Source organism: Drosophila elegans, unplaced genomic scaffold (genome assembly GCF_018152505.1).
Source record: "Drosophila elegans isolate 14027-0461.03 unplaced genomic scaffold, ASM1815250v1 contig_409, whole genome shotgun sequence".
Taxonomy (NCBI): domain Eukaryota; kingdom Metazoa; phylum Arthropoda; class Insecta; order Diptera; family Drosophilidae; genus Drosophila; species Drosophila elegans.
The window spans coordinates 813,040-873,987 of NW_024545796.1; the positions used below are offsets into that span (position 1 = coordinate 813,040).

A 60,948-nucleotide genomic window follows, 5' to 3' on the forward strand; every position below is an offset into this window, starting at 1 on the left:
AGTCCCCATTTTCGAAGTTCAGAATTTTGTTGTTGTGCTGAACTGGGTAGACTGTAATTTTTCTACATACTAACTTAGAGTTAGGAAATTTAATAAGGAAATGGATTATTTCAGAATTTTGAAAAACGCTTATGCTAGATACTTCTAAAATTTCTACTAAACTGATGTTAGTGGGCTGTTTGTTCTTGAATTCGCTAATGTCGCTGTTATCTAGGATGGCTGGGCTTACAATGTTAAGCTTTGCTAGGGTTAGGCCCATCAAAACATTTTCTAGGTCTGTGATAACTATTCTGTTTTTTGCCAAGATGATTTCTAAAAGATGTACTTCTTCGTCTCTGTCTACGTTTTGAATTTGATTCATGGATTTTATGAGTGCATTTAATCTTTCTTGAAATTTAATATTTAATTCAGTTTGCCCTTCCTCGGCGTTAAATAATTGCTCCTGATTGAATTTCACTTTTTCCCAGTCATCAAAGTCGGAGGTTCCCGCAATAACCTTAAGTGCTGTTCCGACAAGGTTAATGCTTCTATACTAGAAGCCCTGTGATGGATTTTCAGGGTAGCGACCAGTTTGCGAAATGAGAATTTTGAACTGTCAAATTATTAATTAATCAGTAATCACCTGAAATATTTAATCATTACTAAATGTCGAAGAACTAAAAAAAATTTAAAAACAGCAGAGTTATAATTTTTGCATTTATTTTTACGATTGTTCTTATGGGAGCTATATGCTATAGTCGTCCGATCCGACTCGATTGTTACGGATCTGTTTTTTTGATGGGGCAAGGCCGGCTAGCCAGTCCGTCTCATGGTGGGGTTCTTCCCAGCCCTCAGTCTGCACAATAGCCCAGCTGATCGGCCATCTCAGTCCGACGACATCATAGCAAGATCAAATGTAAACAAAAATAAAATGCAAACAAAAATATAATAAATAATGATACACATTGGACGTTACTGGAGACTTTACTTGCGCTGGACAAATTGGAGTTTAGGTGATGTACTCCGACACCCCCACCCTATCTGAGATCCGGCATGCATTCTTCGCCAAATCTCCCTTCCGCCGGCTACCGTCAGCTTACTCCAGGGTCAGTCTCATTTCCCCCTCCCCATAGACGAACACTTAGCACATTATCCTCACGTTACAATTTTATTATTACTTATAAACATTCATCTTCATTTCTTGCATTACATATCTTCAGTTAATTTATTTGCATTTGTTTGCTTCCCCTAGCTTTCAACAGCGAACAGCCTGTATGAAAAAGTGTTTTTTCGTCATCGCCAATTTTAATCTTTTGCAGACAAAGTTGTTTGTTCAAGCAGACGAAGCCAGTCGCACATGTTCAGTTAAGTACTGTGGCCCTTTTTTAGTCAGGAGTTTTTGCAGAAATAAGAGGGTTCTTTACTTAATCCATGACTCAAAGCTAAGTTCAAAAATCTTATTTGAGTAGCATATTATGTGCTCCCTGCGGTTTACATTAAAAACATATCGCGCAATTGATTTGAAGGCTTATTTAAATCTTCGCATGCTTATAGCGTTGCAGGCTTCAAATACTTCAATACCGTAAAACAAAGTTGGAATTATGCAGGTTTTCGCTACAAGCATCCTGATATTCTGTGGAATAAGGTTTCTGGATAAGGATAGCTGTCTGAGCATGCCATATGCTTTTCCTGTGGCTTTGTTAACAGGGTCATCCCACGTTAAGGTTGAATTAAATTCTATTCCCAGATTTGTGGCTCGTTTAACAAACTCTATTACAATATTTTTTACCTCAATCTTTGGAAAACAGCTAAAGTCAATTGATTTTTTATGAATTAGTATGCATTTTGACTTGGATGGATTGAGCCTTAACCCGATCGCATCAACCGAATCATTTATTTGTTTAATTTCATTGTTGCTAATTCTAATACACTCACTAATTTGACTTAGGGGACGGCTAATATATAAATTAATGAATTGTGTTCTTTATATTTTTATATTTCCTTTATTTCCATACACCCGTTAGGGCATAGGTTAATTATTCGGATTTATAACGAAGCTTAAGCCCCGGAGTACAATTTTAGACTGACTTATAAATTACCGCGGCTGCACACCAGGCCTCCCTTGGGCGACAGCGCAGTCGCGTTAGTGCAGGGTCAGCACTTTGTGTCTGCCCAGCAACGATCACTCGTCGCAGGCGTGCTGGAGTTGGGCAGGCAGCGTTAGCCCCGGAATGCGCTGTCAGCTAATTTGGCCTTGCGCGTGTGGGCTATTGTATCCAGTGCGCAATTCGGTAGATTTTCTGCATTTCGGTTGCGCGTTTTAGCTCCTCCCGCCTTTAAGTGGTCGCCGTCCCGGAGACCTGTCGCCTCCACGTCGCAGTTGTTTCTAGTTTTGAGGCTGTGCTTGGCTGTCCGATGATGATGGATGAGCCAGAAAATTACGGCATTGGTGGTAAACGATCCGGTGGTCATCCTTTCTCTCAGAGCGCCAATGTGGTGGAGATTTGTTAAGCTCAGCTCATGGAGTAACGGAAGACTGAGTCGATTTTGGTGGGCCGTAATGTTCACCAAGGTCATGGCTGAGACAGCGGGTTTCTATCTTGAGCTTCCCAGTTGGTTAGTGTACCAAGTTCCATTTATTGATAGGCTGTTAGAGTAGGTTACAAGGTACGAACCGGATATTTCTTGTTTAAGCCCAAGGTCGTCGACTATAGTCACTTTGGCACCGTTGATGATAAGGGTACCATGATCTATTGTGGTAACCGGATCTAAATGCCCAGGTAGGGTGGAGCACTGTGCAATAACCCCAGAAACCATTTGCTGTGCGCAGGTGTCGCCTTGCAGTTCCTTGCAGAAAGTAGCGCCTACTGTGGCCACACAGCTTCCGATGTTGACGATTCATGTTGCGCATTCGGCGACCAAGTCCCCATTTTCGAAGTTCAGAATTTTGTTGTTGTGCTGAACTGGGTAGACTGTAATTTTTCTACATACTAACTTAGAGTTAGGAAATTTAATTAGGAAATGGATTATTTCAGAATTTTGAAAACGCTTATGCTAGATACTTCTAAAATTTCTACTAAACTGATGTTAGTGGGCTGTTTGTTCTTGAATTCGCTAATGTCGCTGTTATCTAGGATGGCTGGGCTTACAATGTTAAGCTTTGCTAGGGTTAGGCCCATCAAAACATTTTCTAGGTCTGTGATAACTATTCTGTTTTTTGCCAAGATGATTTCTAAAAGATGTACTTCTTCGTCTCTGTCTACGTTTTGAATTTGATTCATGGATTTTATGAGTGCATTTAATCTTTCTTGAAATTTAATATTTAATTCAGTTTGCCCTTCCTCGGCGTTAAATAATTGCTCCTGATTGAATTTCATTTTTTCCCAGTCATCAAAGTCGGAGGTTCCCGCAATAACCTTAAGTGCTGTTCCGACAAGGTTAATGCTTCTATACTAGAAGCCCTGTGATGGATTTTCAGGGTAGCGACCAGTTTGCGAAATGAGAATTTTGAACTGTCAAATTATTAATTAATCAGTAATCACCTGAAATATTTAATCATTACTAAATGTCGAAGAACTAAAAAAAATTTAAAAACAGCAGAGTTATAATTTTTGCATTTATTTTTACGATTGTTCTTATGGGAGCTATATGCTATAGTCGTCCGATCCGACTCGATTGTTACGGATCTGTTTTTTTGATGGGGCAAGGCCGGCTAGCCAGTCCGTCTCATGGTGGGGTTCTTCCCAGCCCTCAGTCTGCACAATAGCCCAGCTGATCGGCCATCTCAGTCCGACGACATCATAGCAAGATCAAATGTAAACAAAAATAAAATGCAAACAAAAATATAATAAATAATGATACACATTGGACGTTACTGGAGACTTTACTTGCGCTGGACAAATTGGAGTTTAGGTGATGTACTCCGACACCCCCACCCTATCTGAGATCCGGCATGCATTCTTCGCCAAATCTCCCTTCCGCCGGCTACCGTCAGCTTACTCCAGGGTCAGCCTCATTTCCCCCTCCCCATAGACGAACACTTAGCACATTATCCTCACGTTACAATTTTATTATTACTTATAAACATTCATCTTCATTTCTTGCATTACATATCTTCAGTTAATTTATTTGCATTTGTTTGCTTCCCCTAGCTTTCAACAGCGAACAGCCTGTATGAAAAAGTGTTTTTTCGTCATCGCCAATTTTAATCTTTTGCAGACAAAGTTGTTTGTTCAAGCAGACGAAGCCAGTCGCACATGTTCAGTTAAGTACTGTGGCCCTTTTTTAGTCAGGAGTTTTTGCAGAAATAAGAGGGTTCTTTACTTAATCCATGACTCAAAGCTAAGTTCAAAAATCTTATTTGAGTAGCATATTATGTGCTCCCTGCGGTTTACATTAAAAACATATCGCGCAATTGATTTGAAGGCTTATTTAAATCTTCGCATGCTTATAGCGTTGCAGGCTTCAAATACTTCAATACCGTAAAACAAAGTTGGAATTATGCAGGTTTTCGCTACAAGCATCCTGATATTCTGTGGAATAAGGTTTCTGGATAAGGATAGCTGTCTGAGCATGCCATATGCTTTTCCTGTGGCTTTGTTAACAGGGTCATCCCACGTTAAGGTTGAATTAAATTCTATTCCCAGATTTGTGGCTCGTTTAACAAACTCTATTACAATATTTTTTACCTCAATCTTTGGAAAACAGCTAAAGTCAATTGATTTTTTATGAATTAGTATGCATTTTGACTTGGATGGATTGAACCTTAACCCGATCGCATCAACCGAATCATTTATTTGTTTAATTTCATTGTTGCTAATTCTAATACACTCACTAATTTGACTTAGGGGACGGCTAATATATAAATTAATGAATTGTGTTCTTTATATTTTTATATTTCCTTTATTTCCATACACCCGTTAGGGCATAGGTTAATTATTCGGATTTATAACGAAGCTTAAGCCCCGGAGTACAATTTTAGACTGACTTATAAATTACCGCGGCTGCACACCAGGCCTCCCTTGGGCGACAGCGCAGTCGCGTTAGTGCAGGGTCAGCACTTTGTGTCTGCCCAGCAACGATCACTCGTCGCAGGCGTGCTGGAGTTGGGCAGGCAGCGTTAGCCCCGGAATGCGCTGTCAGCTAATTTGGCCTTGCGCGTGTGGGCTATTGTATCCAGTGCGCAATTCGGTAGATTTTCTGCATTTCGGTTGCGCGTTTTAGCTCCTCCCGCCTTTAAGTGGTCGCCGTCCCGGAGACCTGTCGCCTCCACGTCGCAGTTGTTTCTAGTTTTGAGGCTGTGCTTGGCTGTCCGATGATGATGGATGAGCCAGAAAATTACGGCATTGGTGGTAAACGATCCGGTGGTCATCCTTTCTCTCAGAGCGCCAATGTGGTGGAGATTTGTTAAGCTCAGCTCATGGAGTAACGGAAGACTGAGTCGATTTTGGTGGGCCGTAATGTTCACCAAGGTCATGGCTGAGACAGCGGGTTTCTATCTTGAGCTTCCCAGTTGGTTAGTGTACCAAGTTCCATTTATTGATAGGCTGTTAGAGTAGGTTACAAGGTACGAACCGGATATTTCTTGTTTAAGCCCAAGGTCGTCGACTATAGTCACTTTGGCACCGTTGATGATAAGGGTACCATGATCTATTGTGGTAACCGGATCTAAATGCCCAGGTAGGGTGGAGCACTGTGCAATAACCCCAGAAACCATTTGCTGTGCGCAGGTGTCGCCTTGCAGTTCCTTGCAGAAAGTAGCGCCTACTGTGGCCATACAGCTTCCGATGTTGACGATTCATGTTGCGCATTCGGCGACCAAGTCCCCATTTTCGAAGTTCAGAATTTTGTTGTTGTGCTGAACTGGGGAGACTGTAATTTTTCTACATACTAACTTAGAGTTAGGAAATTTAATAAGGAAATGGATTATTTCAGAATTTTGAAAAACGCTTATGCTAGATACTTCTAAAATTTCTACTAAACTGATGTTAGTGGGCTGTTTGTTCTTGAATTCGCTAATGTCGCTGTTATCTAGGATGGCTGGGCTTACAATGTTAAGCTTTGCTAGGGTTAGGCCCATCAAAACATTTTCTAGGTCTGTGATAACTATTCTGTTTTTTTGCCAAGATGATTTCTAAAAGATGTACTTCTTCGTCTCTGTCTACGTTTTGAATTTGATTCATGGATTTTATGAGTGCATTTAATCTTTCTTGAAATTTAATATTTAATTCAGTTTGCCCTTCCTCGGCGTTAAATAATTGCTCCTGATTGAATTTCATTTTTTCCCAGTCATCAAAGTCGGAGGTTCCCGCAATAACCTTAAGTGCTGTTCCGACAAGGTTAATGCTTCTATACTAGAAGCCCTGTGATGGATTTTCAGGGTAGCGACCAGTTTGCGAAATGAGAATTTTGAACTGTCAAATTATTAATTAATCAGTAATCACCTGAAATATTTAATCATTACTAAATGTCGAAGAACTAAAAAAAATTTAAAAACAGCAGAGTTATAATTTTTGCATTTATTTTTACGATTGTTCTTATGGGAGCTATATGCTATAGTCGTCCGATCCGACTCGATTGTTACGGATCTGTTTTTTTGATGGGGCAAGGCCGGCTAGCCAGTCCGTCTCATGGTGGGGTTCTTCCCAGCCCTCAGTCTGCACAATAGCCCAGCTGATCGGCCATCTCAGTCCGACGACATCATAGCAAGATCAAATGTAAACAAAAATAAAATGCAAACAAAAATATAATAAATAATGATACACATTGGACGTTACTGGAGACTTTACTTGCGCTGGACAAATTGGAGTTTAGGTGATGTACTCCGACACCCCCACCCTATCTGAGATCCGGCATGCATTCTTCGCCAAATCTCCCTTCCGCCGGCTACCGTCAGCTTACTCCAGGGTCAGTCTCATTTCCCCCTCCCCATAGACGAACACTTAGCACATTATCCTCACGTTACAATTTTATTATTACTTATAAACATTCATCTTCATTTCTTGCATTACATATCTTCAGTTAATTTATTTGCATTTGTTTGCTTCCCCTAGCTTTCAACAGCGAACAGCCTGTATGAAAAAGTGTTTTTTCGTCATCGCCAATTTTAATCTTTTGCAGACAAAGTTGTTTGTTCAAGCAGACGAAGCCAGTCGCACATGTTCAGTTAAGTACTGTGGCCCTTTTTTAGTCAGGAGTTTTTGCAGAAATAAGAGGGTTCTTTACTTAATCCATGACTCAAAGCTAAGTTCAAAAATCTTATTTGAGTAGCATATTATGTGCTCCCTGCGGTTTACATTAAAAACATATCGCGCAATTGATTTGAAGGCTTATTTAAATCTTCGCATGCTTATAGCGTTGCAGGCTTCAAATACTTCAATACCGTAAAACAAAGTTGGAATTATGCAGGTTTTCGCTACAAGCATCCTGATATTCTGTGGAATAAGGTTTCTGGATAAGGATAGCTGTCTGAGCATGCCATATGCTTTTCCTGTGGCTTTGTTAACAGGGTCATCCCACGTTAAGGTTGAATTAAATTCTATTCCCAGATTTGTGGCTCGTTTAACAAACTCTATTACAATATTTTTTACCTCAATCTTTGGAAAACAGCTAAAGTCAATTGATTTTTTATGAATTAGTATGCATTTTGACTTGGATGGATTGAGCCTTAACCCGATCGCATCAACCGAATCATTTATTTGTTTAATTTCATTGTTGCTAATTCTAATACACTCACTAATTTGACTTAGGGGACGGCTAATATATAAATTAATGAATTGTGTTCTTTATATTTTTATATTTCCTTTATTTCCATACACCCGTTAGGGCATAGGTTAATTATTCGGATTTATAACGAAGCTTAAGCCCCGGAGTACAATTTTAGACTGACTTATAAATTACCGCGGCTGCAACGCCAGGCCTCCCTTGGGCGACAGCGCAGTCGCGTTAGTGCAGGGTCAGCACTTTGTGTCTGCCCAGCAACGATCACTCGTCGCAGGCGTGCTGGAGTTGGGCAGGCAGCGTTAGCCCCGGAATGCGCTGTCAGCTAATTTGGCCTTGCGCGTGTGGGCTATTGTATCCAGTGCGCAATTCGGTAGATTTTCTGCATTTCGGTTGCGCGTTTTAGCTCCTCCCGCCTTTAAGTGGTCGCCGTCCCGGAGACCTGTCGCCTCCACGTCGCAGTTGTTTCTAGTTTTGAGGCTGTGCTTGGCTGTCCGATGATGATGGATGAGCCAGAAAATTACGGCATTGGTGGTAAACGATCCGGTGGTCATCCTTTCTCTCAGAGCGCCAATGTGGTGGAGATTTGTTAAGCTCAGCTCATGGAGTAACGGAAGACTGAGTCGATTTTGGTGGGCCGTAATGTTCACCAAGGTCATGGCTGAGACAGCGGGTTTCTATCTTGAGCTTCCCAGTTGGTTAGTGTACCAAGTTCCATTTATTGATAGGCTGTTAGAGTAGGTTACAAGGTACGAACCGGATATTTCTTGTTTAAGCCCAAGGTCGTCGACTATAGTCACTTTGGCATCGTTGATGATAAGGGTACCATGATCTATTGTGGTAACCGGATCTAAATGCCCAGGTAGGGTGGAGCACTGTGCAATAACCCCAGAAACCATTTGCTGTGCGCAGGTGTCGCCTTGCAGTTCCTTGCAGAAAGTAGCGCCTACTGTGGCCATACAGCTTCCGATGTTGACGATTCATGTTGCGCATTCGGCGACCAAGTCCCCATTTCGAAGTTCAGAATTTTGTTGTTGTGCTGAACTGGGTAGACTGTAATTTTTCTACATACTAACTTAGAGTTAGGAAATTTAATAAGGAAATGGATTATTTCAGAATTTTGAAAAACGCTTATGCTAGATACTTCTAAAATTTCTACTAAACTGATGTTAGTGGGCTGTTTGTTCTTGAATTCGCTAATGTCGCTGTTATCTAGGATGGCTGGGCTTACAATGTTAAGCTTTGCTAGGGTTAGGCCCATCAAAACATTTTCTAGGTCTGTGATAACTATTCTGTTTTTTTCCAAGATGATTTCTAAAAGATGTACTTCTTCGTCTCTGTCTACGTTTTGAATTTGATTCATGGATTTTATGAGTGCATTTAATCTTTCTTGAAATTTAATATTTAATTCAGTTTGCCCTTCCTCGGCGTTAAATAATTGCTCCTGATTGAATTTAATTTTTTCCCAGTCATCAAAGTCGGAGGTTCCCGCAATAACCTTAAGTGCTGTTCCGACAAGTTAATGCTTCTATACTAGAAGCCCTGTGATGGATTTTCAGGGTAGCGACCAGTTTGCGAATATGTCTTAGGTCCGTAATTATTACTTGCGTCCTATGGTCGTCTTTAAGTGTTTCTGTCATTGTTTCTGTTTGGTCCGCATAGTCTTCGTCGGATGTCAAGTTTGTAGCGTGTTGTAGGTATCCCTAACTGTCCCAGATTACAATGTCACCGTCTACTATTGGAATATAGTCCGCGTTCGTGTAGTTGTTGAGTTTAACCGTCGCGTTTGTCGTTACAGCCGTTAGTGTGAGTAGTAAGAAATATTTCGTAAACCTAAAAGAATATTTGAAAGTGATAAACTTAATTTAGATTGTTAGCGCAAATTGTCCTTATGGACCACCCTCCCTTTAATAAGGACCGTGGTCCCCAGGTCCGCTTCGATGGTCTCTTCGGAGCATAATGGTGACAATTTATTTCCCAAGCGTTTGTTTGCTTTTAGGAACACCTTGTCCCCGACTTGGTATTTTTTATGGGTTCTATTATTGTTAGCGTACTCGAGGGACCTTTCCTGTGCCTCCTGGATTTTTTCGTGAATTTTTTTCTCGACTTCCGTGGGTGTCGAATGTACTATTTCTATTGGTTTTTTGTCTGTTACTGAGTGAATTGTTCTATTGTATTTACTAGTTGCTAGTAAAATTTTTTCTGTCGTGTCGTTAAGTTTTTTTTCAAGTTTCAGGCATCTCGCTATTTCTGCAAGAGTGCTGTGAAACCTTTCTACCTGGCCATTTGAAGTGCTGTGTAAGGGGGGTGCGTTTTGGATGGAAATGTCAAAATTGTTAAGCATTATTGATTTAATTGTTTCGGAATTAAGTGACTTCTCGTTGTCACAATAAACAGTTTTTGTTTTAGGGAAAAACTTTATTATATTAAGTATTGGGGCTTTGACATCTAAGATGGCCCTAGAAGTAATTTTTTGAACTATGGCGAATTTAGAAAACTTATCAATGCAGGTGAGAAACAAGTTTCCGTCTGTTGAAAAAATGTCAATGTGAAGTACTTCCCCTACGTAAGAGGGAATTAGTGTTTGTCCGACCGTCTGCTTGGTGGGGTGGCGATTGTATTTTGCCATAGAGCAGATTTTACAATTTGAAGTTACTTCTGTTGATAACCTGAGCATTTTCGGGAAGAAATAGTCTCGTAGGATTTGCTTTACATTTCCTTGAGCAGCGCGATGTGCTCTATTGTGCTCAGTAATTATGATTTCTTTCTGTTCTGTTTTGTCAGTTATGTCCTGTACGAAAGTTTTTGAATATTTGAAAGTAGTGCTCGGGAATCGTTCGATTAACGGATGTTGAATAAAAGCTAAAATTGGGAGGGAACAATGTATTGCATTAACTACCTCGGAATTTACTGCATCCCCTACTGTGTTTATTAAATCACTGCGGTCAGAGAATTTTATTACGTGTCTAGTTTTACTTTTGAATAGGATGAAATGGTCAACCGACGAACTGTTTCCTTCTTCGATAATTATCTGGTTTCTGAAACAGTTGACAGGGTTGTCTGTCGTATCGATGGTATATGTTAATGACTGCTCGCTATGTATGGTTGCGGCGTCAGATTCTGGGATATCTCTAAAGAATTTATATTTTGCCGTGACAACGCGTCCGCTACAAAATTTTCCTTTCCTGGTTTAGAAGTGACCTGTGCTTCATGGTCATCAATAATTCCTTTCCAACGTTTTAGTTTCGTGTTAGGGTTTTTATCCGAAACGGCGAACGTTAATGGTTGGTGGTCTGTATAAATGCGTAAACCTTTTACTCCATATAAATAATTACGGAGGTTTTTAAGGGACCAGACAATGGCAAGTAGTTCTCTCTTGTTTGTTGCGAAGTTTTTTTCAGGATCGCGTAACGTGCGAGAAATCATTGTAATGGGGCGTCCTCCTTGCGACAGTACCGCCCCTAGACCTAAACCTGAGGCGTATGTTGTCAAATCGAATGGCTTTGTAAAATCAGGATATGACAATAAAACATCTTCCGATGCTAGGATCTCCTTTAATTTTTGGAAAGCCTTTGACTTTTCTTGGGATACCCTCATGCCTGCTTCTAGAAGTTCCTCGAGAACCCAGTGTATGTCTCTCACGTGGTCCTCTTTTGTTTTTGAAAAAATAATGACGTCATCGACATAAACGTAGCACGTCTTTGAAATTTGTTCCCTTGGGACGTCGTCGATGGCCCTCTGAAAAATGCTTGGAGCGTTTTTCAGGCCGAACGGCAGTCTACAAAACTCGTATTTACCGTTATTTATGGAGAAGGCCGTTTTCTCTCTGTCCTTCTCCGCTAATTCTATCTGGTGGAAGCCTGATTTCAGATCAAGAGTTGTGAAAAATTTTGACTTGCCCATATTTGACAGTATGGTTGATATTGTCGGAATGGGGTATCTGTCATCCACCGTTTTCTGATTTAATTTTCTAAAGTCGATAACTAATCGTTTCGTTTTTTATTGCAGGTGGAACACTTTCGTCATCAATTTTGATGAAATTTACATTTTCAGATTTGGTAAACTGAAGTTTTTCTGACGTGCTACTAGTTTGCAACATATTTTTAGTAAAGTCGAGTTTCGCATTCACTTGTTTAAGCAAGTCGAGCCCGATAATACCGTCACAACCCTTAAGAGCGTTAAGGATAAAAAATTTGATTTTGTTTGAAATATTGAAATCAAACATTTTTTTGTAATTTGTGTGTGGCCATGAATTGACCTTACATTGAACGGGTTGTCCACTTCCACGATGCCTTTAAGCGTCGGGAGATGCGCAATATAATTTTTTGATGTTCCTGTATCGATTAATAATTTTATTTTTTGCCCTGCTAACCTACGAGTAATATAAGGGAGCAGGGATTTTATTCTAAAAAATTGCAGATATCATCTGCGTCTAAATCATCTTCAATCTCTGTTGCATATGCTTCGGCAACAGAATCGTATTCTTCTTCAGACGGTTTTTCTTCTGGCATAAAGTTTATTTTTTGTTGGCTTCGTGCCGACTGGTCATTTCGCCAGTTTGTATTCTGTCTAAATTTAGAGGAAGTATCTACCTCCATGGGCTCCGGTTTTGGCCGGGCCTGAGTGTTTTCTACGTAAGGACTTCTACGTAAGGACGAGTGTTTTGTTTGGACGAGGGCGTTTGATTATTTCCCCAGTTTGTACCTCTGGTAAAGTAAGGGTTTTTTTTAATTGCCCCTGTGTTTTGGTTCGGCTCATAGATAGGTGAGCTTGACTGTTGTGGTGGGTTTTTCCACGAGGTTGGTCGGTAATTACTGGCCTTATTTATTTTTTCTTCGCTATGCCGAGCGAAGCTGGCCGCGAATATGCTCCTATCATTGCTTGATTCTGCCTCCTGTGCAAGAGCTAGTGCCGTTGGTAGGTCCCGTGGTTGCGCCGGGAAAACGGCAATTTTTAATGACTTCTTTAAGCCAGAAACGAACGCATGAAGTGCGTCTTCTCTAAATTTGTTATTAAGTACGGCTGCAGCGGCAGCGTCGTGCGTCATTACTATCTTATTTGTCAGAAGTGTTAACCTTCTTTCGACTTCATTATAATATTTAAGTAGCGGTAAATCTCCTTGCCTTGAAAGGCTTAACTCCTGTTGAATTACATGAGCTGGAGTTTTGTCGGCATATGTTAAATCGAGGCGGGCTAATATAGCGTGAAAGTTAAGTACTGTATTAAATGAAGCTAATACGGCCGCTGTCGGGCCTCTAACTTTATTTGTAAGGATGGCCACGGCTTGATAATGCCGACTGCTGTCCAAGTAAGGCTCAAAGACCTTATAAGCTGCGATGGCGGCCTGTCTCCAGGATACGTAATTTTCCTGTTTCCCATCAAATTCGGGGACTGATTTTATAATGTCTCGTTGCACTCGGCTCCTGGTATAATACTTATTTCTTTAAAGATTTCCTGGTATAATACTTATTTCTTTAAAGATTTCTATTTTTGGGGTCTCTTTTTTTAAAATGTTTAGTTCCCCCATGATTACACTTAATTTTTCGTCAAACAGCCTTTGCTGTCCTTCTAGGGTCTCACTTATGGCCGCTTCCATGCTTGCGATTTGTTCGGGCTGCATGGTTTGTGGTTCTTGTGAGGGGGTATTTATTGGAATAAAATTATCCAAAGTACTTTTCCTTAAGGATATATTGGCCCTACTGGATGAGGGCTCACAGTCCTCACTTTCGCTATTTTCTGCTTGTATTCCCCCACTTTTTTGTGCTAAAAGTTGCTTATATTCCTCTATGAGTTCATCGCCCGATGAGTCTGTGTCGTTGTTTCTGAACATTAGATTTTTTATGCGCGAGCGAGAATTTTTTTTCATAAAGATGGAATATATTTATTTTATTCCATTTATTTATTTTAAACTTTCACTTATAATTTTTATTAATATGCTTAAGTTGAATTCTTAAATGCACTTACAAAAGATTTTTGGGGAAAAAATAACTTTTGTAATTTTTAATCTTTAATTATTATATAGAAAAAGAATACAAAAAATATTCTCTCTGTGTAGGCAGGCACGAAGTGCGAACTGAATTTTTCTTTGTATAAAAATATATTTGTTGCAATATGCAGAATTGTTCTACAGCCACTTTATTGAAATTTAATTTATTTTTCGTTGCGAACAAGAACAAGAACAAAAACAAGAAGCCCACTTACATGTTTATTTTATTGGCTGCTTCTTCGGTGACGTTTCTGTTCTTCGTGCGGGCCGCGGGGCCGGTCGGTGGCAACGGCTTCCGTTGACGGTTGTAGTATCCTCGAGCGGGGCGAGGGGTTTGGTTGATGAAGGCGGCTACTGCTGGCGGTTGTCGTACCCTCGAACGGGGCGAGGGATTTGGTTGATGAAGGCGGCTACTGCTGACGGTTGTCGTACCCTCGAGCGGGGCGAGGGGTTTGGCTGGCGGCAGTGGCTTCGTTGACTTCTGTCGTACCCTCGAGCGGTGCGAGGGGTTTGGTTGGCAGCGGCGCCTAGTCGGTGGTTTTTAAACAAAAAAAAATTTTTTCCAGTAGCAGCAGTATGACTTGTAACTACTTTTTACTTCTCACGGTTGCTCCGTTTTCTAAGTGTGTGTTTTTTATTTCATTCCTTTTGTTCACTTTATGATTTTTGAACTATGATGATTTTTTTTTTTTTTTAAACCTTTTTACTTTTTTACACTTGCCATTTAGTATTATTTATTTTCAACTCCGGCTTTTCGTGGTTGTTTAACTTTTTTGGATTATTTTTTGAACTAATATTTTTTACTCTTGCAGTGTGATTTGTGAGTTTAAATTCTGGCGTTTGCCAGTTGTTTTGCTTCACTTTTTTGGGTGTGATTTTTGTTGTTCACTTTATTACTTTTTTGTTTGTTGGGTTCTTTAGTTTAGTTGGGCGCCAATTAATGAATTGTGTTCTTTATTTTTTTATATTTCCTTTATTTCCATACACCCGTTAGGGCATAGGTTAATTATTCGGATTTATAACGAAGCTTAAGCCCCGGAATAATATTTTAGACTGACTTATAAATTACCGCGGCTGCAACTTCAGGCCTCACTTGGGCGACGACGCAGTCGCGTTAGTGCAGGGTCAGCACTTTTTGTCTGCCCAGCAACGATCAGCGTTATCCCCGGAATGCGCTGTCAGCTAATTTGGCCTTGCGCGTGTTGGCTATTGTATCCGGTGCGCAATTCGGCAGATTTTTTGCATTTCGGTTGCGCGTGTTAACTTATAACATTATCTGCATAGGTGCACATCACATACAGAAATACATTTAGGGAGATCATTTACATATAACGAGAAAAGCTGTGGACCTGAAAGAGGCAGAAAGGAAGATTTTAGCGACCCGGAGTCGACGGTCTGCACCTTTTTTGTGAGATATGTTAGGATGAGGTCTATTGCATTTGAAGAGAAATTGTACAGTGTGCGAATCTTTGTGCAGAGTATTTCGTGATTTATCGAGTCAAATGCTTTGCTAAAGTCAAGAAGTGTTAGGAGGGTTACTTTGCTGTAATCGATTTTTTGGCGAATACCTTCGGATATCTTTAAAATGGCAGTTGTACAACTTCTGTGCTCTTTGAAACCTGATTGCTTACTACTTTGAAAATTATTGTTCTCCAATTGAGTTTGCATCTGCAGGGCAACTAATTGCTGAAAGGACTTTGCAAGGAAAGGCAAGATTGGTTGGAATTGGTTTAAATTCATTTTTTGATTTCGGGACGTTCAAAATTTTAGCAATTTTTCAGCATTCAGGAAACATTGACGTGGTAACAACTGTACTAAATATATAGGTAATATAACAAAATAGTTTTGGGAGCAACATTTTTATAAATTTGGGGCAAACGTTATCTAGACCTTCTGCATTTGATTTTACTTTAAGTATAAATTATGTTTTAGTTGTGCAGCCTCGCACTGTCCCTCGCCGCTGTACGTGAGGGTGAAGAGTTGCGATCCAATTGCCACCGTGGCTGGTCCAGGGGAAGGGGTGAAGACGTAATTGCCACCGTGGCTGGCTGCTCATATGGATGTGCCGGGCGGTTGCCAATGGCTCTCTTCTCTCTTCTTACGAAGACTACGTTGGGAGTAACTGACTCCGTTGCTAACGGCCCTTAAGGCTCGATAACCAATTTCAATTAATAGAGTAAGTGTTGACGGCCACTGCCGGAGTTTTACATTCAAGCCAATGCTCTTTATTAAATGTCCAAATTAAAACTGAAAACATATATGACTTTACGTAAGCTATGCGCGGCCGGCAAGCCGACCGCTCGTGCAGCAAAGTGCTGACACTAGCAAAATCAACATAACTCACCATACCGTGCACCGCCAAGAACCAGGCACGGCCCCTAAAGATGTTTGTGCTGATTTTGCAACTAAACACTAGGATGATCCAATAATCACCCAAGATCTGTATCGACTTATGATTACTCCTTAACAGTGTTAACATATACATTCAAGGACATCACATGAACGTACACACATAAAGCTAAAAATAATATCACAGGATGTTGTTGAGTTCAGGTAAAAATTATGTGTAGGAATGACGGAAGGAACATCTGAAAATTTCTTATTAAGGGAGTCTACATCAAGATCCGATTTAGCCACTGCATTTCGTTTTCCCATGCCCAGGCTTCTGAAACCCTTCCAAACTTGACCAGGAGTTACTGCATTGGCAAATTTATAATTATAAAATCTAGGTTTGGAAGAAGAGATCGAGCTTGTGACTAAGTTTCTCAGTTGTATAGGTTTTATACCTTTTCCAGCGTTTGTAGGCATTATCTCGCAGGCGAATTTGATTTTTAATTTTTCTATTTTTGTTCTGGATGGAACACAGTGTTCAAATAACCGTCGAATGCTCCTGTGGCGAAGTCAAGTCATAAATGTTTGTCCAGTCATAATTCTTAAATTCAGTTAGTAGGTTGTTGAAATTGATTGATTTATAGTCCCTATAGCCAAAAAACCGTGTTGAATTATCAGAAATAAAATCATACGTTTTCCTTCTGGTAAAATCATGTTTTGTTTTGTTTTTCTTCTTTGAGTTGGTGTTGTGTTAATGACGAGAGTTTTTCGGTTGAGTCCTTTGATGTGTTGAGTGTTTTCTCAGTGCACTTGTGTTATGCTATGCACTGTTTTTTTAATGATTTGTTGTTGCACTTAAAATTGTTGATTTATTAAGAAGCGAGTTTTATAGCTTAAAATCGATTTATTTCGGGCAAAAAGAATTTTTATGTGTTTTACTCTTATTTATGCTACTGCATTAAGCAGTTTTTGGTTTTTTTAATCCGTGTTTAAGGTGTTTTTCCGTGTTTAAAGCGGAGCTTTACAAAAGTGCGTCTATTCGATTCGATAACGATTGTTGTATTATTACGTAGCGAGCAAGATATTATAAATCAGGTCTTTACAAAATGTAACTAAATAAGTTAAAAGGTACATAACGACCGAAATTCGATCTTGAAATATTTTTTATCAATGTTTAGTGACCAAATCCTTCTCCCTTCAGGAAGAGTATATTTATATACGTTGACTTTTCAACTCCAGATTGATAGAGAGGACCAATGTCAAATGTCAATCCACTAAAATCTAAAATTACTATTTATATAAAAATTTCTCTCCAGTAATATCAACTCCATAGGTTTTGCTCCTTCTAAGGTTATTTGAAAAGTTTGTTAATGCCGAAATCAACAGTATGAGTCATTGTTATTTTGAATATTAGTTATTGCATTCTGCAAAGCAATTTTGGGTGGTGTCGAAATTAATGGGATTAAACGGACAACAGGATTAAATATTTTCTGAGCTTAGTAACTCTTTTTTATAATATTAGTTTTTTTTGTTGTTTTGTTATGTAATTATTTTATAAAAATATATAATTTTGGTTGTACAAAAGCCCTTCACAATCTCAAAATAGCTTTTGATGAAAAAAACTTGACAAGTAAAAGGGGTAGTTCACTTTAAAAAAACTTAAGAACACTAAACTTTGAGACTCATTATTGAACTTTATACGTATGATTATTATTGAACTTTATTAAGTACGACAATGCGTTTGCTTAGTTTCCTACGACATTTTGTAAAAAAAACACCTTTTTAAATTTAAGATAAGAAATTCGAATAGATTGCATGGAAAGGAATGGTGGGGGGAGAATGCATGAAGAAGAACAAAACAACAGCTAAATACAACTTTAAAAAAGCTAACTACAATGTATTGGGTGGACGGGGTACTAGACCCTATCCCGAAAAAGACTCCGCAGTTAGCTCCCAGAGAAGTTTGCTCACACCAATGCGTAAGCCTTACCTTCTCCGATCGCCGTCGGCCGCAGAGTGAATCTGTATGGGCCACCGGCGCCCTTTTTATATCCCTCCCGGCCCTTGCCAGTCACAATTAGTGTGACTGTAGTTTCCTAATCCTATAGCCAGTGCCATAACGCGTGTGGCTTGTGGTGGCCGTTGGTCAATGTGACCGTTTCTTTTGTTTGGCGCGCCCGCCCGGATATTTAAATTTGAATATTTCCGTTTTAACTTATATTTATTTCGGCTTCTTGCCTACTTAACTTCTTGCTTCTTGCATTTTACTACTATCTTAATCTATTACCTCTGCTTATGTTTATTATTTGTTTATTCTTATATATTATGTTTATTCTGTGCGCTCCTGAGCGTCACACCTCCCCCCCTCTTGAGAAGGCACGAAGTGTCTTATAGTAATTCGGGTTCCCCTTCCAAAAATAACCTTCCACGTCTTTCGCTCGTCTTTTACCAATATGCTCTGCTGCTTTCCCTTTCTCCTTCTGTTCCACCTTTCTTTAATTTCGTCGACCGCCCTGGCCGACATCGTTGCATCCCTTGGTAAGATCCACCCCATCTCGTTCATGAACAACTCCGCTTGTGGTGCTTGTGAGTCTGGGCGTGCCTCCGTCTCATGGCCTGCTGCCGTTCCCTCTGCCTGTGCCTCCGCCGCTTGCGCCTCCGTGTCCTTCGGGTGCAGCTCCAGGATGTCCCGGTCTGGCGACGGTGTCCTTGCCCGTTCTACCTGTTGCTCCTGAACATTCCTATCGGCCACTGCCTCAAGGGGGCTGCGGGGAACATGGGCGATCCGGATCCGTTCGCCTCTAGCGGTCGCCATGGCCGTTCTTGCTGGCGGTCGGGCTGTCTGTTGACCCTCTGGTTGCGACGGCTCTTCTCTTTGTAGCAGAGCTAGCCTGCACATGGGTGGTCTGAGGCGAGTCGGTGCTGTCCTGATCTGTATGCCCGCCCCTGCTGGTCTCGCCGGTATTAGCCTCGCCGCTCGTCTTTCTTGCTGCAGCCGTGTGCTGCTCTCCCGGAACTTCTTCTTCGTAATATCGCATTTGTTCATGTTGTTGTTTTCTGAAATTAACAATACATCGCTTGAGTTACCTTCTGTTTCTTTATTATCAAGGTTGGTTAGTTCATGGTTAGTGTCAATATATATTTTTAAATCTCCAATGTATGCGCGTTTCGCTTTCTTCGATTTACAACTTTTTAACCTAACTATCACCGGCGAACAAAATTTGTATACTACCCACGGCCCGTCATATTTCGGTGCTAATTTAGCGTTGAATTTTTCCGCTGCGTTGGATAGGTAGTGTGTTTAGCACCAGACTAGCTGTCCAACACTTGGCTTCCATTCTCTTTTACGTAGGTCGTAATGGTATTTTTGTGTCTCTGCTGCTCCTTCCATGTTCTCGATCGCTTCGCTTCTGATGCCTCGTAGTCTCTTCCACCTCGCTGCCACTGTTTCTGTCGCTAATCCTGACCCTTTGGTGACCCTATCGAATAGTGCTCCCGGCAGTCGAAGTTCTCTTCCGTACAGTATTTGTGCTGGACTGAATCCCGTTAATTCGGATGTGCTGCTGTTATATGCTAGCATTAGCTCCGGCAGATTCTCGTCCCACCTAGTTTGTTCCTCCCCTGCCATTTTTGATATCATGGTTTTTATGGTTCGGTTTGTTCTTTCAGTTGGGTTCTGCTGCGTCGTATGTGGTGTCGTGAATTGTTGCTGTATGCCCCACTGTTCCATGGCGGTCTTTGTTTTTCCTCCCGTAAACTGGACCCCATTGTCTGATATCAGTGTTTTTGGCGCACCAACTCTGGCGATTATCCGTTCACGAAATATTTTCAGGAATGCCTCTGCCGTTGCCCTCCTTATTGCCGCGAGTTCGGTCCATTTTGAAAACCTATCCACTATCACTATTAGTGTGGTGTTTCCATGCTTCGTGCGTGGTAGAGGTCCGACGAAGTCGACACATAAGCTTTCCCATGGTGCTTCGGTTATTCTTGACAGCATTTTCCCCGTGTTTTTTTGTTGAGACAATTTGTATCGTTGGCAGCTCTCGCAAGCCTTTACGAATTTTACAATGTCCGTCTGCATTCTGGACCAAAAATATCGTTGCATAACCCTCCTCTGCGTTTTTAATATCCCCATGTGCCCGCTGTTGTGTTGCAGTGGTTTTCTTTAAGCACCGTTTGAATCTCGCTTTCTGAAATGCACAGCTTCCGTGGTTGTCTATCCCTTTCTCTCCCGCATCTTTTGTAGAGCCTTTCTCCTTCTACTCTGAATTCCTCGTTGCTTGGGTCTTTCTGCGCCTCCTCGTATGCTTCCTTCAACCAGTCGCCCTGACAGTATCTAATCTAATCTCGAATTGGAACGGTTGTAGTCCGAGTGCCCATCTGGCTACCCTCCCTGAAGGGCTTTCTATAGAGTTTAGCCATTTCAACGCTAGGTGATCCGTCACCACTTCAAATCGGTATCCTTCCAGATACATTTTGTATTTGTTGATGCTCCAGTAGATTGCCAGGCACTCTTTTTCTGTGGCACTATAGTTCCTCTCTTCCTTGCTCAGCTTCTGGCTTGCGTACGAGATGACATGTTCCCCCTCGGCGTCTTCCTGGGTTAGTACTGCTCCTATCCCCAGATCGCTTGCGTCTGTCTGTAGCTTGAATTGTTTTGTGAAGTCTGGGCATGCTAGTACTGGTGCCATTGTTAAACTTTCTTTAATCTTCTCGAAAGCCTCTTGATGTTGGGTCAGCCATTCGAATTTTTCCCTTTCTTTACCAGGTCTTGTAAGGCACTTGCTTTCTTAGTGAACCCAGGGATTAATTTCCTGTACCATGATGCCATCCCTAAAAAGCTGTGTACTTCCTTAGTGCCTTTTGGGGTTGGTAATTCTCGAATGGCTGCCACTTTCTCCGGATTCGTTCTGATGCCTCTGTCGGTTACAATGTGTCCCAAGTATTTTAACTCGGTTTGGAAGAAATGACACTTTTCCGCATTTATTTTTAGGTTTGCCGCTTGTAGCCTTCTGAAAACCTCTCTTAATTTCTCCAAGTGTTCTTTTTTGTTCCTTCCGATTACCACGATATCGTCCAGGTATGCGAACGCGAATGGCTCCATCTCTGGGCCTATGACCGTATCTAAAGCTCTCTGGAATGTGGCAGGTGCGGTTGTGAGTCCGAACGGCATGACCTTCCACTGGAACAAGCCTCGTCCCGGTACCGTGAACGCTGTGTATTGCCGACTGAAACCTTCCATTGGTATCTGCCAATACCCCGATTTCAGGTCTAGCGTGCTTATGAACTTTGCTTCTCTTAGCTGATAAAGTACATTCTCGGTACCGGGTAGGCGTCTTTTTCTGTTCTTTCGTTCAACAGTCGATAGTCCACACACATTCTCCACTCGTTGTTCATCTTTTTTACCAATACTACTGGCGTGCTGTATGGGCTTTGTGATGGTTCAATCAATCCTAATGTCAGCAATTCATCCACTTGCTCATTTATTATCGCCTGTTGTTTCGGGTTTCGTGGGTAGTATCGTCGTTTTACCGGTCTGTCGTCCTTCATGTAAATTTTATGTGTCGTGATATTACTGTTTCCCTTCATTCCCTCGAATACTTGCCTTTGTTGTTCCAGAAATTTGCTGATCTCCTCCTCCGTCGGTTCCGTATCGTCTGTGCTCTGCCCGGGTTCTTTTTCTTCTTGTGTTGTCTCTGCCTCGGTGATATCTAACTCCAGGTTGCCGCATTGGATTCTTGTGCGAGTTTTGACCAGAAAGTCTATTCCTAATAATATTCCTCCTGTCACCTGATTTAAGATGAGAAAGTCCAACTCGAATTCTTCTCCTGCGAACTGTTGGTTGTAAAATCTCCATCCGATCTTTGCTTTGATCCGTTTCCATATTTTCTCAATTCGTTGTATCTTCTCTTGCTGATCACACTCCGTGAAGCTCCTGTGTCCACTGTTCCTTTTGCTTTTACTGGTTCGATTTTTACTGTGGCCAATATTTGAAATCCGTCACAACTTAATTGTTCCCATGTAGCTGGTATTTGTTTTTGGTCCTGAGCCGCCAGTGTTATCTGCTCAGGCCTCTGGCGTTTACCGCTCCAGCTCTGCAACAGTCCGTTGTTCTTGTTCCATTTTGCCGCATACCCAGCAAAACAGTCTTGGGGGGTTTGTGCAGGTTCTTGCGGCGTTTCCTGTTCCTCCGCATCTCATGCAGATTTCCGACGTCAAGTTCTGGTTTCCTGTTGTTATTGGTAACCAACAGACCTTCCATTGGTATCTGCCAATACCCCGATTTCAGGTCTAGCGTGCTTATGAACTTTGCTTCTCTTAGCTGATAAAGTACATTCTCGGTACCGGGTAGGCGTCTTTTTCTGTTCTTTCGTTCAACAGTCGATAGTCCACACACATTCTCCACTCGTTGTTCATCTTTTTTACCAATACTACTGGCGTGCTGTATGGGCTTTGTGATGGTTCAATCAATCCTAATGTCAGCAATTCATCCACTTGCTCATTTATTATCGCCTGTTGTTTCGGGTTTCGTGGGTAGTATCGTCGTTTTACCGGTCTGTCGTCCTTCATGTAAATTTTATGTGTCGTGATATTACTGTTTCCCTTCATTCCCTCGAATACTTGCCTTTGTTGTTCCAGAAATTTGCTGATCTCCTCCTCCGTCGGTTCCGTATCGTCTGTGCTCTGCCCGGGTTCTTTTTCTTCTTGTGTTGTCTCTGCCTCGGTGATATCTAACTCCAGGTTGCCGCATTGGATTCTTGTGCGAGTTTTGACCAGAAAGTCTATTCCTAATAATATTCCTCCTGTCACCTGATTTAAGATGAGAAAGTCCAACTCGAATTCTTCTCCTGCGAACTGTTGGTTGTAAAATCTCCATCCGATCTTTGCTTTGATCCGTTTCCATATTTTCTCAATTCGTTGTATCTTCTCTTGCTGATCACACTCCGTGAAGCTCCTGTGTCCACTGTTCCTTTTGCTTTTACTGGTTCGATTTTTACTGTGGCCAATATTTGAAATCCGTCACAACTTAATTGTTCCCATGTAGCTGGTATTTGTTTTTGGTCCTGAGCCGCCAGTGTTATCTGCTCAGGCCTCTGGCGTTTACCGCTCCAGCTCTGCAACAGTCCGTTGTTCTTGTTCCATTTTGCCGCATACCCAGCAAAACAGTCTTGGGGGGTTTGTGCAGGTTCTTGCGGCGTTTCCTGTTCCTCCGCATCTCATGCAGATTTCCGACGTCAAGTTCTGGTTTCCTGTTGTTATTGGTAACCAACAGACCTTCCATTGTTTTTATTTCTTCCACCTCTTCTGCCAAACTCAGGAATTCTGTTAATGTTTTAAATCCCGACCGTCTCGTGTAGAGCTTTATTTTGCTTCTGCAGTTTCTGTATATCCGGTCCAACTTTGTCTCTTCTGAATACTCTGTGAATCTCATCAATTTCCTCAGGTTCATTGCGTATTCCCTTGTTAGCTCTGTTTCTCGCTGCCGTATTTGCGTTATTTGTGTTTCCAACTGTTCCTGATATCTTGGTGGCCAAAAGTATTCTAACAGTTCCTCCCTGAGGTCCTCCCATGTCCTTATCTGGCTTGGTGTGGTGTTCCACCAGTCCACTGCTACTCCTTCTAGGATGAACGGCATCGTCTGGATCAGGGCATCTTTGTGTATGCCGTAGCCTTTGGCCCATTCCTCCATCTTGCTGAGGAATTCCAAGGGATTGGTTGTTCCTTGGTAGCGGATCCCCCAACTCCTTACTCGGTCTAGGATTTCCACTTCCTTCCTGTCCGGCATGTCTGGAGTTTATGATTCCTGCCGTGGTGGGGTGTTGATTTGTTTCACCGGTAGGCCGATCTGGTTCGCTATTGTGTTGAGTTCCTCCGCTGGTGTCCTGCTCTGATCCGTTGCTCCTTTTTCCTTCTTGTGCTTCTCTGCTAGCTCTCCCAGTCTTCGCCTGATCGTCTCCGTGTGGTTTGGGTTCCTTGGGAATGCTGATAGTATCTGTCTTAGCTCCTCCACTTTTCCTGTTGCGTCTAATCCGAACTCCCTTGCGTACTCGATCAGATCCGCCTTTGTTGCTAGGTACACCCACGTCGACATAACTCTGTACCGGTGTCTTTCTCTTTGCAACCACTTTAACCCTGTTCGGGCGCCATGTAACGATCCTGCTTTGCTGAAGTAGCGCAACGGTGTCCAGGTGTTCGTTCCAACATTTATTTATGTCAGGAGTGGTTGCTGGAAGAGTTCGACCCGGTTCCCAGAGTATGACACGTAAGCGGGGTTCAGTGAAATCGAATCGGTATGCGTATATTAAGAATTATCGTTTACATATGATAGATAGAGTTCGTGCTGCAGGGGCTCGTCCGCCCGTAGGATGCCGGGGACTTCTGCGTCGTCGTCGCGGCCACGTCGTCCCTCTTGGCTATGCTTATGTCTATGAGGATGAGACAGTTTAGAGGCCGCTTGGGTTTACCAGTTTCGAGCAGAGGGTGGAGACCGCTTGGAGCTACCAGTTCCGAGAAGAGGGTGGAGGCCGCTTGGGTCTACCAGTTCCGAGAAGAGGGTGGAGGCCGCTTGGGTTTACCAGGTGGGATCGGTTCGGCAGACGGCCGAGGAGCGCCTCGGAGAACCGAGTGGTGGAGTCCCCAGAAGATCGGGTGTCACTAATGACGGTCGGTCTTGGGGTGTGGGATCCTAAAGGTCGGATATCACTGATGACGGCCGGTCTTTTGGAGGGTGGGAAGAAGGGGAAGGGGGGGGAGAAAGCTAACTACAATGTATTGGGTGGACGGGGTACTAGACCCTATCCCGAAAAAGACTCCGCAGTTAGCTCCCAGAGAAGTTTGCTCACACCAATGCGTGAATCTGTATGGGCCACCGGCTCCCTTTTTATATCCCTCCCGGCCCTTGCCAGTCACAATCAGTGTGACTGTAGTTTCCTAATCCTATAGCCAGTGCCATAACGCGTGTGGCTTGTGGTGGCCGTTGGTCAGTGTGACCGTTTCTTTTGTTTGGCGCGCCCGCCCGGATATTTAAATTTGAATATTTCCGTTTTAACTTATATTTATTTCGGCTTCTTGCCTACTTAACTTCTTGCTTCTTGCATTTTACTACTATCTTAATCTATAACTACTGCTTATGTTTATTATTTGTTTATTCTTATATATTATGTTTATTCTGTGCGCTCCTGAGCGTCACAAAGCCCTTTCGTCGTCATGTGTCATGACAATTATGTTTGTAACGAGGGTCAATTTTTGTTCGACTTCATCGTAGTACTGCATAAGTGTTTGGTCGCCCTGACGGACCGACTCAAGTCCCTGCCGTAATAAGCGCAAAGATGTTTTATCTGCGTAGGAGCAGTCTAATCTAGCTAGTATGGCTTTAAAATTAACCACTGTATTATAAGAAACTAGCAGTGCGCGCGCTGGTCCCTTAATTTTATTTCTAATAATAGTAACGCGGAACTGCCCTCATAAGACTCGAATAATTCGTAGTCATCAGTGGCGGATTGCCTCCATGCCACGTACTCATCTTGTATGCCAGTAAAATCTGGAATCTACTTCACTATATGTAATGGTATATCGCACTGTGGTGCTCCCGGTACTACCTTTACCCTCTGGTAAGATTCTACCTCTGGCGCTTCTATACGCAAGCTCTGAAGTTGTTGGTTAACGGCGTTGATCTGACCCGCGAATTCGGCTCTGAGCCTCTGTTCTTGGCTAGTTAATGCGGCCTGAATTAACGCCTCTATTTGTGTCGCGTTCATGGTTTCCGCGTTACTTTCTTGTTGTGCCCGTACTGGTTGATATCTCCGGGTATCTCGGATAAATTCTTCTTCACTGTCACTGTCAAGTTCGTGTTTAGTTTCCCTATATGGGCCTGGAAAACTCATAAGGCTACTAATTTGTTGACACTAAACACACGTTATTGGGAGGCCGAATGTTTTAATTCGACAAATTAATTTTGTATATTATAATTTTATATTAATAACTGGGTGCTTGGCGTCCGAAGTAAAATTTTATTTAGGGACCGCCGATATTAAATCACTTTATTTGTAAGTCACCTTTACAATTGCTTTATTCAAACTGTATATTTTTTAATTTTGGGTAAATAGTTTGTAGGGATTTTTATTTATTTATTCCATGTATGTGTATTTGAAGTTTTAATTAATTTTGATCAGCCCACTTACATATTTTTGTCTCGCGGATTCGGTATTAAAGTTGGGTGCCAATTATATTTTAGTTGTGCAGCCTCGCACTGTCCCTCGCCGCTGTACGTGAGGGTGAAGAGTTGCGATCCAATTGCCACCGTGGCTGGTCCGGGGAAGGGGTGAAGACGTAATTGCCACTGTGGCTGGCTGCTCATATGGATGTGCCGGGCGGTTGGCAATGGCTCTCTTCTTACGAAGACTACGTTGGGAGTAACTGACTCCGTTGCTAACGGCCCTTAAGGCTCGATAACCAATTTCAATTAATAGAGTAAGTGTTGACGGCCACTGCCGGAGTTTTACATTCAAGCCAATGCTCTTTATTAAATGTCCAAATTAAAACTGAAAACATATATGACTTTACGTAAGCTATGCGCGGCCGGCAAGCCGACCGCTCGTGCAGCAAAGTGCTGACACTAGCAAAATCAACATAACTCACCATACCGTGCACCGCCAAGAACCAGGCACGGACCCTAAAGATGTTTGTGCTGATTTTGCAACTAAACACTAGGATGATCCAATAATCACCCAAGATCTGTATCGACTTATGATTACTCCTTAACAGTGTTAACATATACATTCAAGGACATCACATGAACGTACACACATAAAGCTAAAAATAATATCACAGGATGTTGTTGAGTTCAGGTACAAATTATGTGTAGGAATGACGGAAGGAACATCTGAAAATTTCTTATTAAGGGAGTCTACATCAAGATCCGATTTAGCCACTGCATTTCGTTTTCCCATGCCCAGGCTTCTGAAACCCTTCCAAACTTGACCAGGAGTTACTGCATTGGCAAATTTATAATTATAAAATCTACGTTTGGAAGAAGAGATCGAGCTTGTGACTAAGTTTCTCAGTTGTATAAAAATGATGTGCAGGCTTTAGGTTTTATACCTTTTCCAGCGTTTGTAGGCATTATCTCGCAGGCGAATTTGATTTTTAATTTTTGTATTTTTGTTCTGGATGGAACACAGTGTTCAAATAACCGTCGAATGCTCCTGTGGCGAAGTCAAGTCATAAATGTTTGTCCAGTCATAATTCTTAAATTCAGTTAGTAGGTTGTTGAAATTGATTGATTTATAGTCCCTATAGCCAAAAAACCGTGTTGAATTATCAGAAATAAAATCATACGTTTTCTTTCTGGTAAAATCATGTTTTGTTTTGTTTTTCTTCTTCTTTGAGTTGGTGTTGTGTTAATGACGAGAGTTTTTCGGTTGAGTCCTTTGATGTGTTGAGTGTGTTCTCTGTGCTCTTGTGTTATGCTATGCACTGTTTTTTTTAATGATTTGTTGTTGCACTTATAATTGTTGATTTATTAAGAAGCGATTTTTATAGCTTAAAATCGATTTATTTCGGGCAAAAAGAATTTTTATGTGTTTTACTCTTATTTATGCTACTGCATTAAGCAGTTTTTGGTTTTTTTAATCCGTGTTTAAGGTGTTTTTCCGTGTTTAAAGCGGAGCTTTACAAAAGTGCGTATATTCGATTCGATAACGATTGTTGTATTATTACGTAGCGAGCAAGATATAATAAATCAGGTCTTTACAAAATGTAACTAAATAAGTTAAAAGGTACATAACGACCGAAATTCGATCTTGAAATATTTTTTATCCATGTTAAGTGACCAAATCGTTCTCCCTTCAGGAAGAGTATATTTATATACGTTGACTTTTCAACTCCAGATTGATAGAGAGGACCAATGTCAAATGTCATTCCACTAAAATCTAAAATTACTATTTATATAAAAATTTCTCTCCAGTAATATCAACTCCATAGGTTTAGCTCCTTCTAAAGTTATTTGAAAAGTTTGTTAATGCCGAAATCAACAGTATAAGTCAATGTTATTTTGAATATTAGTTATTGCATTCTGCAAAGCAATTTCGGGTTTCGAAATTAATGAGATTAAACGACAACAGGATTAAATATTTTTTGAGCTTAGTAACTCTTTTTTACAATATTAGTTTTTTTTATTGTTTTGTTATGTAATTATTTTATAAAAATATATAATTTTGGTTGTACAAAAGCCCTTCACAATCTCAAAATAGCTTTTGATGAAAAAAACTTGACAAGTAAAAGGGGTAGTTTACTTCAAAAAAACCTAAGAACACTAAACTTTGAGACTCATTATTGAACTTTATACGTATGATTATTATTGAACTTTATTAAGTACGACAATGCGTTTGCTTATTTTCCTACGACATTTTGTAAAAAAAACACCTTCTTAAATGTAAGATAAGAAATTCGAATTGATTGCATGGGAAGGAATGGAATAAAGAAGAACAAAACAACAGCTAAATACAACAGTTAAGCAATGGTTAACAACAACAAGAGCTAAAAAATAATTAGTAACAACAGCAGCTAAACACTATGGTTTGCGAAGATGTTAAAAGATTCCTGATGTTTGAGGAACATCGGTCTACCTTAGAAAAACAATTTTAGAGAGGGACCGGACACGTGCCGATGTCATCAGGCACCAAACTTAAGGATGAAAGCCATGGACATGATGAAAAAATATTATAGTCTTAACTTACAAATTATTAAAAAAACGTACAAAATTAAGAAACTTAGGTTATAAAATAAATATTTGTAAGAAATTAAAAATTGTATGACATTTTTATAACAATTTTTTACCAAAACAATAAAATATATATTTTTAACTGAAACTCGTGTGAATTTGTTTTTATTAGGGCGGGTATTTGTTTTTTCAGCGTTTTTGTTTTTCAGATCAATAAAATTCCACATAAATCTTGATCCACATTCAAATTTGTGTGAACTTGTTGTTCTTGGGGTGGGTGTTTGTTTGCAGCGTTTTTGATTTTCAGATCAAAATTTCAGAGACAAGCAATAGGATCCCATATTTAAGGGGGTCCCATATTTAATGTAACCCTATTCAAGGGGGTGTGTGTTGTTGTTGTGTGACCGTGAAAATTTCTGCGATGAGCTATGAGACCAATTATGGCAGTTAAGTGACCACGTGCACGTGTGAAACTACATTTCATTGTGACATTTTGTAAGTGTAATATACCAATCCTTTTTACCCTCTCCTCGCCACATTCTCTAGATCTAATTTGCAATGACTTTTCAGTTGTGTGACCACGTATGCTTGTGAAGCCAATTATGCTAATTAAGTAATCACGTCCACCTGTGAAACAACCCTTGATCCACTCCTCCATTTAATTCATTTAAATTTCTTTTTGACCCACGAACCTTACCGTCAACTACTTAACTAAGATCCATCGCTTCATCCCTCTGCTCACCCCGTTTAATAATTCAGACGCATACACCTTTGATGACACTTTTATAACTACTACTACTCAAATTTCTGATAATGGTTTAGGTTTTCCAACACCTAGTGTCTTGAGCTCTCTTTTTCTTATTTAAATATTAAAATTTAAATTAGTGAATTAGATCCATAACTATTTTCCGTAATGATTTAAATCCTTCAATTTTCATTTCATCCATAAAGGTTTTCCAAAAACACATTCAGATCAATTTCACGGAATGGCCTACATTTGCTCTTGTAAAATAACGTATGGGGTCGCATTTCCAATATGTTAGTATAGCAGTGAATCCGGTTAATTGGAAATGGTTTTTGTCCAATTATGAATAAGTGGTTGACTTATAAATACATATTGTAAAATGGTAAAGTATATAGTTTGAAATCAATTGCTGGTCACTTGAGTGATTGGGTGGTTCAAATATCGTTAACTGAACGTTAAGGTGGACTTTATATCTGTCTCTCTCTATCTCTAAGCTTGCTGACCGAGGCTGCTTATGTATTTTCCTCAACTCTACACTGACTTCGTTGAATGAGTGCGTAATTTTTTTTAACTGTGTTTGTAAAAGCACTCCCTTAATGTTGCTTTGAGCTCCCGGGATTTATGTGTTCTTCTTGACTCAAAATTTCATTTCGACAGGTGGGTTAAGCGACAAGGGTTTGATAATCTTTATACAACTAAATCAGTGGTCGGCACGTCTTCTTTACTGTGAGCATAGTCGAAGGTCCTGCCGGCAGAGCAGCAGCAGCGCAGCGGCAGAGGCCGACACGAACAGTAAAAAACCGCACACACACTGAAAGACTGGCGGTGCAAATTATAGTTACAGTTACAGTTATAGTAAGTATGCCGACCACTGAACTAAATGGTTTTTCATTTGGGATATTGCTTTCCTAGACCTTATTGTGGGGGTTCAAAAATGTTTTCTTGTCCTAAGTGATTTGAAATGTATATAATAGACTTCTATTGCTCAATTTACCTACTCTTATAACGTAACTAACATCTATTCTATATACAACCCGCTGCCTTGGCAAGCGTTAACCTCTCAAACCCAACTTTGGTTTTTAATTTTAATGGCCGACAAAACAGTCGTCAACAGATAGAGGGCCGTAAGCCGCTATAATATAGTATTACCTTCCTTTATTTTGTTCAAATTGTATAAAATTATGATTGAAAGCTCACCTAATTTTTCAATAACGACTTACATCTGTTTTGAACCACCACATCCCTTACGGCTACCCCTCTAGTTCACAGAAATTGAGATGGCCGGCAGGCATTTGATTTTTTTCGCGGTAATGGCCTAGTCCCACAGAGGTCCATCCACCATATTTTTCAATGATGTTCCGTAAGGTTTTGCCGTGTCAAAAATTTCCCGGTTATGAAGGTGGAACTTACGTTTCGCATCCGTTCAACGGATGGTGGAAGAATCTCGGTGGGAAGGGGCTAGAACTGGCAAATTTTTGGTCCTTGACGGACTTTGAGCAGAGGTTTTTCAGCCTAACCTTCTTTTCACGCAGCCCCTCTCTGAAAAACCGTTGGGATTTCTTAAAAGTGTGATCTCCGATTTCCACATTTAAACAGCTTTGGCTCAACAAAACATAAACAAAGATGGTTAACCTAGTTTATATATTGACGAGATCGAACATTTAAACAACCTCATTGTGTTTGCTATTACCTGTGCACCGCGATTTAATATTAATAAACTATATCAATATAGGAGGCATTGTTAGGTGTGGGAAAATATAAATTAAAAAAAAAATTAATAAATATATTTAAAGCATTTTTGAATCTCAAGTCGACTAACTTCATTGAAGACTCTATCGGAATTCCAATGGCCTCCACATGGTGTTTCCATTTAAATACATATGTTAATTACGTACACTTGTGTTTACAATAATATCTTACCAATAGACAACATTGGATAAATTGTTTTAGTTTTTTATATATTATTAAAAGTTTACCTTTTGACTTAAAATAGTAATTTAAATTTAAGAAATACCTTGGATTATTATTGTATGCACTTCGTAATGGTGAAACAATTTGTGATTATCTAAGATTTTGGTACAATACAAATTATTTAATCATTTTCATTAAAATATTATTTAAATAAAAAATTAAGTCTAGTTAGTTTTGGCGACCTTTCCAAAGAATATTAATTGTTATCCGGCTCGAGATCAGGATGTTGAAAAAAATAACCCCATTTTTGTAACTAAGTCTTGTCTTGTTAACAACTCCACGTCACCGGATGCAGACGTGTAAATCAAATTTTTCCTGAAGACGGTTGCCGAAGAGCATCCGAAATATATTGACAAATAACCAAAATTAAAAAAATTGTGTTATTTTTTCAACGTCCTAACCTCGAGCCGGCTAACAATTAAAAAATTAAGATTTGTTTATTTGTTCCACCTACCCTTACAAAAATATATAAAGTATTTTATAAGTTTAATCTAAATTAATTTACTTTAATTTTGAAAAAACTTTAAAAACTACTATTAGCACAGGTGTACATATGTGTATGTATATTTATCGATAACTAATTCCAGCTGCGGCCTTTAAATAAAGAAAATTAAACAAGAACTAACATACATAAAATTATATTTATATAAATATATATATATATATATATATATATATATATATATATATATATATATATATATATATATATATATATATTATTTAGTATTATTAAATAACAATATTAAAAAATGTTAATTAATCAAGAAAGGAAGCAAACTTCGGCAAGCTAAAGTTTATAGAACCTTGCAGCTTTTGCAAAAAGTAAATATTCTTGAAAACATTAAAATTGCGTATACGTTTAAAAACATTGAAGCTATGATGATTTGCAGCTCAATTAATTGATAGTTCCTGGCAGCTATATGATATCATTTTTCGATTTTAATAAAATTAAATGAGTATTTTGAACTGTCAAATTATTAATTAATCAGTAATCATCTAAAATATTTAACCATTACTAAATGTCGAAGAACTAAAAAAAAATTAAAAACAGCAGAGTTATAATTTTTGCATTTATTTTTCCGATTGTTCTATGGGAGCTATATGCTATAGTCGTCCGATCCGACTCGTTTGTTACGGACCTGTTATTTTGATGGGGCAAGGCCGGCTAGCTAGTCCGTCTTAAGGTGGGATTCTTCTCAGTCCTCAGTCCGCACAATAGCCCAGCTGATCGGCCATCTCAGTCCCACGACATCATAGCAAGATCAAATGTAAACAAAAATAAAATGCAAACAAAAATATAATAAATAATGATACACATTGGACGTTACTGGAGACTTTACTTGCGCTGGATAAATTGGAGTTTAGGTGATGTACTCCGACACCCCCACCCTACCTGAGATCCGGCATGCATCCTTCGCCAAATCTCCCTTTCGCCGGCTACGTCAGCCTACTTCCAGGGTCAGACTCATTTCCCTCTCCCCATAGACGAACACTTAACACATTATCCTCACGTTACAATTTTATTATTACTTATAAACATTCATCTTCATTTCTTGCATTATATATCTTCAGTTAATTTATTAGCATTTGTTTGCTTCCCCAAGCTACAGTTGCGATGCCAAATTCATTCGAAAACACTTCCCTTGAAATTGATTTAAATCTTCATTACACCATTGTTGACCCATATACGAACATAAAAATATAGATTTATTCATAATTATACAATTAAATTCCCTACCTATTTGGAGCTCCAACCAGGGGTAATACTGAGATCTTTTTATCTCGGAGAGTTTCTAAACTTATTTACATGAGACTTTTCTTTCTCTTTTTTTATTTTTTTTTACATTCGCATATAGTTGTGTAGGTTATTTACTTTATTCGTTATTTTACATCCCAACTGTTGCGAGACCTCCGCAAAATTTACATATGTAATTTAATGTTAATGTATATTATTTTCTTTGTTTCCCTAAATTTTGATTATATCAAATTTTCTCTTTTAGTTACAAGTACTACTTATAATATTTAGAAATGTTATATTTAGAAATATGTTAATAAACAATATATGATATATGCATATGGGATATATTAGTTTAGTGGTGCATAAATCTTTCAATAAATTAACATATAAATTTAGACTAAGGTGGACGAACGAATTTTATTTAAATTATTCGGGACGAAATTTTAAATAATATTAAGAGGGAATATTTTTAATTTGATTTACTTAAAAACTATTTTGAGTCTTTCATTAATTCTGTGTTCATAAATTAATATAGGTTAATCTACATTTTGTAGAGCAATGATGTTTTTATATTCGACAAAAAAAAAATTCAACAAAAAAAAATCCCGTGCCAGTGTGGTGCGGTGAATTCAACGGGTTTTAGGTATATGATTAAAGAAATAATTCTTCCTGCCGTGGTCCAGCCTGGAGCCGGTGGCACGTGGTCCAGATATCGTATAATTTATCTTTATTTATTTTATGTGTTTATTAATTTCGCCAACGGTGACCCCAACCGGAAAATTTTCGATTTATTTTCCCTTATTTTTTTTAGTAATTTTTCTCTTTGGAACGGACTTACTTTTTCGTTGATGGTGCCTTCTATTTGCGGTCCCGGCTGCCGATTTCCCGCTTACGTCGTCCAAACTCGTCCCGTCTTCCCTTCCTGAAGATGTATATTGTTTTATCCTTGATACTACACTTTAGACTGATGGCCACTACCCCATCATCTAACTCACTTTTAATTTTATATTTTATTTTTTTTCACTATACATTTTCCGGACCACAATCTATAAAATTTTTTGGGAACTCGTGGTGGCCTGACCCCTTTCAGCCCTATATATACCCTCTGCCCAGCACCAGCATCACCCGATTTTTTTTTTTTTTTTTTTTTAACACTTTCTCGGTTTTTCTCCAACGGCAGAAACCTCTTTCATTTGCATCGCGTAGTCGCTCGGCTCTCATTCAGCTATCGGTGTGGGTGCAGTTCCTCATGGTTTGATGTGGGTGGAGATACTTCTGGGCCAGGGGAGGTGGTGGAATCTAAGAGCGGATTAAGGTTCTCTTTCCTGATCGTCCACCAGAGCGCCTCTTACTTTCCATACTTCCCCTCCCTTTCTTGGCCCTGCCAACCTTTGAAAAACTGGTCACACTGCCATCTCCTAGGGCGATATTTCCCTATCGATAGCTTTCAATTGCAACACCACACAAAAATTCGCGAGAATGCCGGCCGAAGCGAAGTATTTGTAAACATAGAAAGATTGGCTTGCCGTGAAATTGTTCCTATATTGTTTTTAATAATCAAAACAACAACTTTGTTATCCTGCCTTGCCCCCAATTGCCCCATTGGCCTTTTGTGCCCAACGTAGGCCTAAACCCACTAGACTTTTGTTTTGCTACCCAGGTATGTATGTAAGTATGCGTGGTACGTGTACAACTACATCCACTATTTATATTTACATTTTTAGGTCTTTTGCGTGAAAAATCCCAACAGGCTTCCCCGCAGATCCTCCAATTTGTAGGAATTGTTCCCTATAGGGCGTACGACTCGGCATTTCACATATTTTCGAGCAAACTTGGCATTGTACATCTTTCCAAAATTGCTCTGAGTGAAATTGCGTCTGTAGATTTCTTGGCCAGGCTTAGCATGGAAAACTCGAGCCCGTTTGTTATAGCGCTGGCTGCTGCGTTCATATGCTTGATGAAGATTTTTCCGGATGTGATCGCGGATAAGTTATGGCAGTTAAGTGACCACGTGCACGTGTGAAACTACATTTCATTGTGACATTTTGTAAGTGTAATATACCAATCCTTTTTACCCTCTCCTCGCCACATTCTCTAGATCTAATTTACAATGACTTTTCAGTTGTGTGACCACGTATGCTTGTGAAGCCAATAATGCTAATTAAGTGATCACGTCCACCTGTGAAACAACCCTTGATCCACTCCTCCATTTAATTCATTTAAATTTCTTTTTGACCCACGAACCTTACCGTCAACTACTTATCTAAGATCCATCGCTTCATCCCTCTGCTCACCCCGTTTAATAATTCAGACGCATACAGCTTTGATGACACTTTTATAACTACTACTACTCAAATTTCTGATAATGGTTTAGGTTTTCCAACACCTAGTGTCTTGAGCTCTCTGTTTCTTATTTAAATATTAAAATTTAAATTAGTGAATTAGATCCATAACTATTTTCCGTAATGATTTAAATCCTTCAATTTTCATTTCATCCATAAAGGTTTTCCAAAAACACATTCAGATCAATTTCACGGAATGGCCTACATTTGCTCTTGTAAAATAACGTATGGGGTCGCATTTCCAATATGTTAGTATAGCAGTGAATCCGGTTAATTGGAAATGGTTTTTGTCCAATTATGAATAAGTGGTTGACTTATAAATACATATTGTAAAATGGTAAAGTATATAGTTTGAAATCAATTGCTGGTCACTTGAGTGATTGGGTGGTTCAGATATCGTTAACTGAACGTTAGGGTGGACTTTATATCTGTCTCTCTCTATCTCTAAGCTTGCTGACCGAGGCTGCTTATGTATTTTCCTCAACTCTACACTGACTTCGTTGAATGAGTGCGTAAGTTTTTTTTAACTGTGTTTGTAAAAGCACTCCCTTAATGTTGCTTTGAGCTCCCGGGATTTATGAGTTCTTCTTGACTCAAAATTTCATTTCGACAGGTGGGTTAAGCGACAAGGGTTTGATAATCTTTATACAACTAAATCAGTGGTCGGCACGTCTTCTTTACTGTGAGCATAGTCGAAGGTCCTGCCGGCAGAGCAGCAGCAGCGCAGCGGCAGAGGCCGACACGAACAGTAAAAAACCGCACACACACTGAAAGACTGGCGGTGCAAATTATAGTTACAGTTACAGTTATAGTAAGTATGCCGACCACTGAACTAAATGGTTTTTCATTTGGGATATTGCTTTCCTAGACCTTATTGTGGGGGTTCAAAAATGTTTTCTTGTCCTAAGTGATTTGAAATGTATATAATAGACTTCTATTGCTCAATTTACCTACTCTTATAACGTAACTAACATCTATTCTATATACAACCCGCTGCCTTGGCAAGCGTTAACCTCCCAAACCCAACTTTGGTTTTTAATTTTAATGGCCGACAAAACAGTCGTCAACAGATAGAGGGCCGTAAGCCGCTATAATATAGTATTACCTTCCTTTATTTTGTTCAAATTGTATAAAATTATGATTGAAAGCTCACCTAATTTTTCAATAACGACTTACATCTGTTTTGAACCACCACATCCCTTACGGCTACCCCTCTAGTTCACAGAAATTGAGATGGCCGGCAGGCATTTGATTTTTTTCGCGGTAATGGCCTAGTCCCACAGAGGTCCATCCACCATATTTTTCAATGATGTTCCGTAAGGTTTTGCCGTGTCAAAAATTTCCCGGTTATGAAGGTGGACTTACGTTTCGCATCCGTTCAACGGATGGTGGAAGAATCTCGGTGGGAAGGGGCTAGAACTGGCAAATTTTTGGTCCTTGACGGACTTTGAGCAGAGGTTTTTCAGCCTAACCTTCTTTTCACGCAGCCCCTCCCTGAAAAACCGTTGGGATTTCTTAAAAGTGTGATCTCCGATTTCCACATTTAAACAGCTTTGGCTCAACAAAACATAAACAAAGATGGTTAACCTAGTTTATATATTGACGAGATCGAACATTTAAACAACCTCATTGTGTTTGCTATTACCTGTGCACCGCGATTTAATATTAATAAACTATATCAATATAGGAGGCATTGTTAGGTGTGGGAAAATATAAATTAAAAAAAAAAATAAATAAATATATTTAAAGCATTTTTGAATCTCAAGTCGACTAACTTCATTGAAGACTCTATCGGAATTCCAATGGCCTCCACATGGTGTTTCCATTTAAATACATATGTTAATTACGTACACTTGTGTTTACAATAATATCTTACCAATAGACAACATTGGATAAATTGTTTTAGTTTTCGAATAAAATTTAAATATATTATATATTATTAAAAGTTTACCCTTTGACTTAAAATAGTAATTTAAATTTAAGAAATACCTTGGATTGATATTGTATGCACTTCGTAATGGTGAAACAATTTGTGATTATCTAAGATTTTGGTACAATAAAAATTATTTAATCATTTTCATTAAAATATTATTTAAATAAAAAATTAAGTCTAGTTAGTTTTGGCGACCTTTCCAAAGAATATTAATTGTTATCCGGCTCGAGATCAGGATGTTGAAAAAAATAACCCCATTTTTGTAACTAAGTCTTGTCTTGTTAACAACTCCACGTCACCGGATGCAGACGTGTAAATCAAATTTTTACTGAAGACGGTTGCCGAAGAGCATCCGAAATATATTGACAAATAACCAAAATTAAAAAAATTGTGTTATTTTTTCAACGTCCTAACCTCGAGCCGGCTAACAATTAAAAAATTAAGATTTGTTTATTTGTTCCACCTACCCTTACAAAAATATATAAAGTATTTTATAAGTTTAATCTAAATTAATTTACTTTAATTTTGAAAAAAACTTTAAAAACTACTATTAGCACAGGTGTACATATGTGTATGTATATTTATCGATAACTAATTCCAGCTGCGGCCTTTAAATAAAGAAAATTAAACAAGAACTAACATACATAAAATTATATTTATATAAATATATATATATATACATATATATATATATATATATATATATATATATATATATATATATATATATATATATATATATATATTATTTTTAATTATTAAACACCAATATTAAAAAATGTTAATTAATCAAGAAAGGAAGCAAACTTCGGCAAGCTAAAGTTTATAGAACCTTGCAGCTTTTGCAAAAAGTAAATATTCTTGAAAACATTAAAATTGCGTATACGTTTAAAAACATTGAAGCTATGATGATTTGCAGCTCAATTAATTGATAGTTCCTGGCAGCTATATGATATCATTTTTCGATTTTAATAAAATTAAATGAGTATTTTAAACTGTCAAATTATTAATTAATCAGTAATCATCTAAAATATTTAACCATTACTAAATGTCAAAGAACTAAAAAAAATTTAAAAACAGCAGAGTTATAATTTTTGCATTTATTTTTCCGATTGTTCTATCGGAGCTATATGCTATAGTCGTCCGATCCGACTCGTTTGTTACGGACCTGTTATTTTGATGGGGCAAGGCCGGCTAGCTAGTCCGTCTTATGGTGGGATTCTTCCCAGTCCTCAGTCCGCACAATAGCCCAGCTGATCGGCCATGTCAGTCCGACGACATCATAGCAAGATCAAATGTAAACAAAAATAAAATGCAAACAAAAATATAATAAATAATGATACACATTGGACGTTACTGGAGACTTTACTTGCGCTGGATAAATTGGAGTTTAGGTGATGTACTCCGACACCCCCACCCTACCTGAGATCCGGCATGCATCCTTCGCCAAATCTCCCTTTCGCCGGCTACGTCAGCCTACTTCCAGGGTCAGACTCATTTCCCTCTCCCCATAGACGAACACTTAACACATTATCCTCACGTTACAATTTTATTATTACTTATAAACATTCATCTTCATTTCTTGCATTATATATCTTCAGTTAATTTATTAGCATTTGTTTGCTTCCCCTAGCTACAGTTGCGATGCCAAATTCATTCGAAAACACTTCCCTTGAAATTGATTTAAATCTTCATTACACCATTGTTGACCCATATACGAACATAAAAATATAGATTTATTCATAATTATACAATTAAATTCCCTACCTATTTGGAGCTCCAACCAGGGGTAATACTGAGATCTTTTTATCTCGGGGAGTTTCTAAACTTATTTACATGAGACTTTTCTTTCTCGCCTTTTTTTATTTTTTTTTTACATTCGCATATAGTTGTGTAGGTTATTTACTTTATTCGTTATTTTACATCCCAACTGTTGCGAGACCTCCGCAAAATTTACATATGTAATTTAATGTTAATGTATATTATTTTCTTTGTTTCCCTAAATTTTGATTATATCAAATTTTCTCTCTTACTTACAAGTACTACTTATAATATTTAGAAATGTTATATTTAGAAATATGTTAATAAACAATATATGATATATGCATATGGGATATATTAGTTTAGTGGTGCATAAATCTTTCAATAAATTAACATATAAATTTAGACTAAGGTGGACGAACGAATTTTATTTAAATTATTCGGGACGAAATTTTAAATAATATTAAGAGGGAATATTTTTAATTTGATTTACTTAAAAACTATTTTGAGTCTTTCATTAATTCTGTGTTCATAAATTAATATAGGTTAATCTACATTTTGTAGAGCAATGATGTTTTTATATTCGACAAAAAAAAATTCAACAAAAAAAAATCCCGTGCCAGTGTGGTGCGGTGAATTCAACGGGTTTAAGGTATATGATTAAAGAAATAATTCTTCCTGCCGTGGTCCAGCCTGGAGTCGGTGGCACGTGGTCCAGATATCGTATAATTTATCTTTATTTATTGATGATAAAACAAAGGTATTTTAAATATTTGAAACAAAATGTAGACTTCTTTAACCCTATCGTCAAATTTGGACGTTTCAGGCATTCTGCTACCAAACGGAGATATCGCAGATGCGTCTGGAAGTCAGGAGCTAACAACAGAAGATCGTCCAGATAGACAAATACGTTTGATCGTAGTTGTGTCGGAATGACTTGGTCCATCAGTCGGAATAATCTTTGGGCAGCATTGCAGAGACCGAAGGGCATCATCACGAATTAGTAAAGTGGACGTCCGGCTACTGTGAAAGCGGTATACTTCCGGCTTTCCGGTTCCAATTTTATTTGCCAGAATGCAAATTTAAGATCGACGCTAGATATTTAATATGTCTGATCGATCGTAGATAATATGCCTTCGATACTCCGGAGAGGGTAGGCGTCCTTTACGGTGAGTTGGTTAAGTTTCCGCGCGTCCAAGCAGAATCTGTTTCTATTGTTCCACGGACTGTCATTAACCTTTATAGCCCCTAGCTCTAGCATTTTGTCTACTTCTTTCCAGACCACTTCCTGCATCGCTGGTGATAGGCGATAACAACGATCCTTAAACGGTACTGCGCCTTCCACCAACTGGATATGGTGCTGTTCTGCTGCAGTCGTTCCTAGCCCGGCTTCTTCGTAAGTCAAAAATTCATTCTTCACGTTTTCCAACTTCTCAGTTTATTCTTTTTCAGGTCCCATGCTTCTACCTCCGTTTATTGTCTTCTATCTTCTGCATAGTGGCTGATCTGGGACATCTTGACTTCAGCTACTTGGGCGTGACTGGATTCGCTGTTTTCGTCGCCTAGAACTACTGGAGCCAACTCAAAAGATCTCCAGAAATCGATCCCCAAGTACATCGATTGTTCCAGGTACGGGCATATGAAGAAGAGAATGTCTTTTACAATTCCCTTATATCCAACAGGAAGCCTTAATTTTTCAATTATGGATCTGTCTTCGCCGGCAGCTGTTTTAACGACGGACACATATCTGTCCATCGCTACCCCGAGTTTGGCCATCAGCTCCCTCTTGTCTTTGCCCAGTAGACTTACGGAGGCTCCTGTATCCAGCAGTCCCGCAATCTTCCGGCCGTGTATGGTCACCTCAGCGAAATCCCTTGGATTCGTTCACGTTCCACGTTGGATTGCTTCAGCCACCTCCTTGCGCGTTTGTCGCCTCTTCTTAAAGCGGGAACGGGTCTTTAGAAGCCTGCGGCTGACTCCCCGCATACCTTCAAGCTGTCTGGCGTCGAAAATCCTGTTTCGTACTTCAATATATCTTTTCATTCTTTCCTCGGCTTGTAGAAATCTTAATTTATTTATCCCAAATCTATTTTGCTTATTAATAGTATGTTGATATTTTTCTTCCCCCTTATCATCTACTTCCACGCAGGTTTCTGGCCCAAGCGTTGCTCGGCTGCTTTCGTCACGCTTGGTCGGCCGTTTCCCGAACAATTCGGGCATGTCGGAGTAAAGTGTTCCAGTTTTCCACAGCGGTAGCAAAAGATTCTGCGCTCCTTGGCCACAAAATCGCGGAATCCGTGATCGAACTGGCCGCAGTTCCAACAACACATCCTCGGCTTGGTCAACAGGTGAGCCTCCTCTATAATCACCGCTTCTTCCTTGTCCTGCGATTCCGGTTCCGGTATTATTTCTTCGACTCTCTTTCCAGAGGACGAAAACTTCTGCGACGAGCGGTATGCTGGCCTGGGCTCTCGTCTGACAAAAGTGTCTTCCACCTCCAAGCATTCCTCGCGAAGCTGCTCCACGCTTCGTACCCTAACTGCGTAAACATACCGAGCGATGTCCTCAGCGAATCCTTTCTTAATCACCCGCATCATTTCGGACCTGACATGGGTTGGGTAAGTCTGGTAGATAATCGCCGCATGGCTCCGAAATAATCCTCGACTGATTCCCCAGGTCTTTGTCGCCGTTCATGGAGAGCGCGTAGCCGTTCACCACCGAAGCCTCGAAATCTGACCACAATTTCGTCCTTCAGATCTTCCCAGACCTCGGGCGGTCGCTCACGGAAAAATTGACAATACCACTCCGCCGCTTTTCCCCTGACCAGGTGATGAAAACTGTCGAGGACCTCATCCCAGAAACACCAACTTTGCCTTCGTAGAAACCATCATTTTGTTTGGGTCTCCATCGAAGTATATCTCCCACTTTTCAACTCGTCCCCACCTCGTAAATCTACCCTCGGACTCCCTTTCCGCTTGCTGACGCAAGGCTCGACCATCGTCGAATCTAGGAGATCTCTGGATGGGTTCGTTCTGCGCGGAATACTGTTTTCCATTTAGAGATTGCGGACGTTGTGCATGCCGCGAAGCTAGAGGTACGCCTGTGGAATATTTTGGCTTAGTTCCAGGGCTCCTCCTGTCCTTCTCCTCGTCCTGCCGGCTGCTATGCTTGCTATCACTTCCGTCCTTCGCTACCTCCTGCATCTGTAGCAACTCTACTTGCTGCTTCAATGGTCCCATTGCCTCGGTAACGGCAATCATCATTTCCATAAACCCGCGCCGGATCTCCTCTTGCAAAGATCGGCTTATGGACTCCATCATTCCTCCTCGTTGCGTCTCCTGAGCCTGGGCTAAGGCCACATTGACAGCCGATGTGATTTCTGATGGCAGGACCTTCGATGCTACTGGCAAATTCCAGCTGTCATCGTCTCTTTCTTGTTACTCCTTCCGAGGATTCCATGGCGGAAGAGTCCTGCCTACCATTTTCCCCTTTGACCTTAAAAAATACTTGCTCATAAACTTTTTCTAATCTATCTCTACTTAGATGTTTTACTAATATTTATCTTTTATTTTTTTTATAGTTTTGAACTGGCTGCGCATCCACAACACACAATGACACATCGAACAAAAATAACCACAACTACAACAGGGAGGGAAATACACAACACACACCGGAGCTAACTTCACCCCCGGATTTCAGTGTCTTCAATTTCCAGCACAAGTTTCTCGGTGAGCGCTGTTGACCATCCCATCTTCCACAGAAGGGCGCTCGCCACTCTATTATCTGTACTTCCCACTAACTTACATCACTAAATGATTGTTTTAGGAGTGACGAACCACCATAAGTGCAACGCGTGGCCGACTTCTCTGGTCCCCACGGGCCACTCACAGTCGAATCTTTACATCCTGACCTCATCACGGGCAAGTAAGGGAAGTTTTCTCTATTTGGACTATATCTGACTCCGGCTATTACTCTGCTCTATTTTCCAGGCGCTCGACTAGCACACCAGGCATAGGGAAAATCGCTAACTAGCCGAAGAAATATTTCCTGCTAGTGCCGAACCACCCTTACCGAGCACCCTCTTCCGTTCGTCAGATAAGTACCAATCTCTTTTAACAAAAAAAATTTTATATTTACTTTGGGGTATCTTTGCTTCCAGATCCCCCCGGCACCGCGCTACTATGAGCCAACCATCAGGTCCTTCATAGGCCATCAGTCACCGATGTACCCGAATCGCAAAGTCCCGTCCGAGATCCTACCTCTCGGCTGGTTATTTATAATTCCCACCGGCGTGCAATTCGCATCCTTTTCGACCCTTACGGATGATAGGATCAGCGTATCCACTCCTGCCTTTAATTTGGGCGCCATCTATTTTTAGGGACCTGTTATTTTGATGGGGCAAGGCCGGCTAGATAGTCCGTCTCATGGTGGGGTTCTTCCCAGCCCTCAGTCCGCACAATAGCCCAGCTGATCGGCCATCTCAGTCCGACGACATCATAGCAAGATCAAATGTAAACAAAAATAAAATGCAAACAAAAATAAAATGCAAACAAAAATATAATAAATAATGATACACATTGGACGTTACTGGAGACTTTACTTGCGCTGGATAAATTGGAGTTTAGGTGATGTACTCCGACACCCCCACCCTACCTGAGATCCGGCATGCATCCTTCGCCAAATCTCCCTTCCGCCGGCTACCGTCAGCCTACTCCACGGTCAGACTAATTTCCCCCTCCCCATAGACGAACAATTTGCACATTATCCTCACGTTACAATTTTATTATTACTTATAAACATTCATCTTCATTTCTTGCATTATATATCTTCAGTTAATTTATTAGCATTTGTTTGCTTCCCCTAGCTACAGTTGCGATGCCAAATTCATTCGAAAACACTTCCCTTGAAATTGATTTAAATCTTCATTACACCATTGTTGACCCATATACGAACATAAAAATATAGATTTATTCATAATTATACAATTAAATTCCCTACCTATTTGGAGCTCCAACCAGGGGTTTTACTGAGATATTTTTATCTCGGGGGGTTTCTAGGCTTATTTACATGAGACTTTTCTTTTTTCGCCTTTTTCTTTTTTTTTTTTTTTTTTTACATTCGCATATAGTTGTGTAGGTTATTTACTTTATTCGTTATTTTACATCCCAACTGTTGCGAGACCTCCGCAAAATTTACAATTTAATGTAAATGTATATTATTTTCTTTGTTTCCCTAAATTTTGATTATATAAAATTTTTTTTTACTTACAAGTACTACTTATAATATTTAGAAATGTTATATTTAGAAATATGTTAATAAACAATATATGATATATGCATATGGGATATATAAGTTTAGTGGTGCATAAATCTTTCAATAAATTAACATATAAATTTAGACTAAGGTGGACGAACGAATTTTATTTAAATTATTCGGTGCGAAATTTTAAATAATATTAAGAGGGAATAATTTTAATTTGATTTACTTAAAAACTATTTTAAGTCTTTCATTAATTCTGTGTTCATAAATTAATATAGGTTAATCTACTTTTTGTAGAGCAATGATGTTTTTATATTCGACAAGAAAAAAATTCAACAAAAAACAAATCCCGTGCCAGTGTGGTGCGGTGAATTCAACGGGTTTTAGGTATATGATTAAAGAAATAATTCTTCCTGCCGTGGTCCAGCCTGGAGCCGGAGGCACGTAGTCCAGATATCGTATAATTTATCTTTATTTATTTTATGTGTTTATTTATTTCGCCAACGGTGACCCTAACCGGAAAATTTTCGATTTATTTTCCCTTATTTTTTATAGTAATTTTTCTCTTTGGAACGGACTTACTTTTTCGTTGACGGTGCCTTCTATTTGCGGTCCCGGCTGCCGATTTCCCGCTTACGTCGTCCAAACTCGTCCCGTCTTCCCTTCCTGAAGATGTATATTGTTTTATCCTTGATACTACACTTTAGACTGATGGCCACTACCCCATCATCTAACTCACTCTTAATTTTATATTTTATTTTTTTTCACTAAACATTTTCCGGACCACAATCTGTAAAATTTTTTGGGAACTCGTGGTGGCCTGACCCCTTTCAACCCTATATATACCCTCTGCCCAGCACCAGCATCACCCGATTTTTTTTTTTTTTTTTTTTTGAACACTTTCTCGGTTTTTCGCCAACGGCAGAAACCTCTTTCATTTGCATCGCGTAGTCGCTCGGCTCTCATTCAGCTATCGGTGTGGGTGCAGTTCCTCATGGTTTGATGTGGGTGGAGATACTTCTGGGCCGGATTAAGGTTCTCTTTCCTGATCGTCCACCAGAGCGCCTCTTACTTTCCATACTTCCCCTCCCTTTCTTGGCCCTGCCAACCTTTGAAAAACTGGTCACACTGCCATCTCCTAGGGCGATATTCCCCTATCGATAGCTTTCAATTGCAACACGTTCCGATTTATATACTACATGCAATAGGAAGATAACTTTTGGGAAAGTTTCATGCAGATAGCTTTAAAACTGAGAGACTAGTTTGCGTAGAAACGGGCGGACAGATGGACATGGCTCTCCTAGTGATGCTGATCTAGAATATATATACTTTGTAGAGTCGGAAACTTCTGACTGATATTATAATACCCTCTGCAAGGGTATAAAATTGTAAGCTTTGCTTCTGCCCGTTTTCTTAAAAAAACAATCGCCGGTAGCATGGTGAAACTATACAAGGTGATCTCATAAGCTCTGCCTGGGACGATAAATTTTTCGGTGACAAGCGCTAAAAAGAGATAGCAATCTTTTTATTTTCGCACGTTTGACAAACATAAATAAAATCAGCAGAAGAGATCAGCTAGTGCGTTGAGACCACTTTGAATAGTTGCACCATGGTCGGTAGTACAAGAACAACAAAAACAGCTGATTGGGTTTGAAGTTTTCCCAGCCACTTAAGAGCATTCGGTGTCATCGACTGCACTATCCCGTTTCAATTTCAGTAGATTGATTTCTTTTCATTCGAATACATGCAACTTCATATGTTATTCCCAGGCGTATTCAGATTTTTTATGATATAGTTTTCTTTTAATATATTTAAATTTAACATTTGTTTATTTAAGGGCACATTTGATTTGGTATTTGCTTGTAACGTACTTAAAACTATTTAAACTTAAACAAAAAAGGATCATTTTTCGTGAAACAAAAGTCTCGGCACACTTCACCAAAAATCGTTTTTTTTCCCCCGTTTTACATAAAAATAAAATATTAATTTTGCTACTCTTTTTTGCTGTATAACAAGACGCCTAGGCATGGAATGAAACAACTTTTTTGTGGTCTTATCTGATAGTCTCATCGCCAAGAAGGCCTTCTTTATCCTTCTTTCTCATCCGCCGATCCAGTTTATCCCAAAGGTGCTCGATCGGATTCAGGTCAGGTGACTGTGGGGGATGTGGCAACAAATATGCGGCGTTGTAAGCGAGCCACATACGCATTTGTTTCTATTTTTGTTGTATGAAATGAGTAGTCCATCCCTAACAAACCGTTGGGATTTTTTAAAAAGTGAAACTCCGGTTTCTACAGTGCACATTAACCTTTCATAAACAAAACATAAACAAAGATGGTTGACCTGTTGACATTGTTCACGTTTTGACGAGCCACAGCTGCTCAGATCAGCTGAAATAAGAAGCTGGAAGGTTGATGTGCTCTGTAAGGTCGGAGTTTCACATTTGTTGAAAATTCCAACCGTTTTCAACGGATGGTCTGTGTGGAAAGAGGGCATATCAGGACTGGTTCGGTTTTCACTTGGAAGAGTATTTGAGAACATTTTCGGATTTCGAATAGTTGAATAATATGTACATTTTAAACCTGTATCTTCACAAAGTTAAAAAATGAGTTGCCGAGTTCGATGAAAAAGGTCCCAACTCAACTCGATTCGCCCAATTAGTAAACTAGAACAGTGGCGGCCGAGTTGCTAAAATGCCGAAGTGAAAACTGGAACAGGTCTGGGAAATTCGTATCCATGTGTATCTTTCGGAAGTGAAATCAAACAAACAAGGCTGTATATGTTATTTGTTTAGTGATAGAACCCTGTGATTCTTTTTCTGGTATGAGCGCCTTCTCTTTGAATTTTCTCAATAACAATCTCTTTTATTTTTAGGAGATTTACACGAATCGTTTTCTAGATAATCCACAATCCGTCTATGCATTGTGCATATAGGCACAATCTCTACAAGAGGAGCTCTTTCGTTTAATTTCATTTTGGTCCTCCTTTTGGAGGGGCTATTTCACTCTGTTCACTCGTTTAACCGGCCAAAAATTTCTCGGTTATTCCTTGACGGTGGAATTAACGTTTCAAACCGCACATTTCTCGCCGATATTTAGACGATGTTTTTTCGGTGCAACTCTTAGGTCTTGGCGCGAACGGATTTGAATTGACATGCCGGCCATCTTTGTTTCTGTGAACCACAGGGGTAGTCGAAAGAGAAGGTGGTGGAATTACCGTTCCTAACCGCACGTTTCTAGCCAATATTTAGCCGATGTTTTTTCGGTGAAACTCTAAAGTCTTGGGGCGAACGAGTTTGAATTGACATATCGGCCATCTTTGTTTCCGTGAACCAAAGGCTAAGTCGAAAGAGAACGGGTGCATGGGAGGTAACGCTCCTCCAGGCAGGAATTTTGAACAAAGAGTAGATTTAAGCCATTATTTAAAAGTTCAGATAACCATTTAACCACTAGTCTTCTTAAATTATTTGTATGTATAGATTTCCCGCAGCAGTTGCATAAGCCAAGTTTTTTTCCAACAATTTTTTTTTAAGTGGTCCTATTTAATTAAAACATCTCGTTCCCTTTTTGGTCCCGGCTCACCAAATTTTAGCCTGAATTTCATCTTCGTAGAAACAAAATGTACGCAATTGCATGCAAGTCAAGCATAACCAAATACATACAGCTTAAATCAATATAACTTACTTATCACAAATTTATCCAAGTTCTCCACGACATTAGCCACCGCCACCAACAGAACACTACATTTTATCATTTCATAAAATTTATATTCAATATATGAAAAATATTTGTATGTCTCCACCTTTTATACAAACAATCCCAAAATGGTGCTCTTTGGGAATAGGCTTTTATTGAAAAATTTCCTCCAGTTATACCGTTCCACTTGCATTGCTGAGCGACTATCTTGACGTTGGCCGAAATATAAAGAACTAGAAGTCGCACTAAAAGTTTTTGAAATAGTTTTTGTATATTTCAAAATTTTAAATTTTGTCGATAAACACAAACTGTTTATTCGAAAATCTTGTCAAAGGTAAGCATAGATTGTTATGCATTTAAATAAACTTATGTCTATAATCTCAAAAATTAAGCAGCCTGATGTAACTCCGTTGAAGACGATTCTTGACGATAACGACAGTAACTGTTTATTGCAACTTAGAGTCTTCTGTGTTTATTATTTGTAGACACAATGCTATCCCGGTCGAAGTTGCTGAGGTCTGCACATCTGAAGATTTTACGGGTTCAGCTGATAACGTCATGTTTTAAGTCAGTTTCAACATTTATGGAGATACCTGGAGACGAAGCAATGAAAACCAAACTATCCTCCCATAAACAGTTAGACATGCCAAGTGTGATACATCAACGTGAATACAAGTATGCAGAAGGAAAAGTATATCATGGCTTTCGTTGCGAACGCGTGGAGCACATATCAGATTTTGAACTTACGTCTTATACACTGCGCCATGAGGGCACTGGAACGGAATTATGGCACATCGACCGAAATGATGCTAACAAAGTATTTTCCATCAGTTTTCGAACTACACCTTTTGATTCTACTGGCCTTCCACATATTTTGGAGCACTTAGTTTTATGCGGTTCAAAAAAATATCCTGTCCGGGATCCTTTTTTTAAAATGCTTAACCGCTCGGTAGCGACGTTTATGAATGCAATGACTGGTCCAGATTATACAATATATCCCTTCTCGACCATGAACGAAATGGATTATAGAAACTTGCAGCATATTTACTTGGATGCTGTATTTAGGTAAGACCAAAGTAAATGACTTAATTTGGTAAATTGAAATTCTTGCTTATTTAGGCCAAATCTTACATACCTGGATTTTCTTCAAGAGGGCTGGCGGCTTGAGAACGAAGACATCCATGATCAAAGTACACCAATTGTGATTAAAGGAGTAGTTTATAATGAAATGAAGGGCGCATTTTCAGAAAATGCACAGGTTTTTGGACAAAATCTTCTCAATAACATTCTTCCCGACCACACGTATGGACATGTGTCTGGAGGAAATCCATTGGAAATACCCAATCTTACACACATTGAATTAGTTGACTTTCACAGAAAATATTATCATCCAAGTAACTCTCGTATATACTCCTACGGACTATTAGATTTATCTAAGACTCTTGCTATTCTTGACAATGAGTATTTATCGGAGCAAAGTTGTATCGACAACTCATTTAGTCTGACGCCTCAGCAAGAACGATGGGTACAGCCCCGTAACGTTCACATATTCAGCAGACTAGATAATATGGGTGCGACAATTGATCGACAGAACCAAATTGCTATCGCACTGCTAATGTGTGATGCGACCAACATACAGGAAAATTTTGAGTTACAAGTTCTGTCCGAGATATTAATACGTGGACCCAACTCTGTGTTTTACAAGAATATAATAGAACCAAACTTTTCAGGTGGTTACAACCAAAGCACGGGATATTTATCAGACACTAGGGACACAGCTTTCGTCGTGGGACTACAAGACATTTGTGTTGAAAACTTTACAAAATTCATCGAACTTTTTGACAAAACAATTTCTAAAGCTATGAATGATGGGTTTGAGTCGCAGCATGTTGAAAGCGTTTTGCACAATCTCGAGTTGTCTCTTAAACACCAGAGTCCAAATTTTGGAAATACTTTGTTGTTTAATTCTACCGCCTTGTGGAATCATGAAGGCGACAAAGTAAGCAACCTTCGCGTTTCAGAAATGATATCAAGGCTGCGGGCAAGGTTAAGTCAGAAAAAAACATATTTTCAAGACAAAATTAAACAATATTTGGTCAATAACAATCATAGACTTACTCTTACAATGTCGCCTGATGAGTTGTATGAGAAAAATTTCAAACAGGCTGAACTAGAGCAGTTAAATCAAAAAGTAAAAGCACTTAATACGGAAATGTTAGAAAAAATGTATGAGAATGCTTTGATATTGGATGCATTTCAAAAGGCTAAGCCTAATTCTGATGAACTACCGTGTCTGACAATTAATGACGTAATCGACCCTCCAAAGCGTCCAAAAATATTCATTCAAAGTATTCAAAATGTGCAAACCCAGATTTGCAAAGTTTCGACAAACGATATTACATATTTTAAGTGCTTATTTAATATAACAGGTCTAAGTCAAGAAGAAACACTGCTTCTGCCATTGTTTTGCAATGTTATCAGTGTAATGGGGACCAGCAAATATAATTATCGGGAACTTGATAAGCTCATTCTTTCAAAAACCGGTGGTATCGATTTTAAGTTTAATTTAATTGAAGACGTAAAAGATGCAAAGAGTTACTGGCTCAGCGTTATGATGACAACGCATGCTCTTGATAAAAATATTCCGGACATGTTTGGCTTGTGTCAAGAGTTGATTCACAATTTTAAGTTTGACGATTTGGATCGTCTTAAAATGCTTATACAAAATTATATATCTAATATGTCTGTAGGAGTGGCGAGTTCTGGTCACTTATATGCTATGTTGGGTGCCACTGCATTAGTTAGTAATGCTGGTAAACTTAAATCCCTATTATCAGGCGTAGATCATATAGAAATCATGAAAAATTTCGTTCAAGACACTAACATGGTGGAAATAGGTGATAAGTTGAGATTAATAGGAACGAAGATATTTAACAAAAGCAAAATGCGTGGTGCCATTAACTGCACAGAATCTTACTATCCATTGGCTGTGAGTCATTACAGAAATTTCTTGGGGGCATTGCCATTGATTGAAAAAAAAAAAAAAAATAGCAAGATACATTTTTATGACCCTAGCTGTCAGCATTACGTGATGAATATACCAGTAAATTACTGCGCTAAAGCCTTTTTCGCCGCCCCATATATGCACCAAGACCATCCAACACTACGAGTTTTAGCAAAATTATTATCGGCCAAATATCTTCTGCCCGTGGTTCGCGAGCAGAATGGGGCTTATGGAGCCGGTGCAAAAATAAGTTCTGACGGAATTTTTAGTTTTTATAGTTATCGGGACCCACATTCATCCAAAACGCTTGACGTGTTTGAGAAAACCTTTGATTGGCTACGCTCGGAAAGACAGATGGTTGATGAACAATCTATATTTGAGGCAAAACTTGGGGTGCTGTCGCAATTAGACTCTCCAATAGCACCTGGAAATATTGGCGTTGACTACTTCCTATATGAAGAATCGCCAGAGTATTTTGAGAAATATCGCTCTCGAATGCTGTCGGTAACCATGGAGGACTTGCAAGATACTATTGAAAAATACTTTAGACAACCGCCAAGTCATTATGGAAAGTGCATTCTAGGTCCAGAGAATAAGCATTTGGACTTGGAAACGAGTCAAAAATGGAAAATAATAGTCTAAATTAACGTATTTTATTTTTTAATGTTCTTAAATTGGCTTAAAGTTTTTTTTAAATAAAATAAATAAATAAATAACAAACACATTCGTATAACATATGGTTTACAGATACTTGTTTGTTCACGGGTGCAACCAATTATCATGGAAAAATATAATTTCATATCGTGAACATTTTATTAATCTCGGTTTTGTGTTGTTGCCTTATGGTTCCAGATACTCCAAAAACTCATTCGAATTGTAACTTGTAGTAATAAATTTGAAATCATTTTTTTTAGAAGTCTATTGGCTTCAAACGAATAAATAAGCACATTAATTCTTATTTTGAAATAGTGAATACCTCTGAGGTAGTTTATGATACAAATCGTTATGAAGACGACCACTTTAATAATTTTTTCCTTCAGGCAAAAAAGGCATTCGTTTCTAGGAGACCTTCGCGCCAAACCCTTTCAAAGGCCTGTCGAACATCAAGAAAGACAGCTGAGCTTTTTTTTGCGATCTTCCAAACCCATCTACTGGTGACATGATTTACTACTCTGTGCACTTGCTCAACAGCACAATGGCGACTTCGAAAGCCAAACTGGTGGTCTGGAAGGGCTTTCCTGGAGAAAATGCTCAATCTCCAGAGATTTGCCAACTAAGCCGTTGGCATTCCAAATTTCAATATCTAGCCCGTAATTAGTCATCGCAATGCGTCGAACCCCCATTGCGCTCTGTAGCATTTGCAACGTCGTCGTCATTATCGACATCATTGGCTCAAAGCGTACCGACAGTTTGTCAATTGCAGCTGCTTGAGCCATCGCAGCATTCTCTTGCTGCTTCCTTATCAATAAATTCCAGAAGCCTGTCCTGGGCAGGTTATTATGTAGTTTCAGTGTTTGGCTGGCTTAGCGGGGGCAATACATTTTGGCGCGAATCACGCACTAGCAAGGTCGGACTTGAGGATACAGAAGGTCGCTTGGTAAACCAAGCATTATGAGCCGGGGGCAAAGCAGGTTTAAGGACAAGCTTTTGAATCGGGCTGCGATCAACAGGCCTACGTTTCTCAATAGCCTCTATATAGGCAGGACATCGGCGGGAGCACTATGATTAGAGCCACAGTTAACGCATTTAACCTGCTCTTCTTTCGTGGCCAGACAGTTATCCTTGTCCTTCGTCTAAAGCTCACCAGCACATCGAGCACACTTTGGCAAAAGTGAGCAAAAATTTTTGGAATGCCCAAATTCTTGACATCGGAAACACCTTAAAGGTCCTTTTCTCTTTCACCACCTGATAATCAACTTTGCTTATATCACACACTTCTTTGTTATTTCTCGCTGGTTCCAATTCAACAAAGAATATATCCCGGTTCGCCTTGCCATTCTCACCATGGGGGTTGTATACACTACGAGGATTGTGCCCCAAGGCTTTAAGCCTCGCAGTAATTTCAGCTATCTCAGTAGCCGCATGGAGACCCTTGATGAGACTCTTAAATTGAAAGGTGCTGACAGGGATGCCATTATCCTTAAACAGCTTCTAGCCCACACGGTATATACTTCCGTCATCCACAGTAGAATTACAGAAGATTCCACCAGTCACCATTCTGTCCGAAAAGCTGTAGTCAAAGAGATGAGTTTTCGAAAAACGCATAAAAAGCATAACGGAAGGGCGCTTTTTAGTTTTAGCATGTGTAATATAGAACCACATATCGTATGTTTAGTTGCACTACCTAGCGGGCGGTATAGGCTGTAAATGGCAACCTTAAGAGTGGAAGATTAATCGTCAATAGGCAGGACTGCATTAGCGTTAACGTTTTTAGCGAAAATCCAGCTCTAATCCCGGTTGTAACCCATCTTGTAATACCCGCCATCGAAAACCTCATGATTTGTTCTTAATCTGAGTCTCGACCTGAGCGGTTGTATAGCTGGCATAAGAACAGCGATAATACAACTAAAAGTAAAGAGGTTGTGGCCGATCAAGACTTTCGCAGCTCACCACTGCACAAATTTTTGCACGGCATAAGGTGCTACAGTGGCAGTGAACCAATTCTTGGCCAGATTCTGGCCAAAACGGATAATTACCACACCCTCACGGGTAAGTTATAACCTATAACCGGTGCTAGTGAATATGCCCTCATTCAGGCGTTTTATCATCAGTCATTTCTACTCCAAAAAGGCAGTTCAGTTCGTCAACGACTTCAACTAAACCCCGGTGCAACGAGGATAAGGAAACCCCATCAGGAGCTCAACATAACCAGCGCCAGCAGCATGCCGCAATAGTGAACAGTGCATTTTTTTTTGGTATCATACGTCTGTCGAAGTAATTAAAATGCATACCAAGAACAGCTATGGCCTACAGTAGTAATTCCCATAGTGAAGTGTCTAAAACTAGGTCAGAATAGTGCCCAAAAGTAGTAGTAAAGTAAACGGGTAAAAGTGAGCGCAATGCTGAATGCATGTAATGTTAACACACAAGTAAAAGCAATCCCAGTTGTTTACGCAAATAAAATGTAGTATATTTGAAATCGGCAAGTAAACACGTAAAACCGAATGAAGACAAAAAATCGTATAAGATAATGCTAAGTTCTACTAATTAAAATCAATAAAAATATTAATAAGTTAAAATGTTAAGTGAAATGTGAATATAAAAATAAGAATTAGTTGTACATAAGGAGAGAACAAGAAGTTCGAAAGTTTTTATCGTTAGTTATAAATAGAGTAAAAAGATGTGAGTATAGGCAAAGAGTAGGGACATGTAAAATTCAAGAGATGTGTACGCAAATTTCGGTCACGTTTAAGATGTGCAGACGTATGAGCCGATAAAATTAATTTAAAGGTCTTGAGAGTTATCCGAAATTTTATTACGCAATTAAGTGATCGAGTGTAAATTAATACTAAATAAAATGTAAAGTAAATAAATACTAAATAAAATGTCTGAATGCTAACGATAATATTTCTTATGAAACAAACAGTGAAAACTCTGTGTTTTACAAGAATATAATAGAACCAAACTTTTCAGGTGGTTACAACCAAAGCACGGGATATTTATCAGACACTAGGGACACAGCTTTCGTCGTGGGACTACAAGACATTTGTGTTGAAAACTTTACAAAATTCATCGAACTTTTTGACAAAACAATTTCTAAAGCTATGAATGATGGTTTGAGTCGCAGCATGTTGAAAGCGTTTTGCACAATCTCGAGTTGTCTCTTAAACACCAGAGTCCAAATTTTGGAAATACTTTGTAGTTTAATTCTACCGCCTTGTGGAATCATGAAGGCGACAAAGTAAGCAACCTTCGCGTTTCAGAAATGATATCAAGGCTGCGGGCAAGGTTAAGTCAGAAAAAAACATATTTTCAAGACAAAATGAAACAATATTTGGTCAATAACAATCATAGACTTACTCTTACAATGTCGCCTGATGAGTTGTATGAGAAAAATTTCAAACAGGCTGAACTAGAGCAGTTAAATCAAAAAGTAAAAGCACTTAATACGGAAATGTTAGAAAAAATGTATGAGAATGCTTTGATATTGGATGCATTTCAAAAGGCTAAGCCTAATTCTGATGAACTACCGTGTCTGACAATTAATGACGTAATCGACCCTCCAAAGCGTACAAAAATATTCATTCAAAGTATTCAAAATGTGCAAACCCAGATTTGCAAAGTTTCGACAAACGATATTACATATTTTAAGTGCTTATTTAATATAACAGGTCTAAGTCAAGAAGAAACACTGCTTCTGCCATTGTTTTGCAATGTTATCAGTGTAATGGGGACCAGCAAATATAATTATCGGGAACTTGATAAGCTCATTCTTTCAAAAACCGGTGGTATCGATTTTAAGTTTAATTTAATTGAAGACGTAAAAGATGCAAAGAGTTACTGGCTCAGCGTTAAGATGACAACGCATGCTCTTGATAAAAATATTCCGGACATGATTCGCTTGTGTCAAGAGTTGATTCACAATTTTAAGTTTGACGATTTGGATCGCCTTAAAATGCTTATACAAAATTATATATCTAATATGTCTGTAGGAGTGGCGAGTTCTGGTCATTTATATGCTATGTTGGGTGCCACTGCATTAGTTAGTAATGCTGGTAAACTTAAATCCCTATTATCAGGCGTAGATCATATAGAAATCATGAAAAATTTCGTTCAAGACACTAACATGGTGGAAATAGGTGATAAGTTGAGATTAATAGGAACGAAGATATTTAACAAAAGCAAAATGCGTGGTGCCATTAACTGCACAGAATCTTACTATCCATTGGCTGTGAGTCATTACAGAAATTTCTTGGGGGCATTGCCATTGATTGAAAAAAATAAAAAAAATAGCAAGATACATTTTTATGACCCTAGCTGTCAGCATTACGTGATGAATATACCAGTAAATTACTGCGCTAAAGCCTTTTTCGCCGCCCCATATATGCACCAAGACCATCCAACACTACGAGTTTTAGCAAAATTATTATCGGCCAAATATCTTCTGCCCGTGGTTCGCGAGCAGAATGGGGCTTATGGAGCCGGTGCAAAAATAAGTTCTGACGGAATTTTTAGTTTTTATAGTTATCGGGACCCACATTCATCCAAAACGCTTGACGTGTTTGAGAAAACCTTTGATTGGCTACGTTCGGAAAGACAGATGGTTGATGAACAATCTATATTTGAGGCAAAACTTGGGGTGCTGTCGCAATTAGACTCTCCAATAGCACCTGGAAATATTGGCGTTGACTACTTCCTATATGAAGAATCGCCAGAGTATTTTGAGAAATATCGCTCTCGAATGCTGTCGGTAACCATGGAGGACTTGCAAGATACTATTGAAAAATACTTTAGACAACCGCCAAGTCATTATGGAAAGTGCATTCTAGGTCCAGAGAATAAGCATTTGGACTTGGAAACGAGTCAAAAATGGAAAATAATAGTCTAAATTAACGTATTTTATTTTTTAATGTTCTTAAATTGGCTTAAAGTTTTTTTTAAATAAAATAAACATACACAAACACATTCGTATAACATATGGTTTACAGATACTTGTTTGTTCACGGGTGCAACCAATTATCATGGAAAAATATAATTTCATATCGTGAACATTTTATTAATCTCGGTTTTGTGTTGTTGCCTTATGGTTCCAGATACTCCAAAAACTCATTCGAATTGTAACTTGTAGTAATAAATTTGAAATCATTTTTTTTAGAAGTCTATTGGCTTCAAACGAATAAATAAGCACATTAATTCTTATTTTGAAATAGTGAATACCTCTGAGGTAGTTTATGATACAAATCGTTATGAAGACGACCACTTTAATAATTTTTTCCTTCAGGCAAAAAAGGCATTCGTTTCTAGGAGACCTTCGCGCCAAACCCTTTCAAAGGTCTGTCGAACATCAAGAAAGACAGCTGAGCTTTTTTTTGCGATCTTCCAAACCCATGTACTGGTGACATGATTTACTACTCTGTGCACTTGCTCAACAGCACAATGGCGACTTCGAAAGCCAAACTGGTGGTCTGGAAGGGCTTTCCTGGAGAAAATGCTCAATCTCCAGAGATTTGCCAACTAAGCCGTTGGCATTCCAAATTTCAATATCTAGCCCGTAATTAGTCATCGCAATGCGTCGAACCCCCATTGCGCTCTGTAGCATTTGCAACGTCGTCGTCATTATCGACATCATTGGCTCAAAGCGTACCGACAATTTGTCAATTGCAGCTGCTTGAGCCATCGCAGCATTCTCTTGCTGCTTCCTTATCAATAAATTCCAGAAGCCTGTCCTGGGCAGGTTATTATGTAGTTTCAGTGTTTGGCTGGCTTAGCGGGGGCAATACATTTTGGCGCGAATCACGCACTAGCAAGGCCGGACTTGAGGATACAGAAGGTCGCTTGGTAAACCAAGCATTATGAGCCGGGGGCAAAGCAGGTTTAAGGACAAGCTTTTGAATCGGGCTGCGATCAACAGGCCTACGTTTCTCAATAGCCTCTACATAGGCAGGACATCGGCGGGAGGAAGCACTATGATTAGAGCCACAGTTAACGCATTTAACCTGCTCTTCTTTCGTGGCCAGACAGTTATCCTTGTCCTTCGTCTAAAGCTCACCAGCACATCGAGCACACTTTGGCAAAAGTGAGCAAAAATTTTGGAATGCCCAAATTCTTGACATCGGAAACACCTTAAAGGTCCTTTTCTCTTTCACCACCTGATAATCAACTTTGCTTATATCACACACTTCTTTGTTATTTCTCGCTGGTTCCAATTCAACAAAGAATATATCCCGGTTCGCCTTGCCATTCTCACCATGGGGGTTGTATACACTACGAGGATTGTGCCCCAAGGCTTTAAGCCTCGCAGTAATTTCAGCTATCTCAGTAGCCGCATGGAGACCCTTGATGAGACTCTTAAATTGAAAGGTGCTGACAGGGATGCCATTATCCTTAAACAGCTTCTAGCCCACACGGTATATACTTCCGTCATCCACAGTAGAATTACAGAAGATTCCACCAGTCACCATTCTGTCCGAAAAGCTGTAGTCAAAGAGATGAGTTTTCGAAAAACGCATAAAAAGCATAACGGAAGGGCGCTTTTTAGTTTTAGCATGTGTAATATAGAACCACATATCGTATGTTTAGTTGCACTACCTAGCGGGCGGTATAGGCTGTAAATGGCAACCTTAAGAGTGGAAGATTAATCGTCAATAGGCAGGACTGCATTAGCGTTAACGTTTTTAGCGAAAATCCAGCTCTAATCCCGGTTGTAACCCATCTTGTAATACCCGCCATCGAAAACCTCATGATTTGTTCTTAATCTGAGTCTCGACCTGAGCGGTTGTATAGCTGGCATAAGAACAGCGATAATACAACTAAAAGAAAAGAGGTTGTGGCCGATCAAGACTTTCGCAGCTCACCACTGCACAAATTTTTGCACGGCATAAGGTGCTACAGTGGCAGTGAACCAATTTTTGGCCAGATTCTGGCCAAAACGGATAATTACCACACCCTCACGGGTAAGTTATAACCTATAACCGGTGCTAGTGAATATGACCTCATTCAGGCGTTTTATTTGTCATTTCGTCGACGATCGTATCATCAGTCATTTCTACTCCAAAAAGGCAGTTCAGTTCGTCAACGACTTCAACTAAACCCCGGTGCAACGAGGATAAGGAAACCCCATCAGGAGCTCAACATAACCAGCGCCAGCAGCATGCCGCAATAGTGAACAGTGCATTTTCTGTCGAAGTAATTAAAATGCATACCAAGAAGTGTTTATAAATTCGTGTGTGCTCTGCTAATAAACAGCTATGGCCTACAGTAGTAATTCCCATAGTGAAGTGTCTAAAACTAGGTCAGAATAGTGCCCAAAAGTAGTAGTAAAGTAAACGGGTAAAAGTGAGCGCAATGCTGAATGCATGTAATGTTAACACACAAGTAAAAGCAATCCCAGTTGTTTATGCAAATAAAATGTAGTATATTTGAAATCGGCAAGTAAACACGTAAAACCGAATGAAGACAAAAAATCGTATAAGATAATGCTAAGTTCTACTAATTAAAATCAATAAAAAGATGTGAGTATAGGCAAAGAGTAGGGATATGTAAAATTCAAGAGATGTGTACGCAAATTTCGGTCACGTTTAAGATGTGCAGACGTATGAGCCGATAAAATTAATTTAAAGGTCTTGAGAGTTATCCGAAATTTTATTACGCAATTAAGTGATCGAGTGTAAATTAATACTAAATAAAATGTAAAGTAAATAAATACTAAATAAAATTTCTGAATGCTAACGATAATATTTCTTATAAAACAAACAGTGAAAACTCTGTGTTTTACAAGAATATAATAGAACCAAACTTTTCAGGTGGTTACAACCAAAGCACGGGATTTTTATCAGACACTAGGGACACAGCTTTCGTCGTGGGACTACAAGACATTTGTCTTGAAAACTTTACAAAATTCATCGAACTTTTTGACAAAACAATTTCTAAAGCTATGAATGATGGGTTTGAGTCGCAGCATGTTGAAAGCGTTTTGCACAATCTCGAGTTGTCTCTTAAACACCAGAGTCAAAATTTTGGAAATACTTTGTTGTTTAATTCTACCGCCTTGTGGAATCATGAAGGCGACAAAGTAAGCAACCTTCGCGTTTTAGAAATGATATCAAGGCTGCGGGCAAGGTTAAGTCAGAAAAAAACATATTTTCAAGACAAAATTAAACAATATTTGGTCAATAACAATCATAGACTTACTCTTACAATGTCGCCTGATGAGTTGTATGAGAAAAATTTCAAACAGGCTGAACTAGAGCAGTTAAATCAAAAAGTAAAAGCACTTAATACGGAAATGTTAGAAAAAATGTATGGGAATGCTTTGATATTGGATGCATTTCAAAAGGCTAAGCCTAATTCTGATGAACTACCGTGTCTGACAATTAATGACGTAATCGACCCTCCAAAGCGTCCAAAAATATTCATTCAAAGTATTCAAAATGTGCAAACCCAGATTTGCAAAGTTTCGACAAACGATATTACATATTTTAAGTGCTTATTTAATATAACAGGTCTAAGTCAAGAAGAAACACTGCTTCTGCCATTGTTTTGCAATGTTATCAGTGTAATGGGGACCAGCAAATATAATTATCGGGAACTTGATAAGCTCATTCTTTCAAAAACCGGTGGTATCGATTTTAAGTTTAATTTAATTGAAGACGTAAAAGATGCAAAGAGTTACTGGCTCAGCGTTATGATGACAACGCATGCTCTTGATAAAAATATTCCGGACATGTTTGGCTTGTGTCAAGAGTTGATTCACAATTTTAAGTTTGACGATTTGGATCGTCTTAAAATGCTTATACAAAATTATATATCTAATATGTCTGTAGGAGTGGCGAGTTCTGGTCACTTATATGCTATGTTGGGTGCCACTGCATTAGTTAGTAATGCTGGTAAACTTAAATCCCTATTATCAGGCGTAGATCATATAGAAATCATGAAAAATTTCGTTCAAGACACTAACATGGTGGAAATAGGTGATAAGTTGAGATTAATAGGAACGAAGATATTAAACAAAAGCAAAATGCGTGGTGCCAATAACTGCACAGAATCTTACTATCCATTGGCTGTGAGTCATTACAGAAATTTCTTGGGGGCATTGCCATTGA

At 39.3% G+C, this 60,948-nt stretch overlaps 2 protein-coding genes, 2 long non-coding RNA genes and 1 pseudogene across 7 annotated transcripts; 4 read left to right on the top strand and 1 right to left on the bottom strand.

Moving 5' to 3' along the window:
* Positions 1–18,217: 18,217 nt before the first annotated feature.
* Positions 18,218–26,303, bottom strand: LOC121467481. Its single transcript, XM_041708904.1, has 2 exons — positions 26,197–26,303; positions 18,218–19,072 (listed from the first exon to the last, which is right to left on the bottom strand). Exon 2 carries the CDS (start codon positions 19,059–19,061, stop codon positions 18,345–18,347), a length of 717 nt encoding a protein of 238 aa, XP_041564838.1. The 5' UTR covers positions 19,062–19,072; positions 26,197–26,303; the 3' UTR covers positions 18,218–18,344.
* A 2,877-nt stretch (positions 26,304–29,180) lies between these two features.
* LOC121467477 lies at positions 29,181–29,868 on the top strand. Its single transcript, XR_005977534.1, has 2 exons — positions 29,181–29,231; positions 29,307–29,868. It is a non-coding gene; the product is annotated as an uncharacterized LOC121467477 (long non-coding RNA).
* A 4,456-nt stretch (positions 29,869–34,324) lies between these two features.
* Positions 34,325–35,877, top strand: LOC121467479. Of its 2 annotated transcripts, XR_005977540.1 has the most exons (3): positions 34,325–34,853; positions 34,918–35,240; positions 35,316–35,877. It is a non-coding gene; the product is annotated as an uncharacterized LOC121467479 (long non-coding RNA). The 2 variants fall into 2 exon arrangements; XR_005977539.1 differs by having other exon boundaries at positions 34,918–35,877.
* A 12,317-nt stretch (positions 35,878–48,194) lies between these two features.
* LOC108142157 (presequence protease, mitochondrial) lies at positions 48,195–51,893 on the top strand. Of its 3 annotated transcripts, none has more exons than XM_041708880.1 (3): positions 48,195–48,517; positions 48,576–49,248; positions 49,303–51,893. In XM_041708880.1, exons 2-3 carry the CDS (start codon positions 48,674–48,676, stop codon positions 51,827–51,829), a joined length of 3,102 nt encoding a protein of 1,033 aa, XP_041564814.1. In that variant the 5' UTR covers positions 48,195–48,517; positions 48,576–48,673; the 3' UTR covers positions 51,830–51,893. The 3 variants fall into 3 exon arrangements, with proteins under 3 accessions (XP_041564814.1, XP_041564813.1, XP_041564815.1); XM_041708879.1 differs by having other exon boundaries at positions 48,579–49,248; XM_041708881.1 differs by having other exon boundaries at positions 48,669–49,248.
* Positions 51,894–53,191: 1,298 nt separating this feature from the next.
* LOC121467485 lies at positions 53,192–56,802 on the top strand (annotated as a pseudogene).
* The last annotated feature ends 4,146 nt before the right edge of the window (positions 56,803–60,948 follow it).

Bases quoted from the DNA above. Each gene is read 5' to 3' on its own strand.
- LOC121467481 (XM_041708904.1), bottom strand. From the start codon at position 19,061: ATGAACAAATGCGATATTACGAAGAAGAAGTTCCGGGAGAGCAGCACA.
- LOC108142157 (XM_041708880.1), top strand. From the start codon at position 48,674: ATGCTATCCCGGTCGAAGTTGCTGAGGTCTGCACATCTGAAGATTTTA. The intron at 49,249-49,302 runs GTAAGACCAAAG...TTGCTTATTTAG, and splicing joins TACTTGGATGCTGTATTTAG to GCCAAATCTTACATACCTGG.